At 44.6% G+C, this 60,948-nt stretch overlaps 5 protein-coding genes across 38 annotated transcripts; 3 read left to right on the plus strand and 2 right to left on the minus strand.

Annotated features, from left to right (window-relative positions):
• The first annotated feature begins 2,593 nt into the window (after positions 1-2,593).
• On the plus strand, positions 2,594-4,992 carry LOC133928527 (large ribosomal subunit protein uL16). The gene is made up of 4 exons (XM_062374883.1): positions 2,594-2,691; positions 3,677-4,178; positions 4,312-4,393; positions 4,736-4,992. The coding sequence occupies exons 1-4, from the start codon at positions 2,682-2,684 to the stop codon at positions 4,802-4,804; spliced, it is 663 nt and encodes a 220-aa protein (XP_062230867.1). The 5' UTR covers positions 2,594-2,681; the 3' UTR covers positions 4,805-4,992.
• Positions 4,993-15,840: 10,848 nt separating this feature from the next.
• Positions 15,841-17,696, plus strand: LOC133929717 (tryptophan aminotransferase-related protein 1-like). The gene is made up of 5 exons (XM_062376501.1): positions 15,841-16,064; positions 16,241-16,544; positions 16,733-17,010; positions 17,118-17,419; positions 17,512-17,696. Exons 1-5 carry the CDS (start codon positions 15,841-15,843, stop codon positions 17,694-17,696), a joined length of 1,293 nt encoding a protein of 430 aa, XP_062232485.1.
• A 21,084-nt stretch (positions 17,697-38,780) lies between these two features.
• LOC133928532 (uncharacterized) lies at positions 38,781-42,846 on the minus strand. 2 transcript variants are annotated; one of them, XM_062374919.1, is made up of 4 exons: positions 42,733-42,846; positions 42,299-42,610; positions 40,853-41,131; positions 38,781-40,067 (listed from the first exon to the last, which is right to left on the minus strand). In XM_062374919.1, the coding sequence occupies exons 2-4, from the start codon at positions 42,605-42,607 to the stop codon at positions 39,012-39,014; spliced, it is 1,644 nt and encodes a 547-aa protein (XP_062230903.1). In that variant the 5' UTR covers positions 42,608-42,610; positions 42,733-42,846; the 3' UTR covers positions 38,781-39,011. The 2 variants fall into 2 exon arrangements, with proteins under 2 accessions (XP_062230903.1, XP_062230902.1); XM_062374918.1 differs by lacking the exon at positions 42,733-42,846 and having other exon boundaries at positions 42,299-42,625.
• LOC133928529 (leucine-rich repeat receptor-like serine/threonine-protein kinase RGI4) lies at positions 42,824-53,031 on the plus strand. 32 transcript variants are annotated; one of them, XM_062374889.1, is made up of 9 exons: positions 42,828-42,964; positions 43,101-43,208; positions 43,363-43,460; positions 45,043-45,158; positions 45,960-46,016; positions 46,102-46,238; positions 46,895-47,237; positions 47,470-52,084; positions 52,168-53,031. In XM_062374889.1, the coding sequence occupies exons 8-9, from the start codon at positions 49,249-49,251 to the stop codon at positions 52,689-52,691; spliced, it is 3,360 nt and encodes a 1,119-aa protein (XP_062230873.1). In that variant the 5' UTR covers positions 42,828-42,964; positions 43,101-43,208; positions 43,363-43,460; positions 45,043-45,158; positions 45,960-46,016; positions 46,102-46,238; positions 46,895-47,237; positions 47,470-49,248; the 3' UTR covers positions 52,692-53,031. The 32 variants fall into 32 exon arrangements, with proteins under 32 accessions (XP_062230876.1, XP_062230871.1, XP_062230883.1 ...); XM_062374902.1 differs by having other exon boundaries at positions 43,101-45,158; positions 47,470-47,662; positions 47,737-52,084; XM_062374914.1 differs by having other exon boundaries at positions 43,101-45,158; positions 47,470-47,662; positions 47,765-52,084.
• A 2,103-nt stretch (positions 53,032-55,134) lies between these two features.
• LOC133929687 (protein neprosin-like) lies at positions 55,135-58,081 on the minus strand. Of its 2 annotated transcripts, none has more exons than XM_062376474.1 (7): positions 57,525-58,081; positions 57,346-57,432; positions 56,995-57,249; positions 56,549-56,641; positions 56,074-56,127; positions 55,764-55,910; positions 55,135-55,655 (listed from the first exon to the last, which is right to left on the minus strand). In XM_062376474.1, exons 1-7 carry the CDS (start codon positions 57,765-57,767, stop codon positions 55,275-55,277), a joined length of 1,260 nt encoding a protein of 419 aa, XP_062232458.1. In that variant the 5' UTR covers positions 57,768-58,081; the 3' UTR covers positions 55,135-55,274. The 2 variants fall into 2 exon arrangements, with proteins under 2 accessions (XP_062232458.1, XP_062232456.1); XM_062376472.1 differs by having other exon boundaries at positions 56,549-56,713.
• Between the last annotated feature and the right edge of the window lie 2,867 nt (positions 58,082-60,948).

Here is a 60,948-nt window from a genome sequence, read left to right on the forward strand (position 1 = left end):
TGAATATCTTCAAGTACCACTTTTTTCCTTTAAACTTAGAGGGTTGCCAACTTTTATATCGTTATCACTCCATATCTTCTTGATTTTTTATGTGATTGATATGAATCACTAGTAGCTTCATATGACCTCGCACGGTATAGGTGCAAAGCATTCACTCGCTCTTCACCACCGCCTTAGTCCTTCAGCACCAAGTCATTTGTTTGCCCTTCATCACGGATGGCCCATCGTAGCCGAGTCTTGCTTGCCCTTCTGCATCTTACTATAGAAAAACCACTTTGTATTCGACATCTTCAAGGAATTCACTTTATCATATATAGAGTCCAATCTAGTTCGCCACTCTTGGCATATTGTATTTCAATTCAACTTATGTCTTCTTATGGATCCTAACCCCAACTCACTCTCAAGCACAAAGCACATAGATTAGTACATAAAACTATTGATAATGACATACATTTATTTACTTGATATTAACAAGTAACTTAGCATTCACGTTTATCGCCAATCTTATATGAGTTTTTCTTTCTTCTTATGAGCATCACTAAGAGCTCATTCATCTTGATGCATATGTCTCCTCCATGCACTACATATGCAACAATGCAACAACTTACTAACAAACTCAATAACATTGTTAGTCTGTAGCTATTATCATTAATTACCAAAACCACATATAAGGGCTAGATACACTTTTAGTTCTGCACGATTGCAAGTCTTCACTTAAGACCTTGTTGCAGCCTGCACATGCCTATTAAGCACCGCATCCTTGCACGCTAAGCCATCGACTGCGCCCCTATGAGCTGTCGTGCCCTTGGGCCCATGTGCCGTCATGCCCTTGCACGTCGTGTTGCCGATTGTGCGCCGCTGCACCCCTGGGCCCTTGCGCCGTCGTGCCCCTGCATGTCAGGCCTCCGATTGTGCCCCTACGCACCGCCACACCCTAGGGCCCTACGTCGACGCGCCGCACCGCGCCCGCCTACACTGAACGCCCTACGCTCATGCTGTCCTCGCCGAGTCATTGGTTATTGGGGAATTAGGGATTCACGAGGCGTTGTCGACAAGAAGATGGGCTGGGGCTCTAGGCGACTGGCGGTTAGGCCCGTGCTGGTCTGTTGGTTATCGACGCAAACAACATATCATAGGTTGCATCATCATGGGTTGCTGAGATAAGAAGTTGAGTTCAGCTCTGAACTGGACAAGCGTCTGGCAGGCTCATATTCTCCTTCCTAGACTATAGGGGCATCGAGCTCTTCAGGACCCTAGACCTCATACCTCAGGTAACTGATTCCATAGCAAAGATTTGAAGGGGACCAGCTGGCTAGGGGGCTCCTAGGGTGTGCTTGCCAGTAGGGGGCTTGAGCCCCCTCTGCCCCCCTCCCGAAGATCCACCCCTAGGCATGAGCTAGCAACGAGAGTCACATATGAAAGCACCTTCAAATCGATTATCGATTATCCAAGTTACATTTATGCATCCTGCTACATGTTAGATTAATAGCATGATATGCACCAATTTACAGAAGACAGTTACCGAGAAGGCATAGTGTTGGAGCAATCAGTGGCGGGCCCAGGTTTTTCAACTTGGGTGCACATACCTGTTGCGCTCGTACCATCACCGTAGTCGTTGTCGTGCCCCACCTCACTCGTGCCCGCGCCGTAGCCACCGCCACTGCCCTCCTAGCTCGCACTCACGCCCTGCCTTGTGGCCCTGCCTCGCTCGCACCTGCGCCACCCGTCAGGCCATGCCCTTGAGTAGGCCCGCCCTTGGGAGCAATGACCAGCACATGCAAGAATACCATTGCAGCAATATACACTTACCTAGTATGGGGGAATTAGAGACAATGCAGGCCAGGTCTCTTAGTTACTGCTAGGGTACGAGGGATATTTTTTTTGAAAGAGTGAATGTCATAAAACTACATTATGATTATCAAAGTTATTATAAAACTATATTTTTTTCTCCTATTTTATAAAACTACAATTACTTTGCATCACTTTATTACAAAACTATACTTTTTTTGTTTAAATATCACAAAACTACACTTTTCCCTCCTATTTTATAACACCATATTTATTTTGCATCATTTTATCGCAAAATTATACTTATGTTACTATAAACAGATCTAACAAGATGAGTCCACGTATCATACTTACATGCTTCAGCCCTCACTATTTGCTAACATGGCCGATTACGTCATGTCACAATTGCTCATCAAGTTAGAAGATCCTATGTGGCATTTTAACTCATTCTCTTGGAAATTACTGATCTGTCGTAAGTTTAATTTCTAGACGTGAAAAAATAGTGCTGGTGAGGGTTGGCATGGCACTATTTTGACAACAACATCATTTGAACGGTTAAATGGTGCTATGCCAATCCCACCGACATCAATTTTTCGCAAAGGAATTTAACTCGTTTTGGATCGGTAACCCAACACCGTGAAGCCCAATTTGCTATGCTTACAGGGGCTTTCCACCGGGCCGAACACCGTGATGCCCAATTTGCAATTCTTACAGGGGCTTTTCCACTGGGCCGAACGCCGTGAAGCCCAATTTGCTAGTCACGCATGCCGTGACGCACAAGACCCACGGCGGCACGGCCCCATTCCGCGTCCGCGTGATCTATATAACCCGCCTCCGAGCGTCCCCCAAGCCCTAGTCGCGCCCCTCCTTCGTTCCTCGCCGCCGCCGTCGCCATGGGGAGAAGTAAGCTCGCGTTTCCGATTCTTCTCATCCATACCCTTTACTGTTGATCGTGTCCTTGCGATTTTTGATGCAGCCCCTTGTTTTGAATAGCCCACCCCCCCTGCGAATCTCGATTAGATCCGCCGTAGTTCGTAGTTGTGCGAAATCTGTATGATTCCGTGGAGCTGATTGCACGCGCTTGGTAGTATTTCTAGTTTGTTGTTCCGTGGTGATTAGTAGAACTAGCGGGGATACCTGTTATCTGATCAGACAATTTGTGGTTATCTAGTATCACCTGCTCATTTGCTAGACTACCTACATCGTAGAAGGAGCAGAAGTGCAGGGCTTTGGGTACTTGAATGTGCAGAATTCCTGTGTTCGTTCGTACGGTAGTTTGTGTGTAGTCTATTTGGAAATGATGTTGCTCATAGTTTGTAACAACCACTTTCAGACTTTAGGATCTGTGTGGCTAATGGTAGAACGAAGGTGTTACTTGATTCACTGTGAGTAGTTGAATCTTGTGTTGGTTAGGGTTAACGCTTGTGGCTTAAACAAGGGTATGCTGTCCATAGTAAAAATCATGTGGTTGGTCGTAAGTCCCAGTGGATGTGTAACTTTGTATTCATGGCTTTAGCCTTTCCTTGTTCTTGGCTAGTTATGGAAATGGTAGTGGATTTTGTATCTTCATGATCATGTTTGTAGTGATATTATGTTTGCCATAATCAACAGTGTAGTGCAATCTGACTAGAAGGCATGCTTATTCTGCATGTTTCCTCTGAGAACTGTATATACTGTGTAAATTATACTAGTAGTTTTTTCTTTTAGTTTGGATTGATATTAACATATCATCGAGTTCCATTCTACGCAGCTTGTTGAATTGAATATTTTTTTTTGTATCTTTAACTGTCTCATTCCTGTATTTTTTGTTGTATCTTTAACCATCTTTCATATCTGTAAGTCTTCAATTGTTAATATCGAGCTTTTATGTTTTTGAAACTTTGGTCAGGACCTGCGAGGTGCTATCGCCAGATCAAGAACAAGCCGTACCCCAAGTCCAGGTACTGCCGTGGTGTCCCTGATCCCAAGATCAGGATCTACGATGTTGGAATGAAGAGGAAGGGAGTTGATGAGTTCCCCTATTGTGTGCACCTTGTCTCTTGGGAGAAGGAGAATGTCTCCAGCGAGGCTCTTGAGGCTGCCCGTATCGCGTGCAACAAGTACATGACCAAGTCTGCAGGAAAGGATGCCTTCCACCTTAGGGTCCGGGTTCACCCATTCCATGTGCTCCGTATCAACAAGATGCTTTCGTGTGCCGGGGCTGATAGGCTCCAGACTGGAATGAGGGGTGCCTTTGGCAAGCCACAGGGAACCTGCGCTAGGGTTGACATTGGCCAGGTCCTCCTTTCTGTGCGCTGCAAGGACAACAATGCTGTCCATGCCAGTGAAGCTCTGCGTCGTGCCAAGTTCAAGTTCCCTGGCCGCCAAAAGATCATTGAGAGCAGAAAGTGGTGAGTGACATTGAAATTCTTTCAAGCTATTGAACCTTATCATCGTCTATGTCTCTAATTGCTGAGACGTCCTGCTTGCATCAAGTATTTTGTGTGATGTTTTTTTCTTTCTAATTTACACTTCCTTCTTCAGGGGCTTCACCAAGTTCAGCCGTGCTGATTACCTGAAGTACAAGAGTGAGGGTAGAATTACGCCTGATGGTGTCAACGCGAAGGTATATTTAATTTTACTTAGCTTCTGTTTATGTGTAGATGTGTTATATGTTTCATAATTAGTTTTATCTATGGTAGTTATAATGTTTCTTGGCCACTAATGTCTAGTTGTATCAGCACCTTTTTCTTAAGGTAGGTATAATTTTTCTTAACCACTTGGTATATCTAGCTGTGTGAGCATGTTTTAGACATGGTAGTTATACTTTTTCTTAGCCACTGTTTATGCCTACATGTTTGAGCACGTTTCTATCACATGCCTCTTGTACTATATTCGATTGATCATCTCAAGAACAATGTACTGCAGTGTGCATAATCTAATTTCATTTTATTTTACCCTTGTGCAGCTGCTTGGTAACCATGGCCGACTTGAGAAGCGCGCCCCTGGCAAGGCTTTCCTTGAGGCCGTCGCCTAAGCTGCCTAGACTTCTACAGCGGGATCGCTATTCCGAACCGTTTTGCTTTAGCCAACCTTATTTTACTTTTTCTGTAATCTGGACTCCAATTGTTTGTGGTATTACAGTGCCTTGTCTGAACCTACCTATCTTGTGTTGAACATCGTTGTGCATGGAGTTAGATATCTTTGCATCAAGTATTTTGGTTCTGAATCTATGTTTATGTGGTTGATTGTTGGACGTGTTCATCACTTGCCTTATGTTGTTAAAGGGCGTGTTTGGTTGGCTTGCCTCGCTTGGCAAGGATAGCCTTGCCAGTGTCCGAGCGGTTTTTGGCTCGCCTGGCGACGACCAAGTGTCCGATCTCTTACCTAGCCAGGCAAGGCAAGCGGCGGCAAGGGATAAACACGCCCAAAGTTTGTATGTTCATGGTGCTATATGTTTGGCTTGTATATATGCCCATTCCACTGGTTCCAGATTTGACGAATGGTCCGGTTCTAGGATAGGGTTTTGTTACATTGGATTTTGTGCCATTGGCTTGGTCATCATCGCTATGTTGTGCTTTGTCCACGAGTTGCAGGAGCAGTCGTAGGGCTACAGCAACGGTATGTGGGTATTGCAACAATGGCGAATCTTGGTTGCCCCCAAGTCACTTGCTATGATCGCAGAGACCGGAGGGAAGAGAGATCGGTTCAAAATTAGTCCTTTCAGCACCTAATAGAAAATTGCCTATATTGAAGGAAAAAAAAACTTATAAAGTGCACGGTGACACCTCTTTTTAAGCAACCATGTAAGCATCTTCGATGTACACGACCTTCTTCCGGATGCTTACACCATGAATTCCATCTATATGAACTCATGCACGTATATTCAATTTGTTAGGGTGGTATGGTGCGCGTCATCTCTATGAGCTGCTTATTTAATGGTTAAGGAGGGCCAAATAACATAGGGAAATTCAGATTTTTGCCACGTCTAAATTTGACACTCCGTATTTTTGACATTCATAGTCCTATATACTATAGATACTCTGTTTACAAACACTTACGCGGTGGTCGACATGGTCTTCGACACAAATTTAGCCATCTATTTCTATCGTCATACATTTCTCCTAATAAAATTATAGAAGTGTGAAAGCACTTTTCCAAACAAAGACTTTTACGTTTTCAACTTTAATATTAAAAAATAAGGATGCCTAGGGTCACTCTGATCACTCACTTAAATTTTCTTCATCATTGTCCCACCTCGGCTTCTCCTCTAGTGCTGGCAAGCTGAGCTCTCACCCTACCCCTATCCCCTCCTTCGTTTCCTCCGGCGAGCTTCTCCACTGCACCCTTACCCTTACCTCTCGTGTCACTAGTTGCCACGCTAACTAGTCTTCTACGGGTCATCGATTGGATGCCCACACCCGACCTTGCCTACCATCGATCCTCTACCATTGTGGCCGGTGGCGCCTCTGGCTATCCTTCTAAACCTAGGGAGAGGATGAACCTTAGACCTAAGCCCGTCTCCCCGAACTTTAATGAAGTGGGCGGATATGATAAAGTCACCTTTGGTGATAACTTAAAAGCAAATGTGGTAGGTTTGGGTAAGGTGACAATCTCCGATGTACTTTTAGTTAAGTCTCTTAGTTTTAATTTACTTTCTGTAGCTCAATTATGTGATTTAGGCTTCACATGCTTATTTAGTGATGTTGATGTTATCATTACTAGCAAGAAGCATAATGATATAATCTTTAAAGGCTTTAGATATGGACATATATATCTTGTGGATTTTTCATCTAATAAAACTAGCTTGACAACGTGCCTCTTCTCCAAGACATCTTTAGGTTAGCTTTGGTATCGACGACTTGCTTATATTAGAATGAGCCCACTCAAGAAGGCATTCAAGAACGGAATGGTGGTCAGGTTGAAGGACGTAATCTTCGAGAAGGAAAAATTGTGTAGTGCTTGCCAAGCAGGAAAGCAAGTTGCAACTCACATCCTTACAAGACTATGATGTCTATATCAAGACCCTTAGAGCTACTACACATGGATGTCTTTGAACCAACCACCTACAAAAGTCTTAGTGGTAATCTCTATTGTTTTGTCATTGTTGATGATTACACAAGATACACTTGAACTTTCTTTTTAGATGACAAGAGTAAGACCGTTGGGATCTTCAAAAAATTCGCAAAGAGGGCTCAAAATGAGTTTGAAGCAATATTAGTGAAGATCCAAAGCGACAACAGGACGGAGTTCAAGAATACTCTAAGTTGAAGAGTTTTATGAAGAAAGAGACATCAAGCATGAGTTTCATCAACCTATACTCCTCAACAAAATGGTGTAGTGGAGAGGAAGAGCAAGACATTGATTACACTTGCAAGAACTATGTTGGATGAGTATGGTACACTGGAGAAGTTTTGGGCGGAAGCAATCAACATGGTATGCCATACGTCAAATAGAGTGTATCTCCACCGACTATTGAAGAAGACGTCATACGAGCTTCTTATTGGCAGGAAGCCCAATATCTCCTACTTCTGGCTGTTTGTTTGTAAGTGCTTCATCTTTAAAAAGAGAGAACGCCTAGGGAAGTTTGAGCGTCGTTGGTTATGCATCTAACTCCAAAGCATATAGAGTATTCAACAATGCCACTGGTTTTATTGAAGAAACATGTGATGTGGAGTTTGATGAATCTAATGGCTCCCAAGAAGAAGGTATTGCTTGTGATGATGTAGGTGATAAACCTTTAAGAGAAGTGGTGAAGAAGATAGCCATTGGGGATGTCAAGCGTAAGGAGGATGACGAAGACATGTCTACTACTTCCACTCCACATACCTCCTTAGCACCCCAAGTGGATCAAGATGAAGAAAAAGATGAACAACATCTTCCAATACATGATACACATATCTCTCAAGAAGAAGCTCAAGCTCAAGCTCAAGACATTGGACCACCGAAAGACACACCACAAGAGCCACAAGTGAAGCAAACTCATATCTCAAAGGATCACCCAATTGACTTGATCATTGGGAGTTCATCAAAGGGAGTAAGAACTCGCTCTCAATATGCTTTATTTTGTGAGCATTACTCATTTGTTTCTTGTGTGGAACCAACTCATGTAGAAGAAGCCCTCAAGGATTTGGATTGGATGATGGCAATGCAAGATACTTGAAGAGAGACCTCAAGACAAGAATGTCATTGGTACAAAATGGGTCTTTCGCAACAAACAAGACGAAAACGGTGTGATGGTTCGAAACAAGGCAAGATTAGTTGCTCAAAGTTTCGCACAAGTGGAAGGCTTGGATTTCGACGAAACATTCGTTTCCGTGGCAAGACTAGAAGCTATACGTATACTTCTTGCATTTGCTTCATATCATAACATTAAGCTTTATCAAATGGATGTGAAGAGTGTATTCTTAAATAGCTTCATTAATGAACTTGTATATGTTGAACAACCTCCCGGTTTTGAGGACCATAGATATCCTAATCATGTCTACAGGTTGTACAAGGCACTCTACAGACTCAAGCAAGCACCAAGAGCTTGGTACGAGCGCATTCGTGACTTCCTAATCAATCAAGGATTCAAGATCGGAAGGGTGGACACCATATTGTTCACAAAGATCATTGACAATGAGTTTTTCCTTTATCAAATTTATGTTGATGATATAATCTTTGGTTCAACTAACAAAGAATTTTGCAAGGAATTCGGGAACTTGAAGTCAAAAGAGTTTGAGATGTCAATGATTGGCGAGCTCAATTATTTTCTTGGGTTTCAAATCAAGCAATTGAGGGAAGGGACTTTCATCCATCAAGAGAAGTATACAAAAGATATTCTCAAGAAATTCAAGATGGATTATTGCAAGTCAATCAAGGCTCCAATGTTTACAAATGGACATCTCGACTTGGATGAATTGGGTAAATCGATTGACCAAAAGCTTTACCGTTCTATAATTGGGTCTCTCCTTTACCTTACAGCATCTATGCCCGATATTATGTTTAGTGTATGCATGTGCGCTCGCTTTCAAGTTAATCATAAAGAATCTCATCTTAGCGTAGTAAAAAGAATCTTAAGCATACACCTAGTATAGGCTTGTGGTATCCCAAAGGTGCTAGTTTCCTACTCTTGGGTTACTCGGATTCGGACTTTACCGGATGCCGTGTGGATCGTAAGAGTACTTCAGATGGATGCCATTTGCTAGGGCGGTCCCTTGTTTCTTAGTCTTCTAAGAAGCAAAATTCCGTAGCTTTGTCTACCGCGAAAGCCGGATATATTGCCGTCGGAGCATGTTGTGCTCAAATTCTTTATATGAAGCAAACCTTGTTAGACTTTGGTGTTAATCTAGAGAAGGTTTGACTCCTTTGTGATAACGAGAGTGCCATAAAAATTGCAAATAATCCGGTTCAACACTCTCGCACAAAGCACATTGATATTCGTTATCACTTCCTTAGAGACCATGTGGCTAAAAATGATATATCTCTTAGTGGTGTAAGGTCGGAAGGTCAATTGGTTGATATCTTCACAAAACCTCTAGATGAAGCCACATTTAGTAGGTTGCGAAGTGAGCTAAACGTTATAGATGCTTCAAATGTCATGTGATGCTTTTGTCATATAGATGCATTCACGATAGGCTTGTCTAACCTTCTCAAGATAGTGGTGAACATGAGTTTTACTTGAGACGATGGTTCACTAGTTTCTCTCAAGGCATGTTGTTAGGTTCACCATAAAAAAGCTTGAGAAGGGAAGTAATATGACAAGATAAGTTTAATTTATACTATGCATTCACATGCCATATAATTTACACTCATATTTAAATTCATGCACTTGTTATGCATTACATGTATATTGGCGGTAGAGATCACAAAGGAGAATATCACTCTTTGAGAAGGTTGTTCGCTTTTCATATGAACATACACCTCTATAAGTGTGATTAGAAAGATATAAGTGCTTAATGCCTATTGAGTCATGTCCTAGTGAATTTAAAGCCATAATCTTTGAATTCATAGGTAATATGGCTCAAACATTTCCTTATAGTTTTCCTTCTCTTTCTTTGATTTTTATTGCCTATTTCAAAATTATTATAAGATAGCCTTTTTTTGCAAATATTTGAAAATGATTGTTTGATAGGGTGAGAGTTCACTCAAATTGGTCCAAACATGTGTTTTCGTTGTGTGGTTATTTGAAGTTTGAACTCAGCGCGGGATTTTAGTTCAGCAAAAATCTTTCCTTCTCACCGGATGATGCGGTGCTCTCTTGGTTATTCCCAACGGATCATTTGATGCTTGGTTGTCAGCGTTTGCTAAGTCTTCTGGAAATCTGTCCGGTGCTCTTCAAAAATGCTTCACCGGACCTTTCAGTATTCTTTTTAGAGGCAGAGAACTCTTAGTAGAAAGAAATAGTCTGGCGAGTTCAAAGTTCTCTTCACCGGACCATTCGATGTGCTTATTGGAATGTTTAAGTCAAAATGGTCCGGTGAGCATATGGTCTGACGTCGGACTATCCGGTGTTTAGTTTTCAGCGGATATGAAAAATTTCAAAGGTTCTATTAAATAGAGCGGTGCTTTGTCCGATGCTCTTTCTTGTCATCATCGGTCAATCCGGTGTTCACATGTGCAACCACCACCTTCCCCTATAAGTATCTTGGGCTGCCACTGTCCATCCACAAACTGACCTTCAATTCATCATTGATAGGGTCACTGATCGCTTCCCTGGATGGAAGACGTCCTTGATGTCATTGGCTGGCCGTGTGGTCCTGGTGGAGGCGGTGCTCACATCCACGCCCCTCTATCAGCTTATTGCTCTGAAGTTGCCGAAGTGGGTCATCAAGGCTATCGACAAATTACGTAGAGCATTTCTATGGAAAGGGAGGAAAGATGTCCAGGGTGGCCATTGTCTTGTCGCCTAGTGTCGGGTGTGTCAACCACGACATTTAGGAGGTCTTAGGATCCATGATCTAGAGACGCTCAGATGGTCCTTGCACATGCGTTGGATCTGGTTGCAGAAGACCGAGCCAGATAGGCCATGGGCTGGGCTCAATCTGCAGGTAACCTCCAATGCTCAAGCGCTCTTCGCAATCTTAGTGATTTCTCTAGTGGGAGGTGGCGAGTCCACTCTGTTTTGGAGCGATCGCTGGTTTCATGGCAAGTCCGTGGCCGACGTCGCGCCGACACTCTGTGCACTGGTCCCAAAGCGCGTTGCCAATTGGAGGACGGTCAGCTAAGGGCTCCGGGACCTTTAGTGGGTGAAGGATATCAAGGGCGCCCTATCTGTGCCGGCCTTAGTGGATTATCTTCAGCTCTGGGATGCACTTCAAAATTTGGAGCTGCACCATGGGGTGGCTGATATTCACGTATGGACGCCTACAACGACGAGTCAGTTCTCCACCAAATCGGCATCCTTGAGGTTCCTTACTGGCCATGTTGAATTCGAACTGTGGTAGCAACTGTGGAAAGCTTGGGCGCCGCCGCGGTATAAGTTCTTTATTTGGATGTTGCTCCTCAATCGATGCTGGACGGTTGATCACCTAGGCGGTGCGAGCTCCCGCACTTGAACTAGTGCCCCCTATGCGACCAAGAAGGCGAAATGGCCCAGCATTTTATCGTCTCCTGTGTGTTCGCCTGTGAGGTTTGGTGCAGTATCCTGCGGATGGTCGGCTTACAACACTTGACGCCGTGTAGTCAGGACCAGCTCGCCACATGGTGGCATAGTGTGGCACAGAGCTTGGACAAGGAACACCGCCGTGGGTTCAACTCCCTCATGATTCTAGTCGATTGGTGGATTTGGAAGCACCGCAAGGCATGCGTCTTCGAGAATGTATCTCCGAGCATCCTATCCGTTGTGCACGACGTTAAGGACGAGGCCAACCTATGGTGCCTGGTGGGAGCTAAGGGACTATGTGCTCTGTGGCCCTATGAGTTTTTGTTTCTTCTTTGATCATTTCTCTTGTCGTGGCGCATTTGTAACCATGAAGATGTAAGGAGGGAGTCTGCAGTCTCCCTCCTCTCTTCTTTTCTTTTTTTTTTCTTCTCCATTTGTTTCTCTTTCGGGTGTATTGTACTCCATGCGTTATCCTTCTTAATACAATGACATGTAGTTCTCCTGCATGTTCGAGAAAAAAAAAATTAACAAAGAATACTGCATTTGAATCAATATTTAGTTCACAGACGGTGTTTTTTCGCTGCCAGTTTTCCTTTCAATATTGCATTGCTTCATTATTCCGAAGTGACAAGATAACAACAAAATTAGCTGAGAATTGTTCGATTTAAATCATTTTTTCAACACTCCTATCACTTACTGACTTGTATTCACTAATGGAGTCTACTCTCTTTTATTTTTGGTATGTTTAGTTTCTGTAGGTGCAGCTTTGATCCTGTAAGTGGTGGGGAGATGGTGCGGAAGGAGTATTTCCGGTTTCTCAATGATAAGAACATTCCTCCAATGAAAACTCTAACCACTTGAGCTTCATGAATGATAGTAGTCCACCAGATCCCTAGTTGCAGTTTTTGTCCTTTTGGATACCACCTATTTTCATATTGAAAAGATTCCAACGGATAGTTCACAGTGCTCATTCTAAAAAAAAAAGCAACCATTAATGAGAGTCAAGTTCAAACAATTCAAGGATAGTAACATTGACTGAGCTGCTTGTGCAAACAAGGTTTCCCTCGGTTCAATATATATATAGAAAAACTAGTATATACTCCCGAGAGTATATACTCTTGGCTGGATCCACCACTGAACGTGCCTCTCCTGCCTCTCCCGACTTACACTTCCTTAACAGAAAACAGTCTGGTAGATAATCTCCCCTCTTCATATGTATATAATCCACTCTTCAGTAATATTCTAGATAGGTTATCTCTTCTGATGAGGTGCAGTAATTCAAAATATTGAGGTTTGTTTAGATTTAAATAAGTTTTATTTCTTTGTACAACAATATGATTTTCTATTAAGGGGATGAACACAGGGAGACAACAATTCTATGCATGATATTAGTACTAGCCTATACCACCTTTGTTCTATTTCACTAGTCGTTTTGGTTGTTAGCAACCGTGACGTCACAAACAAGATTAAATCTAAAAAATAATAATTCACCAACAGAGGCGCGTAACACATATTTAGTAGGACACAAGTTATATCCTTTGTCCATAAGGCACATATGTGCCAAAATGTTGTACTAGGGTAAGATAACAATAAGTTCTACTCCCTTTCCTTGTGTCATTTTCAATAAGGTAATCGGTCCATAGTTAGTGTATGGTTAAGAATCCGATGAGAATGTGTAAGAGCAGTAATGATTGGTAGGAGGTATGGTTTCCTATGTTTATTGGTGTAAGGCTCAAGGAGCGTCATGCATATAGTCGTTTATAAACCAAAATAATAGAATATGAAGACTCATGCGCTTCTTGAAGTATAATTTCTTTGATAGATTTGATATCTAAAACGCAAATACGCTTCTCAAACCATACCTCTTTTGGTTGCCGTTTTTGAAGCACAACTCCTTTTCTTACGCTTAGTAACTACTAGGTATGGAACATGTTACATGTGCCCCTATGTAACTTTCCCAATTCAGGAAACTACAAGTGTGATGCATTCTTTTGTCGCATTCCAAATAGAGCTAGAACGTCTAATATAATAAGAAGATGCTACATGTGCCAAAATGTTTGTACTAGGGTAAGCAAATAACAAGTTTTCCTCGATCCATAGTAAGTATGGTTTAAAAAATCGATGTGAATGTGTAAGAATAATGGATGATTTGTATGTGGTATGGTTTCCCATGTCAAGATTGGTAGCGTTATTCCCCTCAAATAGGAGATAAATGCCACATATATTTGTCACTTCGTCAACGAATGCAGCTTCCAAACTTTTCCACATCTTAAGGGGTGTCGTGCATTTAGTCGTTTAAACCAAGATATCCCTTTTGTTTGCCGTTTTGAAAGCATATCCCTGTTTGTAACGCTTAGTAACTATTGGGTATATATGGAACAACAAAACATGCACCTCATGTAATGTAATTTTTCCAATTCAGGAAAGGACAAGTGAGACGCATCCTCTTGTCTCATTCCAAATAGGGGCTAGAACAAAATGATACATGTTTTGTATTGCAAAAGATTGAATTCTAGTCAAATCCATCAAATCTCTAAGTTGTGCCTACCGCTCCGGTCCATAGAAAATGACTCACCAACTACAAGAAAGTGATCTCAGCATTTAGATAGGTTATCTCTTCTGATGAGGTGCAGTAATTCAAAATATTAAGGCTTGTTTAGATTTAAATAAGTTTTCTTTCTTTGTACAACAATATAATTTTCTATTAAGGGGATGAACACAGTGGGACAACAATTCTATGCATGATATTAGGACTAGCCTATACCCCATTTCTTCTATTTTACTAGTCATTTTGGTTGTTAGCAACCGTGATATCACAAACAAGATCAAATCTGGAAAAAAAAATCACAAATAGACTTGCGTAACACATATTTAGTAGGACACAAGTTATGTCCTTTGTCCACAAGGCACATATGTGCCAAAATATTGTACTAGGGTAAGATAACAATAAGTTCTACTCCCTTTCCTTGTGTCGTTTTCAATATGGTAATTGGTGCATAGTTAGTATATGGTTAAGAAACCGATGAGAATGTGTAAGAGCAGTGATGATTGGTAGGAGGTATGGTTTCCTATGTTGATTGGTGGTATTATTCTCCTCAAATAGAGATAATGCCACATATTTTTGACGCTTTGTCAACCAATGCGATTCATCAACTTTCCCATGGCTCAAGGAGTGTTGTGCATATAGTCATTTATAAACCAAAATAATAGAATATGCAGACTCATGCATTTCTTGAAGTATAGTTTTCTTGATATATTTGATATCTGAGACGCAAATACACTTCTCAAACTATACCTCTTTTGGTTACCCTTTTTGGAGCACAACACCTTTTCTTACGCTTAGTAGCTACTAGGTATGGAACGCGTTACATGTGCCCCTATGTAACTTTCCCAATTCAGGAAACTACAAGTGCGATGCATCCTTTTGTCGCATTCCAAATAGAGCTAGAACGTCTAATATAACCAGAAGATGCTACATGTGCCAAAATGTTTGTACTAGGGTAAGCAAATAACAAGTTTCCCTCGATCCATAGTAAGTACGGTTTAAAAAATTGATGTGAATGTGTAAGAATAGTGGATGATTTGTATGCAGTATGGTTTCCCATGTCAAGATTGGTAGCGTTATTCCCCTCAAATAGGAGATAAATGCCACATATATTTGTCGCTTTGTCAACGAATACAGTTTCCAAACTTTTCCACATCTTAAGGGGTGTCGTGCATTTAGTCGTTTAAACCAAGATATCCCTTTTGTTTGCCGTTTTGAAAGCATATCCCTGTTTGTAACGCTTAGTAATTATTGGGTATATATGGAACAACAAAACATGCACCCTTAAAAAATAACGGAAGAGCAATGCAAGTTTTGTATTTTTTTGCCATGGGATCGATCCAAAACTTAAAAAATAACTAATGATTCACTTCTACAAATTAAATTAAGGAAAAAATGAACTAATTAATGACTCAAAACTAACCATTAAATTTATACCCATTTGATCTTCTTATGAGAGGGCGAATATCCCATTTGATTCATTTGTAGTAAGTTTTTTTTTAACTCCCTTCCTTTTAGGAACAACCAAACAAATCCTCGCTACGTCGAGTTCACACCTCGCTCACTCATCCATCCATAAACCCTCGTCCTCTTCACGCGCCCCGCCGCACTCCCTCAGCTCCAGGTGAAACGCTCGCGCGCCGGCCACCCTCAGATCGATCACCGCGACACGCCTCGATCGATCGGCAGAAGGCGTGCCCTGCCCGCGCGCTATCGGGCCTCTGGCTCCCCGGTTTTCCCGGGCTGCCGTTGCTGGTCGACGCACCCGCCGCTGACGACTTCCTGGAAAGGTGAGCCGACGGGCGCCAGACGCGCGCCGACGGCCGGGCGCCGTGTCGTGCTCGTCCTCGCCTCGCCTCGCGGAGGGATACAACTCACTCGCCTCGCGTTCTTGCCTTTTACATCTCTGCAGATCAGAACAGATAGATCAGGAGGAGGTGTGATGGCGGGCAAGGAGGGCAGCGGGATGGTGGTGCGGTACGCCGGGCGGCTCGGGGTGGTCGCGTCCGTGGCGCTGAACCTAGCCGCGCTCGCGCTGTACATCCGCCGGCGCTTCTTCGGCGGGAGCGGATCGGGGGATGGCGGCGGTGGCAGGGAGATCGCCACGGTGGAGCCGTCCAAAGGCAAGCCGCTGGTCACGCCGGACTCCGTCGTCAACCTCGACCAGTGAGTGATATGAATATCTTATCCATCTTGCATCAATCTCTCCACCTATTCTTGCGATCTTGTCGATCGGGTGTCCATGCACCCGTGAGACCATCTCCATGGATCCAAGAACGATCCATGCATGCCACTGTACACGTACGTGCGCTAGCTGCTTATTCTTGCCCGTGCCGTATCAGCGGCGACCCGACGATGTACGAGGCGTTCTGGCGCGAGACGGGCGACCGTGCCACGATCGTGATCCCGGGGTGCCAGACGATGAGCTACTTCTCCGACGTCGGCGGCTTCTGCTGGTTCCTGGAGCCCGGGTTTGAGCGCGAGGTGCGCCGCCTCCACCGCCTCGTGGGCAACGCGGTGGTCGACGGATACCACGTGCTGGTCGGGACAGGATCCACGCAGCTCTTCCAGGCCGCGCTCTACGCGCTCTCGCCTGCCACAGACGGCGCGCCCATGAGCGTCGTCTCACCGGCGCCTTACTACTCGGTAAGAGTTGATGATCGATATATCATTCAGGCATCTATAGTCAGAAATGTACTTTGATTAATTTGGGGGAGATAAGCGTTGTTCACTTAATTATATAACGTAATCTTTGATAAAAAAATGTACGCACACTCATGGGAATGATTGATTGATGTAATGTAATGTGATTAATTACTCTTGAACGTGCACAGTCGTACCCGGCCGTGACGAACTTCCTCAACTCCGGTCTCTACCGCTGGGCCGGCGACGCAAACACATTCGACGGTGACACATGCATTGAGCTAGTCTGCTCGCCGAACAACCCAGATGGTGGAATCCGCAAGGCTGTCATCGAGTCCAAGTCCGGGAAGGCCATCCATGACTTCGCCTACTACTGGCCGCAGTACACACCCATCACCGAGGCGGCCGGCCACGACATCATGCTCTTCACCGTCTCAAAGTGCACTGGACATGCTGGCACGAGGCTAGGGTAATAATCACTAAAGCTATCTTCTTTTTTTGGCGTAGACATGAAAAATGCTAGCTATATCCAATCAATGTCGATGGGTTCTTGCATGCATGCATGGATGGCCGCAGGTGGGCGTTGGTGAAGGATAGGGAGGTGGCCCAAAAGATGATCAAGTTCATAGAGCTCAACACCATTGGTGTGTCCAAGGATTCGCAACTCCGCGCCGCCAAGATCCTCGGTGCTGTTTGTGATGGCTATGAGACATCGCTCGATGGCGAGGCGAGCCGGCTCTTCCATTTCGCCCGGCAGCAAATGATGGAGCGTTGGAGCAAGCTTCGTGCCGCTGTGGCAGCCTCAGACATCTTTACACTTCCCAATGAGCTCTCCAACTACTGCACCTTTGTCAAGGAGACTATCACAACCAATCCCCGTATGCATCCTATATAGTTTTTTCTTCTTTCACCTAATTAAGAAGTAACAACGGAATCTACAATCTTATAATACTGCTTGTTTGGGTTGTAGCATTTGCATGGCTTCGCTGTGAGAAGGAAGGTGTGAAAGACTTGGAGGGCTTTCTGCGTGAGCACAAGATAATCACTCGTGGAGGAACAAAGTTTGGAGTAGATGGGAGGTTTGTTAGAGTTAGCATGCTCGACACCGACGAAGCTTTCAACGTGTTCATGGATCGCCTTGCCTCCTTGAAATGAAGGCATCGATGCATGTTTCATCGATGGAATGAAGTCATGCAAAGCATCGGTCATTTTCAACGTTAGCCTATTTCTTTTGAATGTTATAGTTGAGATTCATCATTATATTTTCTGTTGTCTGGTTGTTCGTGTACCGTAATCATATAATATTGTGTTATTTATATGAATTTTGGTAGCATCAATCTTGCATAAACTTTAATTTCACATATCTCAAACATGCATATTCATAATGCTATTAGTATTGTTGTATTCTTCGATTGGGAAGTTTTGTCACTCGGAGTAGTTTTATTTGGTCAAAAGTTAATAGTAAACATTTGGTTGATTTAGTAAAAGAATGTTGGGTGAAATCTTACCAGAAATAAAAAAGAGAATAGTAAAAACATTGTCGTATTTGGAAACCAGTTCGCCGTGCTCACAAAACTCAATGATATAGCTATGAGGTTAATTATTGGAAGACCTACAAAACACTCAAGCGTAATGGTTTGCACTTTTCTACAAAAAAAAAAAGATTCATCACTGCTGGGTACAATGGATCAGCACCATTTGGAATTTATCTAGCTAAAGTTTTGATTACTGGAACTAATTTTAGTTCAATAGAAACGTGTAGAATTTGTTTTCCCTATATATATATATCCTAGCGGTGACACTTGCAAAGATGCATGGACATCTCTGTTTATAGTGCTTAGGGGCCAGTGAATCTTTGATATGTGTAAAGATCATACCGCTTAATATGGAAACCAGAAGCTTCCATAATATATTTACTTGGCAGTTCTAGTGCATTCTTGTGAAACATATTGTTACTCTACGTAGATTTTGCTTCTTGTGGGTGTACATAGTCTTTTTTTTTCCTTTTTTTTTTGGAGCAATGCGTGCATAGTCTGGTGAAGTCGGATTTTGGGTGAGTGTTGGATCAAATTGGAACATTGGTGCGTTCTGCATACTTTGAAGAACTAGATTGTGCCTATAACATTTTAGTCGTGCTCTACACTTTGGTGGCTTTGGAATTCAATAGAGATCGCCGGAAAAATCATAGGTTGGTGTAAACAAACGTAGATTTTATATACACCGCCAAGAAAGAAGATTGACCACTCTTCTATGCATCAATGACCATCCAACTTGGCGACGGGACAAAAGCTAGCTTCCGGAAAGATCGGAATTTTAGAAACACCCTGAAAGATTTGGCACCAGAGCTCACTAATTAGGTCACCAACGGTTTGGATCTCTTCCTCTCAGCTCGCTCATGATCAACATAGCACGTACGTACGAATAGTTGCAATCACAAGAACAAGAGAGACATGTATAGGAGGAGACACTTCTTTATTATTTCTCATAACTGTTACAATAGGGTCTCCATACGCAAATATAGAAAGAAGACAGGAGCAAACAACCATTTTCGAATAAAAGTGACGTAAAAAGGTAGCAACGTTGACGCACAATGACAAACAAGGGCAAGTTCTCCACATTGGATGACATATACCAGATTAGACATTTTGTGACCGCAGAACCAAGATTAAAGCAGTTTGCCGTGGCATAAAAATAGTTCTTCCGTATAATCACATCGTCCAGGGATGAAGTTGGACTCGATCCGAAGCCCACCAATCTGGGCACGTAGAGGCTGTGTCGGGCCTCATTATAGATTTCAGTGTGCATCTTGTATCAATAGTTCATACACATATTTCCAATAAAATAGCATCACAATCACATATAGATTATATTATAAAACTTTAATCAAAGTCTCACATAGGACATACATCACAGAGTTCACTATATAAAAAAGTTTAGGCCTAAATAAAAGAGTTCAATGTAACAATAGCGGAAACATGGGTAAGCCCAAGACCTAAAAGCAACTTGGATGCAGATATAGCTTTTATTTTTCTACTCTTCGTCATCATCATCAGCATAGTTGTTCTTTGATTCTTTATCTGAATTCAACAAGTGCAAGATTGAGTACATAAGGTACTCGGCAAGTTCTATAAGAGGTAGAGAGGTAGATAGATGTCTAAGTTCACCCCTCCTCCGCTGGCAGCTCAGTTAGCACCCTCGTTTGGCAATCGTTTGGCCACTCACCCTCCTCTGCTGGTAGCTCAGTGAGCACCACTGTGAGGAACGGTGATATCTTAAGAGGGAGGTGAATTAGGACATTTAGAAACTATTCTACTCCAAAAACATCACAAGATAAATCTATCCCAATTTCTATCTGAATGTGCTCTAGATTTATCTAGTGTGTCTACTCTACCGCTTAAGAGGATTGCAACCTACTCTAGCAAGATAAATTGCAAATAAGTAAATGCAGAAACGCATATAAGGTAGAGAGACAAACTCGGCACAAGGAATTTTTATCTCGTGGTATCGATGATATGATTGCCACCTCTAATCCACGTTGGAGCTCTACAAATGATATGCTCCTAGTTGGCACCGGTCACGGCTATTGAGCCACTAAGTCACAAAGACAAGATCCCAATCCGGATGAGGCATCAAGCCACCAAGGTAAGGTCTCACCACTAGCCTCTCTTCCGATTACTTGCTGCTGTGATCATTTCGGAGCTTGAGCCACCAAGGTAAGGGTTTCCGCGTCCGTGTACATGTGTCTTGCCATTGCTCCACACCAAGTCGAAGGTTCAACAAGCTTGAGCCACCAAGGCCTAAGATGCCGGCGAGTCACCAAGACTCTAAGACACCGACGTACCACTTGGTACAAGTTAGGATCACTCCTTGATCCTTTCTTCAAGCTGCAACACCTAGCTACAACTCACTCTAGGCCTATAAGCACTAAACACTATCTAATCTTGTGCTTAATTGCCTTGGATGATCACTTTAAACACTTTGGTGGCTTGGATGTCTTCTCAAATGTGTATGAGCTTCCTCTAGACTCCAACAACATGCCACACGTCAAATGACTGAGTGGAGGGGTATTTATAGCCTCAAACCTGCTAATTAGCTATTTTCCCAACGACTTAGAAAAGTTGTTAACACCGAATGATCCGGTGAGAATAGTAGTATTAATACCGAATCATCCGATGAGTACAAACTCATAAACTAGCTGTTAGAACTCCACTCAAAGCCTCTGTGGACACCGAACATTCTGATGCACCTTCAATCTATCACTGGACCTTCTGGTGAGTTGTCTTGAGCCAGACTGCGCCACTTCTTCTCTGTATAAAATGCTCCGGTGCAGTCATCTCTGTGATCATCAGACTATCCAGTGAGTTAATCTTCATTCTTTTGCACTTGCAGTCGCCTCTGCAAGAAATGCTCTGGTGCTATACCCTGGTGTGCATAAACCAAGCACCGGACCTTTCGGTGGTATGATCTTCAGTCTTTGCACTTGCATTCTTCTTTGCAAGAAATGCTCCGGTGCTATCCAATGCAGATCACCGGGCTATCCGGTGAGGTCCTCAGCCGTCTTCTCTTTGTCAGAAACGCTCCGGTGAGTTTAACATACAGTGTAACATCGTGAGTTTAAGCATGCCAATTAATTATAAAATTCACTCCAAATTAAAACTTTTTGGGATTAATTAAGCTAACTAAGATTAAGAAAATAGGTATGTGGATGTATATATACCAGTATATATATACATTTATATTTATGAGTTATGCTAAGTTGCATAGGTATTTCAAAGTGCACCAGAATCAATTTCAAAATAGTCTCTGCATTAAGTTGGTTCATATGCATTAGTTTGAGATTTCTATGGTTCTTTGTGTGGAGGTTTGAAATTAAATGTCTGTCAATTTCAAATCTATTCTTAGATTCTATTCAGCTCCAATCCAATTCTATTTCAAATCCCTTGATTCCAATCATCCTGGAAAGTTCAAGATCCATGTCCAAAGCCTAATTCAAATATGTCTATTTGAATTGATCTCAATCAAAAATCAAAACCAAATTCAAATTCTCCAATTTGAATTATTCCAAAATCCTTTATTCTTTATTCTTCTCCTTCTCCTTTCCTTTTTCCCTTTTCTTCACCCGGGCCGGTTTCCTTCTCCCCTTTCTTCTCTCTCGGCCAGCCCAACAGTCGGCCTCCTTCCTTCTTCCGCCGCGCGCATCGGCCCATTCACCATGCTGGCGGCCCGGTCGCACCCACGCGCGCTCGCCCGCGTCCGCGCGTGAGCCTCGGTAGTCCACGTGTCGCCAATCCCGCGAGCACTTGCACCTCTCCTCCTTTCTCTTCCCTCCAGCACGACGCGCCCTTCGTCGGCTGCCGTTTCCCCTCTCCGAGAAATACCCTGCGCGCCCCGACCGGCCTCCACTTCTCCCACTCTCTCCCTCCTCTCTCTCTACTCCTGCCCATGCTCCGCATCCATACCGTGCGACTTCCAGCCCACGCCCACTCCGACGCTTGGCCAGCGCAGGCAGCCCATGCCCCGGGAAAAAGGGTGGGCGTCGGTCGCCACCTCGCCACCCATGTCGCGTGATGCCAGTGAGCCGCACTGTCTCTCTCCGTCCCTCTCCCCTCTATAAATAGAGCCCTAGTCTCTCTCTCTCTCTCCCTCTTTCTCCCTTTCACCAGGCCACAACGTTGTCGCCGTCACCATTGTCGTCGTCACCTACCCACCGTTGACGTGTTGCCGAGGAGCACCGGGGAGCCATCGTCGTCCCTGTGCCACAGCTTGTCCGTCGGAAGCCCGATGGGAGCCGTTCGCGCACGGAGCTGAGCTAACGCTGTCGCCGCTAGTGCTTCTCGTCGCCGGCTGCCTTCCCATTGCTTCGACCCAGACGCCGGTGAGATTTCAAGTCCCCCCTCATGTCCATGTAGATAGCATGTAGGCATCCCTCGAGCCCCCTCTTAGCTTGTTGCCGTGCGCCGTTGTGAGTTTGTCTCCGCCGCCGTGCTTACGCTTGCCGCCGGCGTGCTTCTGCTCTATGATGTGATCTGGCCATTGTGCCATGATGCCTAGAGGCGCTAGGCCTCTTCTCTTTGCAGGTTGGCCCCTCCCCGTGCAGGGGAGGTGTTGCCTATTTTTCCCTGCGCCGTTGCCCCTCTCCGGCGGTGATCTGGCGCCGTTCTTGCTACGGCCGCCGTCAACGATCTCCCAGCCGAGTCCGCCGTATCGTGTAGTAGGCCGGAACCCTTCTCCAGCGAGCTTCCCAGTGCGCGCCGCCGTCGATTTCTCCCCGCCGGCCGACTTCCCCCTCCCCTCTGCCGCTCGCCCAGCGCCAACACTCGCGTGCGCGCTTGAAGTGGCCTCGGGCCGTGACTCGGCCTGATCGATTAGGCCATGGCTTGACCCAGTGGCCGGCTGGCCTGCTTGGCCGGCCCGACTGCCAAAGGCCGTGTGTCGGTGGGCCGACCAAGCTTCCTTAGCCCCTTAGCCACCAGTCCAAGACCCGAGCGGGCTTGCACTGTGTGGGCCTAGCCCCATCCAGGCCCAAATTAAGCCCAACTCAGCCATCCGCCCCACCATTCTACTGTTCAGTGGGCCCCATTCACTGTTCACGTGGGTCCCACCTGTGGGCCCCACCATGAATAGTAATATTTGGTAATTTTCTGATTTAATTTAGACTAAATCTTTCGTGAGCCATAACTTCTCCGTTCTGGCTCCGATTTTGATGATTTTTTCGCCAAAATCATCTAAAATCAAGATATACTCATCTATCATATTGTGATATCTATTAGGGCTCATTTGGCTTTCTATTTGGTGTTATTTTATTCTTCTCTAGTATTGCCATTATTGATCGTAGTCATAATTGCAGAGCAACCCGAGTTCTGCGAGTGTTGTGTGGCAAGTGTTAGGAGCGAGGAGGATCCCGACTACAATAAAGACTTCGAAGAAAACTCCAGAGAAGGCAAGTCCTATCTCCTTGATCATATTGAACCTATGTTTTCAAATAATCTTCATGCTCAACTTAAAACTGGACTTATATCGCATGTGCTATGTATTGCGCTTTTACAACTGCTTATGGTAGCTAATCCTATTAAACACTTACTATGCCATAATGTTATCATCCAAAATACATATCACCCTAGGATTATCTGTTATTATCTATATTAATGACAGACGATGTCTTGATATCTACCGTGCTTAGGATTGAATACGTCTCCTCGGAGACGTCGCTTTTAAAACACCTCTCCTCGGAGATAAGATTTACTGTATTAATGACAACTCATATACCATGAATCCTTGATGGTTGCAAATACCGTGATGGTGTTGAAATCCTTGGTGTCGTGTGGGATGTGGAGGGTGACGTGTAAAAATGGGTGAAAACTGTTTTGGCGGTGGTAGGTGGAGTAGTACTCTGGATGTGGATGCTCTTGGGGGCTTGAGTTGCCTTTGTGGTATTCATTGTCGGAAGATACCTGCCCTGGCCGTTTAAGGACCGAGTCATTTCGCAGCCATGCCTTAGCAACCCCTGTGCAACCATGCATCCTGAATGGGCAGGACATGACCTCTCCTTCACTAGACTGGGTTGGGCATCATACTAGGAGGCTGAGAGCAGCGAGCAACAAAGAGTCTATCTGTCCCACTGTTTGGAGGTTTTAGGAACCGGTCTAGGCTTAAAAAGGGAAGCTGGCCTTTAGAACATGCAGCTCTGGTACTTGGCGTGTCTCGTGGAAAAGCTCGACAGGAAAAGTGTTTGAAGGGTCTCGGTATCATTCGCTCCTCCGCTGGCTATAGATGGAGGCTGAGCATATCGCGTGGGTAAAGTTGTACAACCTCTGCAGAGTGTAAATCTATTTGAATAGCTGTGTCTACGGTTATGGACATGCGAAGATAGAACCTTATTGTCTAGACTCCGGGTGCGTGTGTCTTGATGAGTGAGTGTGTGGACTAGATGTCAGTGTGATGAGGTTGCTGGCTCAATCCGCCAGGATCTGTGTGGTACTAGAGGTACACCAGATATGACAAAAGGGACTGCAGAGTGTGGTGTGGCCCCTCCCAGGACCAACCCCCCCCCCCCCCCAAATATAGCTTGTTACCTGGCTTTGAAGTACTTAAAATGTTTTGAAGTTAATCATAGTTGATACAATTGGATACCTGCATAAACTGCTTTATGCTTAAGTCTAAGCCGTAAAGCTTTATCCTTGAATAACCCCTTTATACTTCTATCAACACCTTGAAGTAGTATAGTGCTTGCTGAGTATCTTCCGTACTCATTCTTGCTGTCATTCAGATGAGGAAGCCGATGCCAACTTCGCCGGAGGTGAAGCCGAAGATGAAGAGTAGTCTTAAAAAGGTCGTGTTCGCACCCTAAGCGCCTGTGGCTTGGGCTTTTGCTTTCCGCTATGCTTATTGGCCTCTCGGTCAGGTTTGTAATATACAGTTTGGTTTATAAACCTTTTATGCTCTGAAGCGTAATACTTATGAACGGAGTTTGACTGTGATACTACTACTGTTATACTGTGCGTATTAGCTACTTGATTCAGGGAATGATACAGGAGGTATAGGAGATCCCGAGTCCGGGGTCTTACACACAGAGTACGAGACTATCCGGTGAGGCTATTAGCCTCTATGCATAATGCTCCAATGAGTGCAAACTCTATTGCACCAGACTATCCGGTAAGGTCAATTCACCTAGGACTTCTTCAATTCAATCAAACTTAGTCCCAACTACGGTGGCTTCTTGATGTATTATATCCATGAGACCTACTAACATATATTCTTGACAAGCATGTTAGTCCCAATGACTATGTTGTCATTAATCAACAAAATCACAATTATGACCTAATAGGGTCATTTTCGCTATAATCTCCCCCTTTTTGGTGATTAATGATAACACAACCAAAGCAAGTGGCGAATAATAAATGTACCAATCGTAAAGAGCACAAAGCCTTACCATATTGCTTGGATGCATATTCTTACCATTTAGTCCCCCTTTATTGTGGCTCCCCCTTTCTCTATTGTCACTATCTCCCTTGATCAACTTATGCAAGAGCTTTTCCCTCTTTATCAACCTAGATACCTCATGTTGCTTCTTGTATATTTTTCTTCTCCCCTTTGTTAATTTCGACATTCCTAGACATCTTGTATCTTGCTTCTTGCTTTGGTCACGAAACTTCTCCCCCTTTGTTAATAATCTTAAAAGGACTACAAATATATGTTGAACTCAAGGAAAAATGTTAGAGCACATGGGAGAGAGCTTCATAAATCATGATCCAATGAAATGATACCAATTGCAAGAAAATAATTCATGATACCAATTGTGAGGATAGGAGGTATTGATATCAATTAAAAAGAACGAACAGGGATCATAATTCATGAAACTCACATGATATAATCTAAACTACCCCTTTATATGTGCATACATATAATGAGACTCACTTGTGAATACCACTTGTAGGAATATAGTAATATATGCACATCTAGACAATAAGTAGAGGTAGGAAGTTTAAATCATATCATGCATGAAGGTAGCTTAAAAGTATAAATGAATTGACAATGATACCAATTGAAGCATTTAAGTATTGCATACATCCGGGGACGTGTTGATTTCTCCATGAGACTATAAAAGATACATGTTAGTCTCAAAATCACAATCCATCGGATATACTTCTCCTAAATATGTGCATATAAATTTTGAATACTTGCGAGACATATACACTTGTTATTAATAACAATGGGAAGGTTACCCTATAGATCGATTCATGGCACATAAAAGAAATCAATTGTAAAAATACCATGAAAAGAACCTACAAAAAATAAACCATGTAGGTTGCTCATAGGTTAGAGACAAGTACAAGTAACCTACCATATGAAAATCTACACTAGGCATTGCAATAAATTAAAATATTCACATGCAATCCTAGACAAGACAAATGTGCTAGATGAAAAAAGAAATAAACTAAAGTCTAGTTACCATTTACCTCTTTATCTTTAGATGGGGATTTGTGTATATGATGATCATGATCTTCATCAAAGCGCCCAATCCTATGTACTTGACTTTTTCGATTGAACCTTCACTTTATCTTGTGAGCCAAGTCTTCTTTGGAATCTAAATAGATTGGGCCCCTTCATATTGGTAATGATTTTATTGGGCACCCAAATGGGTTGGTTCCACCCCCGGTCCTTTCTCCCAACCATTTGTGCAACCACCTTGCCATTTTTCTTTTTCTTGATCTTGTAGTGGTTGCTTTTGATCTTGTTCTTGTAGTTGGGCTTGGTGTAGATGTCGGAGGTCTTGTTTGAGAGGTTCATTGCTTTCTTCTTCTTCTTATCTCGGTGGACCCCTCCACAAGCTTCTTCACTATGGTTGGTAATTGATGGTGAGCGTGTGTGGGTAAAAATAGGTGGGTTGGTGTTAACAGAACCTGTGTGGGGGGAAAATGTTTTGGCGGGGGTGTGTAAGGTGTCCCACAGAGATGGGGCTACCTTAGGGCAGGTTCACCCGTGTGATGTTCCTACTAGGAGACACTTGCCTCGGTCGTATAAGGACCGGTTCGTTGTGACATCTCACCTAGTGACCACCGTACAACCATATGCCTTATTTGTGCCATGACTTGACCTCACACCCCACTAGTTGAACCTGATATCCACTTGGAGGTTGCCAATAGCAACGAGAGCCAGGAGAAGACTCGGACAAACTAAGTGAAGTCATGTGATCCGGGTGAGACTCTAAGTGAGCCAAGTTTATCACAAGCCTCTGGTGATATGTCCCGTGGGTGGAATCGTTGCGATACTCGGTGGGTACGAGATCTCGTTATGCCCGCTCCACCACCCACGATGGTTGGTTGCAAAGCATATCATATGAATAAAGTGTACAACCTTTATAGAGTGTAAACCTATCCAGATAGTCATGTCCACGGTCAAAGACACCACTATGGTTTGGTCTCAAATGACTACCTTTAAGGTGTGAGTACTCCTTGATGCGTAAGTGGACTACATGCCCGTTTAGTGGGCTAAGTGCCCCTATTTTTTATATACGCCGGTGTGCAGTCGTTGAACTAGTGCCCTGTTAACTAGGTTAAAACTTGGGAACTGGAAGGATAGATCTTATCTCTGCTAGGGTCAACAACCATAATTAATGACTAAATCTGACTCTTATGCAATGATTTTAAATTGTGGGTTATACCTAATTACACTACATTTAAAATTTGCTTGCTGCTTAAAACTAAAACCCTATGACCTTGTACTTGATTTTTATCCCTAAGCATATATCAAATCTTTTGAGTAGTGTTAGGGTTTGCTAAGTATCTTCCGTACTCAAACTTGCATGTTGAATTTAGATGAGAAGCTAGAGCTTGACTTTAAATATGACAGCGAAGCATAGGAGATTAAGGCTATGTACACACCTAAGTTGAATGTGGCATTAGATTTTAATGTGTTTTTCGCTGTCGAGTTCTCATTCGATTGAACGATCGACTATGGATGTAAAGAATCTTAAGCCACAAGACCAATATATAGTTTTAATCAGATAAAATATTTTATCTAAATTATGACTATGATATTATTATTATATTGTAATATGTGCGTATCAGGTAGTACATGAGATACCGGAACCTGAAAACAGGTCTGACAAGCACCATCACAATGTAGCTCTGGTGCAACACTAGACCACACGACGCTACAAATGTTTTGAGCTTTTGGATGCTTTACAATAGGAAGCCGAACGAAGAACTCAGCCTAGGCATTGTCAATGCCAACATTGTCAGACAAAAAGCCGTCCACCAGGGAAGCAAATTCTATAGGATGTTGTCCAGAAAGACTCTCGTGAGATCTCATACATACCATTCATCTCGTGATCCAATGACTGGGCTGAAGAGGAGAGAGAGGGTGGACACGTGTCATCACAGGGGAGAGAGTCTTTCATAAGACATGGTCCTATAGAATTTGCTTTCACCCACCAGCGGCATGTCGGCAACCACTCGTGATAGCAGCATGCGGCAAGTACGCGGGCACAACGCAGAACACGTGAACATCAGCGACTCAACAGGGTCCCAGAAGCCAAGTGAACACAAATTTTTTTAAATATTATTAGTTTATACGTAAATTTCAAAAATAATACAAAAATTATGAAAATTATAAAAAAAAAAAATACCTATACGCATTATGTTACCGCGAGAAAGAGATTTTCGCGTCTTCAGGATGTGAAAAAAGAGTTTTCGCATCTTGAAAAAATGAAAACACATGTGAAATTCCCACATGTGCATAGGGAGCAGGATTTCGCACCAACATGTCGTGAAAAAGTCATTGTCACGGGCTGGAAGCTCAAAAACTACTGACATATCAGTAGTCATGGTCTAGGGGTGCAAAATACCTGACACGTGGCAGGTTTTTTCGTCTTGGGGGCGCAAAAACTGCCGGCCCTATCCTGGCCATGCAGCCCCTCCTCCCCTCGGTGCCATTTATGATTTCGGCAGAGCGCTTGGTTCAGGAGAGTGAGAGAAGTAAAGCGAGGAAGAAGAAGGAGATGAGGAAGGAGAAAGAAGAGGAAAAAGAACGAGGGAGGAGGAGGGAGGGAGAGGGAGGAGGAGGAATCAGGAGAGAAGTAGAAGGAGGAAGAAGAAAAGGAGGAAGAAGGGGAATAAGGTAAAAAAATTATGTATTTTTGTTAATATTATTTTTTGTTATAATTAGATATTTGGTTGTTGTAGCTATTGGTAGAAATAATTAATGAGTATGAAAATAAATTATAGATTTAATAATATTTTCGTACATGTTGAATTTAATTTGAAGTATATGGTAGTTGTAGATGTTTTTAGAAATAATTAATATTAGGTTAAAATCATTAAACGGATGCAATATTTACTATAGGATAAATGAGTCAGGAAATAAAATATAGATTTTGTAATGTTATCATATGTGTACAATTTAATTTGAGGTATTTGGTAGTTGTAGATGTCCATAGAAATAATAAAAATTTGGTTGTAATTATTATACGTATGCAATATTTACTTTAGGATATACGAGTGGAGAAATTAATTATAGATTTAGTAATGGTATCATAGATGAGCAATTTAATTTGAGGTATTTGTTGTATATTATACATATTAGACAGATATCACGTATAATTTTATTTGAGATATTTGTTCTAAGTTTAGTTATGTTTTATACAGTTTTTGAATATACAGTAAATTATGTAATGTTATAATATTTGTACTGCTATAATCCTACATGATACAATTTTTTATTTAGGCTGAGAACAATTATATTTTGCTGAAAATTATGTCATGTCACATGTGTTTTGAGCACTATATGTCTTAGAGCAAAGTAAATATTTTGTAGGTAATTTTTGTCTTTGTAATAATGTTTTAGATTTACGTAATTTTAGGAAGCTGTTCTTACAGACTATGTAAGTTTAATTAGAGATGTACAAGGAATTATTGACATTTTAATTAGAGATGTACAAGGAATTATTTACATTTTAGGTTACGAGGAATTACATTAGGGTACATGTAGGGTTCACAAAATTTGAAAATGAGTGTTAGATTAAGCAATTTAGAGAAATATAGTTATTGTTTGCTACATTTGAAGTTAATCACATGAAATTAGCTTGATAATTTATTCGATATATTTATCTAGGTCACAATTATATCAAACACTATAAATCTTAGAGTTTTCTACAGAAATGGTCAAATCTGTAATGGTCCATTGGGTGTTCATTAGAGCAATTTTCCGTTTACTATCATTGAGCACCCAAACCCTTAGAGTACAAGGATGAAGGAAACGAGAATGCGGTTCACCCAATATTTTCAGTTGGACCCTAACATTTATTCTGTTACTGTGCATTGTGTGTGGACGCGTACGTTAGATCCAGTTTGTTGGGAGTTGAAACCGGTGTATCGGACGGACAAGTGGTTGAAATGGTTGGAGTGGTGCAGGCGTCGTGGGGTTGAGTTTAATATACTGGTGCAGGCTTGTCAAAGAGAAGTGTATGATGGTAGCAGTGCAGCGACACCTACAAAAGAAGAGGATAGGCAGGAACATGCAGGGTCGAGGGAAGAAGTTGTGCAACGGCATACGGCTAAGGTAGAGGTTTTTGTGCATAGGCAGGCGGCAGAGGTTGAGGGTCAAACTGATGCAGGGGAGAAAATTGAAGGATTTATTGTTGATCTTGAGAATGTGGATGGTAACGCGGAACACAAGGAAGAATCTTTATTGCATTATGCAAATGTGGAGGATGATGATGATGACGACGATGATGATGATGTTGAGTCCTCTAAAACTGCCATCCCAGATCAATGGGACTTGTATAAGAAAGCGAAGATGCAAGTTATGGAAAACAATGATTCTTCTTGGGAGTATGGATCAATTATGGTTCACCTGAATCAGGCCTTCCCCAATCGGTCTGAAATGAAGGATGAAGTGGCACAATGGGCAGTGACATCACATAGAGAGGTTTGAGTTGCTATATTGACCCTAGAAAAGTACAGTGTGAAGTGCATACAAGCTGAAGCATTCAACCCATTGGGTATCCTCTAGAGTGGTTGAACACAATTGTAAGCTGGAAAACGTAAGTCGTAAGCACCGTAACCTCACTATTGCACAAGTTGTAAATGAATTATTCATTGAGATTATTCAGAAGCAGGATATGAAATGCTCGTTCATCCAACGATCAATATTACGACAGTTCAAATATGACATTATGAATGTACTTAAGGTTGCCTAGAGGGGGGGGGGGTGAATAGGCATTTCTGAAAATTAAAACTTAGCAGCGGATTAAACAGATGCCGGATACTCCGGTGAAGGTCAGATACTCCGGTCTGTCCGGAGTATCCGGTCTAGTCCGGAATATCTAGGCTATACATGATTTCAAAAATAAATGAATCTAAGCAAGTATTACTAGAGACTAAAAGATAACACTAGTTCTATTATGAGTAAAATGCTTAAACAACAATAGCTAGCAGTAAGATTCTCACAAATACTAGAATTTGGGAAAAATCCCAAAACTACAACAACTAGTAAAACTTGCACAAATGATGAGACAAGAATTTATCCCGGAGTTCGGCCACCTCACAAAGAAGTGCCTACGTCTCCGTTGAGGAGCTCACAAAGAGCCGGGTCTTTTCCAGCCCTATCCTCTTCTAGCGACTGTTGGATATGTGTCGAATAATTGTACGGAGTTAGTTACGTATAAGGATTTGAGTTGTATTAGCGGTATGTGGTGGAATCCTAATAGGATTCTAGTGTAATCCTAGTAGGATTGCTGTATCCTGACCTCCTTATAAATATAAGAGGAGGGCCGCTGTTTGTAACCATGACCACATAGCGACAAGTTCGCAAGGGGGCAGCAAGTCTGCGGGAACCCCGGGAAGCGGCCGGTGTTGCTAGTTGGGGAGGAGCGCCCGTAGTCATGCCCCGGGATGTAGACTTTGGCTGAACCTCGTTAAAAAACATCGTGTCTTGTGTGTTGATCTTGTGCTTGGCTTAATGATCCTAGTGATGCTTCTGCTAAAATCCTAACAAGTGGTACCAGAGCTATGAAGAAAGATCAATGGAAGACACGAGGATATGTTCCACACCGCGCAAGGCTTGCACGGGTCCGGGGAAGGACGACACAAGGTGGAGCATGGCGGTGATCGATGATTCGGTCGGTGGATTCGGACACTTCGAGCGCGGCGGCTTGAACCATCCGATGGGCTGCATCAATAGGGATCCGTCCAGACGTGGAGATCGGGTTGATAGCGGCTGGTGGCTGCTGTTCGATAGGGGTCGGTCAGACGTGACGGCTAGGTTCAACGGTGCGACTGGAAGACGTCGCGGACAAGGCGGCAGCTTCGACTCACGGTCTGATTGACGTGCGGTCAATCTAGATCGGAGCGGCTGTTGTTTGCTCAAGGTGGAGCAGCGACAGCGGTGGCGAAAGTCATGGTGTATGAAGTTGCAGAGATAGCAGTATCTCTAGAAGACAGTGAGTCTGAGTAAAACTCATCGGGCAGCTCTTGTTGAGCGGCAAATGCGACAACTCAAGTCCGGTGTACATGGAGGTTCGTGCATGACGACTTCAAGGTGGCAAATTATTCGTCAAGGTGGAGTTTGTTGGATATGTGTCGAATAATTGTACGGAGTTAGTTACGTATAAGGATTTGAGTTGTATTAGCGATACGTGGTGGAATCCTAGTAGGATTCTAGTGTAATCCTAGTAGGATTGTTGTATCCTGGCCTCCTTATAAATTTAAGAGCAGGGCCGCTGTTTGTAACCATGACCACATAGCGACAGGTTCGCAAGGGGGTAGCAAGTCTGCGGGAACCTCGGGAAGCGACCGGTGTTGCTAGTTGGGGAGGAGCGCCCATAGTCATGCCCCGGGATGTAGACTTTGGCTGAACCTCGTTAACAAATATCGTGCCTCTAGTGTCATCTGTGATCGTGTGCATCATCTTGGTATATCCATCCGTTGCTTCCGCTCATGGCTAATTTTCTAACAGCGACCACAAAGATCAAGCTAGATTTTCTTACTCAAGTTGATGGCGATTACAAACTTCCCATGGCACTCCACAATGGTTGGGTGCTCTACGGGCGACGTCTTGCCGTCTAGGAGCACGAGGCTCCAAGAGAAACGATCACAAATGTGTGCTTGATGACGAACTCAATGCTCAACAACTCAATTTCACTTCCAAACACAATCTCTCAAATTTGGTGCAAAACTAAGCACTAGAAATGTTTGGAGGGCTCTTGTATGCTCTTAGAAAGCTTTTTCAAAGTGGAACTCAGCAGCAACAACAAGCAATAAATGCTAGGGGTGTGGGGGTATATATAGCTAACCCTAAAAAACTAACCGTTACTATTCTGACTCACCTACCCCGGAGTATCCGGTGAACACCAAAGTCTCCGGCCTGAAATCCAAAACGGGCTCAGAACGGTGTCAAAACTAGCCGTTACGGTTCTGTTGACTGCCCGGAGTATCCGGTGAACACCGGAGTCTCCGGGTAGGACTTGGTCACCACGAAGAAACTGTTCAGAGACTTACCGGACTCTCCGGCCTCTCCAGGTACCGGAGTATCCGGTGAACACCGGAGACTCCGGTCATTTAAATTAAATGCTAACCGAGATTCTCTGGCGGAGTCTCTCTTGGAGACTCCGGCCAAAAACTCATCTACCCGGAGTATCCGGTGAACACCGGAGACTCCGATCTTTTTAAAATTAAAGGCTTAACCGAGAGCCTCTGCCGGAGACTTTCTCGGAGACTCCGGCCAAAATTCACCAACTACCGGAGTATCCGGTGAACACCGGAGACTCCGGACAATTAAAAATAATTCAAAACCGAGACTCTCTGGCGGAGTCTCTCTCAGAGACTCCGGCCTAAAACACTGAGTACCAGAGTATCCGGTGAACACCGAAGACTCCGGACTCAGCACATTCTGCCTATTTTTCTCGGTGTCCGTGGGTGAATATGTCTCTCAACTATTAGTTTTAATATGTTACTTTGAGCATTGAGACACTATCAAAGCTAACAATTGCATCCCTCTTGATAGTACGGCTTTCATAGACTCAATTTCAAAGATAAAACAAATTAAATCCTATTGAGTACTACAAACCGCTTCTCTTTTCTTTTCGAGGGACGTCAATCGTCGTGTGTCTTCATAAATGAGACTAAAACCTGTTCATAGCTTCAATAAACATATTAGTCCCTTAATCGTTTTGTCATCAATAAGCCAAAACCCACTTAGGGGGCCTAGATGCACTTTCACATTACTTATCAAAAGGCTTAGCGTGCAAAGTAAAAAGCCTTGGAGAAGTGTTGGGGTACTTATGAGGCTTCTTATTGCTACCTTCCTCGTGTCCTTGAAATTCTGAAGGAAATGAACCCTGGCACATACACCACTTTCAAGGAGACTAAAATTGATGAAAACCATTCCAGGATTTTCTGACGTGCTTTCTTTTCTTTGGGCCAGTGTATGCAGTCCTTCCAGCATTGTCATCATTTGCTTTGTGTGGATGACACATTCTTGACTTAAAAGTACAAAGGTCAGATTCTTACTGCAATTGGTATTGGTGCGAATAGCCAGATACTTCCTTTAGCATTTGCGTTTGTGGAGGATGAGAGCAGGTTGAGCTGGCTCTATTTTTTTAGGCATCTTAAGGCTGGGTTTGTCAATGATCGACCTAATGTTTGCATTATATACAACTGGCATGCTGAGATCTTATCTGCTATAAAGATACTACCAGAGGATTCAAGTGAGCCGTTCTCATGGCCTGACCTGCAGAACCGGTGGTGTATGCGTCACATGGGAACAAATTTCTATAAGCCATTCAAGAACAATGCACTAATGGATATGTTTAAGAGGTTGTACAGTTAGAATCAAAGTCACAAGTTTGATTCTTTGTGGAATGAATTGGATAAGTGCACAAGGACGCACGTCCAAGAGAGGAAGAATCCGCCTATTGATCATGCACTGTACCATAGACGCTGCTGCCTCTTGGAGCAGGCATTGACGCTCCAAATGTGAGAAGAAGGTCGACAAGAAACATCAAATGTTTCTCACACTGGATTGAGGCAGAGCCAGAGGAGAAGTGGTCCTTGCTCTACGACATCAGAGGAGCTAGGTAAGTGTTGTTCGTAAGTTATTTTGATGTGTAGTACGAACTACTATGTTCGAAAATTGATGAATAATTGTTTTGATTCATTTTGGTAGGTATGGCATCATAACTACCAACAGAGCAGAGGTTTACAATTAGGTCATTAGAGGGCTGTGTGGACTCTCTCTTGTTGCAATCGTTGAGGCGGGAGGGTAGTACTCAGCCTCCGTGCCCTGATCAGGCAAGAGGCTCTGAGTGGATCGGCCATGGCTACGATAGTCCTTAGCCTATGCGACCTGACCAGCTAGGAGGCTCTGCTTTTGGCACCCATGTGTGTATTCCTACGCCTGGTATGTGCCTACTCTTTATTTCACAATGTTTGATTTATTACGCATTATGTGGCAATACTCACATGTTTCTGCACGATATAATGTAGGTACAATCCACATGAAGACGATCGCACAGGTTTTTGAGAGTTCTTTGCACTCCAGCGGAGACCCGTTCTTTGACTACAGAGGGTCCTCCGAAGTGATGGGCCTCTCTCAGTTGTACTGTGCACCTCCACCCACTCAGGCTACACAGCAGGAGGCGAAAGGCGCCTACGGTCACCACCAATTGCCCAGATGTGAGCGCCACGAGCCCGATTGGTACACACCTTCCGCATACGAGCATCCTCGAGAGGTGGAGGAGGTAGACGTTCCAACGTCACCACGGAGGCGAAAGCATGCCAGAGGTAGGGCCCATGGTAGGGGTGAGGGTAGGGGTAAGGAGTAGTCTGTGTTGCTTTTATGCTTAATAAAAGTAATTTGTTTAACTTTTTATTAGCCCCTTGACTGCGCCATTACACTGTACTTGGATACTTTTATGTTATTTCTATTATGTGGTTATCATATCATGTAGGATGTTTATGTTAGTACTATGTTATCGGCCATACTTTTATTACCTGTGTTCTTGTTCCATCCCAAAGCGTAGTATCGTGCAATCTTATCTGCTTTTGAATGTATCTATGTGTCGTCCTTTCAGGCAATAAATCGTTCACTTGCAACTTTCTAAATCAAAACCCTTCGCATTATGAACCCTACTACTATTACGCGTGCAAACAAAATACAATGTTACATGACAGTGTACAATTTAATTAATTACAAACAACACAGTACAAGAAAATATTACTTAAGGCTAAGACAATACATCCAACCGCTAGAACATATCCATATTACTCCAAGTTGTTCCTCCGACTTGGCATACGAGGCAGGATATAGCGCCTTCTAATGCTGTTGGCTCTCTCTTGATGCAATTGTTCGTATAGTTTCTCGATAACGACGTGCAAGTGACAGATTTATTCTTGAATGTGTGGTTCTACCCGTGGGTCAATCCAGTACTGAAACCCACAATCATCCATCTGGAAAAAATGATAGATGAGGTAAGTAAATGGTGTTTAGAAAATAGGAAAGAAAGTGAATATTATTTGTTCATACTCTGAAATGTGGACAACATAAGAATCAATGCCATGCATCACCGAAATACTCATAAACTTGGACTACAGTGTCATCTCCATGCCGATATGGTGGCCAAAACTAGCAAGGAAGAGAATAGTGGCTTTGTAGTAATCTCTACCATAGACATCTAAATAAGGGTGTGGAGATGGTGGATCGATAGGGCCATTGAGATGATGAGGATACGCTACAATTCGAGGTCACGAGATGTGTGAGTAGAGAATCAATTGAATTTTGTTTATATACAAGAAGTCCCAGAGGTAGCGAATAGATGTGGCAGCATTGAAAAGCATACCGGCTAGACTGCACCGGCCTATAAGGGTAGCACTGAAAAGTTTATTCGCTAAACTGCACCGACCTATTATCGAACTACAATGACCCATCACCTCATCGCAATGTAGCATTGAATTATGCACAGGTTTTTCCCTACCATGACGCACAACGATGAGCTTAACAGAGTATCCGATGCCCTTCACCAATAAAAGGCACCTCTATCTCGACCATCTGAACACAACTGTGTTATGTAACCATACTCGAATGAATTATCACCGGTCGTTATGCTACTAATATTTTTTACCTCACAAAATTGGCGATGAAACACGAGCCCTTATATCATTGATCATTATTTGAGATTGTTCCTGCATAATGTAAAAGGAACCACTCCATATGCACGATACTCTCATGCTCCAGCCCCTAGCCATGCTTATGCACTCAATCCATGCACCAGCCCCTAGCCACCATAAATAACCTCATCCTCAATCATGGATAGACCACTTATTTCTCAACTCTCTCAACTACAATGTCTTCCTCAGCTCTACCAAATTCACCCAAGAAATATTAGGGGATTTTCATCCCCTAGGGGATCAAACCGCCGATGTGCTTCTGTGACGACCCTTGTAGGCTTCGTGAGTCTCAAGACATCCCCTACACCTATGGCAGACGCTTCTTCGTGTGTGTCAACTACCAGTATGACCCGCCTCAACACGGACCATATGAGTACCCACCGGTATAGCGATATAGATCACTCCTGTGACACTTTACATATGATTTCATGCACTATCTTACTAATCTCTCATCTTGTTTCATTTGTTCAGTCTTCTTCACCTATATATGACTTTATGGAATCGTTGTACATGGAGCAAAATGAGCATCAGAAGCGGTGGGTTGATATGGAGATGCGGTGAAGGAAAGCTTACAAACGCCGGCAGCACGAGCAACAGTAAGAGAAACTACGACTCAAGCATCAGGAAAATAAACGTATGAGGAAAGCAACAAAGGAGCGCGTTGTGGCTGAAGCACGCGAAGCAGAGAAGGAAATGAAACAGGAGAGGGCCCATCGCACTAAGACGGGCCTTGCGAAAAGGCAAATATTCTAGATGCACTTAATAAAGAGCATCTATTATAACCCGACATATTTTCATTCTCTAAGGAATGCTAGGTTTAGCAGCGGCAAACTATTAGATTAGTCTTTAAGCGTACCGTACATGCCAACGTTTATTGTCGTCATCTCTTTATGATTAAGATCCATTCACACTACGATGATAAACTCTATATCTCATGTAATATTCATTAGCGTATATAACCTTTATATCAAGTTTTACGATACTTATGCTTTACAATTACAATTGTTTTTTAAACAATATAGCCTCTCATGTAATATTTATCAACTACGTCCTATTATCGGACAAGTGATTCGACGATTTTTTTTCATCTTTCTATTCCGTATAAGAAATAAGTTGAATCGCAAAATTAAAAAAAAACAATATAATATTTTTCATTTTAAATACCTTTTCTGTCGATAGAAATAAAATTTTCGCTGAATAATTTTTCATGCATACAATAAAATTTAAATACATTTACCAATTTTCCGTACAACAAATATGTTAATTCACATAATGCAAAAGCAAAATGATTTTATAGCGCTAAAAATATTTTCTGCCATGTTAATCATATTTTCGCGTTGTCACGTCTCGAAAAGAATATTTTCACATGCTCAAAATGCGAACAAATTTTTTCATGCAATCAGAACACGAAAAATCTATTTTCGCATTCTAGTACCGTGAGAAAGAGTTTTCAAGCCCTCAGGACGCGAAACTCCTTTTTCACGCCCTCCAGGCGCAAAAACTCATTTTTCGTATCCTAAGGACGCGAAACCCCTTTCTCACAGCACCAGAACACTAATAGGTATTAGTTTTGTAATTTTCGTAATTTACATATTATTTTTTAAATTAACATATAAAATAATAATATTTAAATAAATTCAAGTGAACACGGCAGTTCGTGCATCATTCTGGCAAGTCATTAACAACTGCACCAATGGACGTTGTAGCTCTAATGGTGAATGCAAGAAATGGTTCCATTTCTGTTGAACGATTATACACAGGCTGCTCTGCTTCAGGAACGACCGGCCGGCGGCCCGAGCAGCACTACTCACCGCCCGTACCAGCTTCCCTGGGGCTGGGCGTCGGTGTCGTTCATCAGCTTGTCGAGCACCACGTTCAGATCCACGTTGTGCCCGTTCTCGGTCAGCTTGCGCACGGTCGCCCTGACCTGCTCCCTCGAGAAGCCCATCGTGGCAACCTTGTCGACCACGTCGTCGATGGGCAGTTTGTTGCCGGAAGAGGAGCTTGAGGTGGAGCTGGCTGGCGCGGCTTGGGGCAGCACCTGAGCGGCGGGGAGCCTGCCGTAGTTGCCGCTTCCTCCAGAAGAGGCGCCTGCGGGGGTGAAAGGCGAGGGAGACTTCATTCCAGCACTGGCACGGTGGGATGGAGACCCGGTGTAACCATATGATTCGGAGAAACCACCGCCACCCTGCGGTTTGTATCCGGCATTGTAGCGCGGCGGTGGCCCGGGGTTAGGCCTGATAGCAGGAGGCTCATACATGCCAGGGTTTGGTCCATAGAAAGGAGCAACAGGTCCGCCAGGAGGTGGCATGTAAGGTGGCGGTGGATAGCTCTGAGTGTGAGGCCCATATGGTGCTGGTTCTTCTGGCTGCTGGGGCACTGAGGGGTTAACACTTGCAGGTTGAGAATATTGAGCATACTGAGGCGGGACTTGGTAACGCTGTGATGGTTGTGGCTGCGGCGCCTGAGGTTGCGGAGCTGGTGGAGCTTGGTATTGCTGGTGGGTGGCCTCAGATGGCTCTGCAGATGGAGCTGGTTGAGCAGGAAGAACTGATGGCACCTGGGAATGTGGTAAATGGCCAGGGAATTGTGATGGAGATTGGTTTTGAAGCCGAGGAGGAGGTGGCGCAGTTGGAGCAGGAAGGGCAAGCAGTGTTGCCGGTGGTTGGGCAGGGGGAGGGGCTTGGCTTTGTGGTTGAATGGCCGGCTGGGGTGGAGTCAGCTGCTGCCGTGAGTCTGCCTGCCCAGCACCAGTAGTTTCCGATTGAGCATCCTCTGCTTTGGGCACTTTGAGGTTTGCAAGTTGGATCTGGGTCTCAACAATTTCCTGCTTGTCACGCAAAATCTGCACACCGGCTTGAACCTGCAAGTAGTATATAGAGTTAGTCAAGGAACTAATGTGATGGTGGTTAAGAACTTACGGTACAAAAAATAATAATACAGATGAACAAATGAGGAGTTGCTGTAATGGTCCAGAAAAGTACTACATGACAATTTGAAGACGAAAGGAAACAAAAAAATGACCGAAGAATGCATATGCCACGTGAATGCACATAAAACCATCCATGTCCTACAAATGTAAAGGGGAAATGGAAACATAAAGAAGACCAGTACGTAAATGGCCAAACAGGGTAAAGATACTTAAAAATAAGATGTTCATAAATCTACATTCCGCTTCCGCCGTGCCCTTGACTTGGGCTAAAAGAAACTTCAAACTAATGCAGAAATTTGGATGATGCACATATTCCCATTTCCAGCCTATGGATTGGCCAAGTATGATACGATACATTCCTTGAACAGATAAAGCAATTGCAACTCGAAACAAATATGCTGATAAGTAAAACATCTTGGAGATAGAGTATCTGTCATCTGTAAACACCCAAAGTGACAAAAGTATTGTACACATGGTTCGGTTTAAAAAATATTTTTTTTTATAAGAGCAGCAGCATACAGGACGAGGTAAAGAAAGAGATTAGTTATTCAACAGGAAACCAAATTGCTCCCATCTTTATCAAAAACTAAAAAATTCTGTAAGACACCATGGCTATTCTCCAGCAAAGAAAAAGGGGAAAAAGAGGAAATGGATACAGTGAAGCTATTCTCCCACAGAGAGACAGAGAGAGGGAGGGGGTGTTTACAGAAGCTCACCTCACGCAGTGTGTACTCAAATTGTCTCAGTTCTCCATCAGTGCTGCCATTGTTGTTACCAATTGTTAACTTCAGCTCACCAACAGAGCTCTCGAGATGGTATGTTCTGTCCTCCAGCTGTGAAAGCCTTGAGCTTACACCTTCGAGTGCATGTAGAAGGTTATCAGCATATTTCTTCATGGTCCGATCAATATCCACTATAGTGACTCCACCGAAGTTGCTCCTTTCTTCTTCATGACTAACTTTCTTTAGCACATGAGGCTCCAATCCACCAGCACTCTACTTGGTAAGAGAAGTTAAACATAACAAGTATATACCTCACAAGGAAAGAGAAAAACAGGGTAGTGATATGAATCTATGAATCGTGATCCTGCGAATTGTTAAACAACCATGCATAGCATGAATAAGAGAATATATGCTGGATTGGTTATTACAAACTACAGCTACATATACAATGAACGGATTTTGAGATTCTGTGTTCCGCATGTTAATAATTAAACAATAATCAAATAAATTGCATAACAAGAACTACTGATTCTTTTATACTCCTAAAAGTTAGTAAGAGGTACATTACTATCTGAAATGCATAAAACTGTGTATAGTTATGACATAAGGCTAACTTTGCAAACACAAATACAACGCTAACTTTGCAAACACAAATGCAAGATGGATTTACTGGATCATGAATGTAGTATTAAAACCCTATATCGCTTAGAGTTGAACTATAATGGCACACGCATAAGGAAGCTAACACACTTCGAAAATGAACATGGTTTTCCCACAATATATAGCAGTACACTAATGATATGAGGCAAAAATGGGAGCAACCATTACTTTTTGTCCTAACAAAGTCATAGAAAATGGCATTTGCATGCACAAAAGGTCCATGAGACACCTAGCAAGAGTGATCACGGAGAGCACAAAAGCAGCAAGAATGTAGAGCATGTTTTCAATGACACAAATATATCGAGCATTGTTTTCAAGAACACAAATACATAGGGCATTGCGAGGAGCATCTGCATCTGAAGATTGAAACTATCCTAAAAAGGAGTTAGGGAAATGAAGTCGTATCAATATTTACCTATCTAGTCATCCCGCAAGTGCTGTCAAGGGGCTAAAGGCTCTGTCTACAGAACTAGGAGCGGACAACTCATTACATTAATCAAAGCAATCATCCATACTGTTGATAAAGGGAAAACGCATCACATCTGGAGGTAGCTTTTTTTTGTGAGGAATCTGTAGGCATCAACTTTCACATACACCGGAGCCAAAAAAAGGCTACTTCTTTTCTTTTGTTTATCTCTATTATGCAAATATCAAGTGAGCAACCGCACCCAAATCCTTCATTTTCAACGGAATTCTGAACTACGACATCACCAACTACATGCACTACGAACAGATCTATCAGCGGAGCCATCAGCGCGGGGGAGGTAAGCAGGCTAGTACCTTGAGGATGGAGGACGCAGCCTTGGAGTCGAGCGACCCCCAGGCGCCCGCCGCGGGGGCGGGGACGGTGCTGGCGGCGGCGGAGGGGCGGATGGGCTGGAAGTTGTAGCTGGGCAGCACCTCGTCAGTGCTGGTGCCGTTGGAGCCGCCGGGGTGAGGGCGGCGCGCGTGGTGGCTCTCCGCCTCCTCCTGCGGGTCGGGGCTCATCAGATCGACAAGCCCGCCGCCGCCGACGGAGGGAGGGGGCAAGGACGCGGTGGCGCCGGCGCCGGAGCCCGCAGCCGCGAGGCCGAGGATTTGCTTGTCCATGAACTGCGACGCGTTCATCGCGACGGCGGATGAACACCGATCGGAGGGAAGCAAGTGATTAAAAAAATATAAAAATATCTTTTTTCTTTAAGCGCAGAGGTGTGGGCCGAGTAGGATGGGTCTACGTGGTGCGAGCGGCCCAACGCAGGCCGACGAGCGGCGCATCCGGCCGGTTCGTCGGATCCATCCGACTCCTCGTCTCCTTCCCTCTGGGCCCTGGCTCGCCTCGCCTCGCCCGTGGGCAGCGGGGGGCGGCAGCGGCTCCGCTACTCTGGCGGTCCGCCGGCGCCGCGCAGTGCAAGGTCCCTGCTGCTCCATCGACGCCGGCACACGTGGCTCCTGATCCCTTGCCACTTGGTATTTTCCCCCCTCCGATCCCTTCGCTTTTTGATGTGCAAAGAAAAGAGAAGGATTCTGAATTATGAGGGCAGTTTTACATTTTAGTCATTTGGAGTGTGCTTGAAGTTTAAGGAGCCATCATTCGTTCGTTCAGGTTCATCATGGCTAATCTGGCCCTTTTGACTGTGCCATACTGCCATGGCAGCGTCCTTGGATGATTGATCCATATGCTATATTTATAGAGGAGCTGCCTAGACGGCAGGTGCGGTGCCATTTCAGTACACACACAAGATGTCCTAATTTTCTAGTGATTCACACCAACAATGACACTGTAGTTTTTTTTTTTTTTTTTTGAAGAGTGACACTATAGTTGTAGTACCCAATGCCTCTCTTTTTTTTTCTTGGAGAATATATAGGGACCTTGTAGCACCCAATGCTGCACTGCACCGTCTTTTCTGCTGTGGCATGCCGGAATGGACTCGATTTCTCAATGGGATTGCAAGAGTTATCAAAGGTTCTTGATGTGTCAATCCTTTGTTCCTGTCTTCGTTCCATCGATACAAGTACCTAATTACTGCTGTTGGTCATAGAAAATTACAAATTTCTGAGTATTGATTCCGTTTTCTCCTCATTTTGGTTTTATGATAATTTCTGCGTCTCATCCCCCCCCCCCTTGTCTATCATCTTCTGTTAGATATTAATTCTCTTTCTAGATGGTACAGAATAAGGAGCCACAGACTTAATTTGTCCCTCCAAATTTTGCATTATTTCATAAACACATCATGTCCACCATATATCACATATATTTAGTTTTTCACCTTATTCTGTTGAACACTTCAACATGTTTTTCCTGTTTTTAAAGTCGGTTTGCATTTTTAAATATACAGCATGAAAGATGAGAGTAATCATATGTAGTTGTTCTGGTCTTATTCTATGCTATGAGTACCGCGTTACACTATAGTAGTTTTACCTTCAGCAATTTATTTGTGGTGTATTGGGCTCTCGGTAGATGCTTGTCTGTCTCAATGCTCTTAATTAAGATTCGTGGCAGAAGACTATGAGCTGGTTCGGTAAGGGCCCATGCTGTGAGCTGGGGAAAACAACTTTCTCACCAATTAGTGTTAGGGAAATAAAAGTTTAACATGACATCAGTTTTGTCTGCTTTTTGGGCGTTGCAAAAAGCTAACTTGACTTCATTTTTGTCTGGTTTTTTGGATCATGGCATGCTGCCATAGTTCTTTCTTTTGACACCACCCAAGTGTAAGTCCACCCGTACTTTTGAGTCATTCCTGCTTCTTTTTTGTTGTTATAAAATTACTACGATGTAGCAGGTCCCTTAATTTCAGGAAGGAATCGCTATGAGGTGATGCAATCTGTCCCACGAATTGTACATGTTGTGCATAATAACGTTTATTTCACATATGGTCTGTGCAATGCTTCCCATATGTTCTTGCACAAAGTTACTTCACATAAAATTTTCATTTGTTCTTGATCATTTCAGCTGGTGTTATACCTTAGCTATTTTGTTGTTCATTCATCTACCATTAAGATAAAGTGTCAATCCACTTACTGCTCCCTTTACTGGCTGCTACACTCTATACTTGTGTTTAGGTGCACTGTCAAGCATGGTGAATGCTTTTGTACTTACCTATCCTTAGTCATGAGTTCTTAGGTGTATTTAACTGTAGATGGCTAGATGCAATTCTTTTTTAAGTTCGATGCAAGGACGCTGGCCTCTGTTTTGGAAGTGTTGTACCTCGGTTTCATTGTCCTATATGTTGACGTCATTTGACCATGGAACCAACCATTATTTCTAGAAAGTTACATAGGGCTATTGGACCCAAGTATGACGATTGATGCTATCACAAGTTCAGAATTATATGGAAGAACAACGAAACCTTTCATTTTGCACAACATTTGTGCAAGAGAGTTTGAGAACCGCCAAGATTAGCCATTCTGTGTTGTTCAAAAGGTTGCATGTCCCATTTAATCCCATACCTAATTTGTGCCGTCGCCAAATAATCCATTTCCAATGGCATATACGTGCAGTGAAAAGCAAAGTTTCTTGGGAATCGTTAACAATGTGCTAATTCCAGGAGAAGATTGGAGCTGATGGTGGATAAGGAACGAATATACTGCATAATTACATTCATATCAGTGTGAAACGTGCACACCCACCTCAAAAACAAAAATCAAGTGCATATGATAAAAGGTAATGAAGTCACAAAGTAGAGAAAGATGCATGGTTACTTTTGGTTACAACTATACTACTCCCTTCGGTCATAAATACCTGTCGCTTTAACCAAGATCCGGTCAAATTTTTAAAACTTTGATCGTCAATAGTTTCCAAAATATTTAGTTTAGAAATATAAAAATCACACGTGTAGATTTGTCTTGAAAAATACTTTCATAATATTATATTTTTATTGGATATTATAACTATATTTTAATAGAAAATAATGGTCAAAGTTGCACATCGAAGACCGTGAAAAGTCAAAAGTGACAAGTATTTATGATCGGAGGGAGTATATGGATGCTTTTGGTTTAATTGCTGCTTAGAGCGGAAAGAGATCAAAGGAGTCAATTCCACTACCCATAAAACCCGGGCACTGCTCTCGAGATGGTTCTCTAAAGAACAATTATCTTGGTTAATTAAATAATAACTAAAGATGTATAGCCTGTGTGTGAATTGACAGCTTGCTAATTCTATATTTGAAGTTATAATCATTTCATTGTGTGCACCAAAGAACTGATTGATTTGTGTGGTCTACACCTCTCTATATGTATTTCTTGATTTAGCCAGTTTACTAATGGAAAAATTGAAAGGATAGGAGCAATTGGTATTTGCAAACTGATTGATGGAATACAGGGTGATTCACTATACATGAGAATGCAATTTATCACTATCTACGCTTCTGGTCTTCTGGATGATGCTGTTGTTCACAAAGTTTTATATGCATCTGTCTTGATAAAGCAAGCATATGATATGTCTGAAGCTTGTTTTATTTCCCAGAACTTCTGCTCACAAAATGAGAAAGATCTACCTGATTAAAGCTCCTTGAGTTTGCAAGTAAGAAGGCTTCTATTATTTTCTCAAATATGTGAAGCATACAAATCTAAAGAAGAAAATTATGTACTAAACCCTTCTAGCTTAGTATTGAATGGCAGGTACATATTTTCCTTCGTCAATCTTGCATGATTTCAGTTACTGATACCATATTCTTGAAGAGTTTCAGATGGGCATATCTGTGTTCGGCAACACCACAAGGCAGACTTTGAAATATTTCAGCAGGTAACCATTTAGAAATGAGCTAGAAATTAGCCGCTATGATGGAAATTCTGATTCATTTCTATGAAAGTCTTGTAACCAGATGTGCCAAGTAATTGTGTCCAATTTGATCCTGTCTGCATCTCCCTTTGAAATGTGGAAATGTACAGCTGAGCAGGCGATTCTGTTTGTCTTCCCTGACCTAGGCATCACTAATTGACACATTTTTGCAATTCTAAATTTGGAAATTAGTCACCATCCCAGGCACTAACATCACTTGTTTATTGCTTGTACATGTCTACCCTGCCCTTAATTGCTAGGAATTAAACAAATGCCCACCTCGTCCAATGATATCTGTGCTTATCTGCTCCACCATCACCTTCTCACATGATGCCTATCCTTGTCCTTGTGTATTGTATTCTCCATGTCTTTTACCACTCCATGTGCCCTACCACCTCCCCACCCCTCATGGCTAGATTCTCTCCTTGTCAATGTCTCTCACCTACACCATTTTCATTCTTAAACAAACCAATCTTTTTCTCATATGACTGTTGCTTGCAAGCTAGCTTTTGAATATTTCAGTTTTTTATCTCCTTTCTCTCCCTTTACCCTTTTAGTTTGAATTTTGTCCACCTTTGCTTCTCCTAACCATAAAACTCACCTTGGCTTTTGGTTTATAGGATTAAGTAAATGTGATTACCCCCCTAACCAAAGGTGAAGCACATGGTTACCAATAGCCACACCATGTCTACAAGGGCCTACAAACAAATGGGAGATTGTTGGGTGGATGCAGTCATGCGGCAAGTATCTCCAATAGTCCACTGCCTCACGTGATCACTTTTGATTCATCAAATTAAAGATACATATGCCATACTGAGATGCCTTTCAACCACTGGTCCGTTTAATTACCACTGAGTAGCATGCACAAGCACCACGAGAAGAACAGATACATTGACATTTGCCAACAAAACTGCCGATGCCATATGCGTCATGGAACAAAATGGAGCAGGTGAACAAGTTTAGGTCGGTAGATCTAGATCATGATGTGGTGAAAACCTTGGAAACTGTGCATTGTGCAAATGATTGTACTCTTTGTTAAAACTAATCTTCTATCAGTATTCAGCAAGCATAACTTCCTCCCTCCATTCCCTTGCATCCATTCATGAACTCTGCTCATAGATTTGTTCATGATCACTGTTATGCATCTTGAGATTTTATCAATGGTAACTAATTACTTGTGTACTTGTTTTGTCAGATTCACCAATCAATCAGTGAGTATTGTTCCTAAGCCTAGTCGATCAGAGCATGTAAACTCATGGATGGTTGATGGTTCTACGTCGACCTTAATCTCTGTACATGTATGTTATCAGAGCATTGGGCAGTTATCTCTGTACATCAGTTTTTTACTGTAAAAAACAGAGCAGAAGTTTGTACCATAACCTTTTCAGGTAAAACAACCAACACTGCAACAGAAGTTCTACTTCCAATGTAAATCCCCTGCAAGTTCCATTGTCTTCTACAGGATCGGTAACACTGCAGTGGTTAATCAGAGCAGCTCATTTACCAATGGGAATTTGGAGAGGAAGGAAGGTAGATCTAGATCTGTCTGCCTGCAAAATTTCCTACACTTTTGCCAGAATATATATTTCGTCTGCTGGATGGCGGCTTCCTCTACGTTAACACCAAGTACAAGCGGGCAATAAGTAACAATGTACTTTGCAGTGGAAAGGCAGGATTAGATCTAACCCAGGGCATGTGACAGCAACTTCATTGACGGGTTTAGATCCAATCCTCTGTTTAATCTGCCAAGGAACTGCCTCTGCCATTGAGGTTCTTTTAATTGTTACTGCATGGAATGGACTGTTCCTCACTCACCTCTGTGCCATGTGTTACCACTGGGTCACCAGCTGTGATGTCTCCTTTTATTCTTCTTTTTAACTTTCAACTCTGGAGATTCTTGCTACAGCAGCAGTTCAATTGTCACCCTGCAATGCCCATAATTACAGTGAAGGTGTTACTGGTTCTGCCCCTTGTTCTGCTGAAAGATTTCTCTCTACTCTTTCAGCAAATTTTACTAACTTTATTCTGAATTCTGACATTGATAGCTTGTGCCTGCGCTCAAAATATGTTTGCATGGAGTGATAAACTCTTCACTCTTCAGATCCTCCCAGCAATACTGCAGGAGTAATGTATCCTTTTGTTTCATCTGCATTTTCATGTTTCAACTCTTGGCATTATTTTTTCCTTACTTCAATTGTGACCCAGCAAAACACAAAATTGCAACCAAGTCCTTGCTTGCTCTCAAATGCTACTCTAACTGCATGTTAATCTATCTTATCCCCCGTGACACACAGGCTTTCCATGAAGTTACTCAACTGCCTGGTCTGATGCCGCCGGTATGGCTTTGAGCCACCATCTTTTCCTCTGAGCATCAAAGCTCTCTCTCTCTCTCTCTCAAAGAAATTAGTCGTTGGTGTGATCTCTTCCCAAAATTTAAAAACCTAACCTCCAATCCTAACAAAAATAACCTATCATTTAGCAGCAGTAATTGCATTGCACTAGAGGCCACAAAGAGTGTCAGCACTCAGCAGCTAAACAGGTCCTAGGACTGGGAGAGACAGAGGTGTATGTAGTGTGTGTGCACTGACCTCCATTGCTTCATGATCTCGTCAAGTTTCTTCAACACTCTTTAAACTTCTACCTCTCTCTCTCCTCCCTGTCTATTTAGACCTCACTTTCTTCTTCTTACTGCTACCTTAGGCTTCCTTTTTCTCTCTCTATCACAAGCACACATAAAAACTGCACCATCTTTCATGGCATCTCTTTCTCTCTCCTCTTCCTATGCTTATTATACTAAACCTCACTAGCACTATGATAATTAGGTACTACTAGTCTTGCAACATAAGCAAGACCAAGATTTGGGAGCAATTAGCAGTACATTACAATTCTACAGAATTATTAGCTAGCCTTGTACTGTGTTGGATATATACTTACAATTCAGTAGAAGTGTTGTGTTGTTGGTGTGTGTTTGTGTATGGGTCTTGCTGTTATGATGAATAGAAGAAGCAAATGGCGGGCGGCGGCGCTGCCCATGGCGTGCGCGCTGGTGATGCTGTGTGCGGGTTGCGCCGTGGCCGTGGACGAGCAGGGCGCGGCGCTGCTCGCGTGGAAGGCGACGCTGCGGGGCAGCAACACACTGGCTGACTGGAAGCCGAGCGACGCGTCGCCGTGCCGGTGGACGGGCGTGGCGTGCGACGCTGACGGCGGCGTCACGGAGCTGAGCCTGCAGTTCGTCGACCTGTTCGGCGGCGTACCCGCCAACCTGACCGCCGTGGGCGCCACTCTCGCGCGGCTCGTCCTCACCGGCGCGAACCTAACGGGGCCGATCCCGCCGGGCCTCGGCGAGCTGCCGGCGCTGGCGCACCTCGACCTCAGTAACAATGCGCTCACGGGGCCCATACCGGCGAGGCTGTGCCGGCCGGGGAGCAAGCTGGAAACGCTGTACCTCAACTCCAACCGCCTGGAGGGTGCCATCCCAGACGCCATTGGAAACCTCACGTCGCTCCAGGAGTTCATTGTCTACGACAACCAGCTCGCCGGAAAGATACCAACGGCCATTGGCCGGATGGCCAGCCTCGAGGTGTTTCGCGGCGGCGGCAACAAGAACCTCCAGGGCGCGCTCCCCACGGAGATCGGCAACTGCTCCAGGCTTACCATGATCGGCCTCGCCGAGACCAGCATCACCGGGCCGCTGCCGGCGAGCCTCGGCCGGCTCAAGAACCTCACCACGCTGGCCATCTACACGACGCTGCTCTCCGGCCCGATACCACCAGAGCTCGGCCAGTGCACCAGCCTGGAGAACATCTACCTCTACGAGAACGCGCTCTCGGGGTCCATCCCGGCGCAGCTCAGCGGGCTCAAGAAGCTCACGAACCTGCTGCTGTGGCAGAACCAGCTCGTCGGCATCATCCCGCCGGAGCTCGGGTCGTGCGCAGAGCTCACCGTGGTAGACCTTTCTCTCAACGGGCTCACCGGCCACATCCCGGCGTCGTTCGGTAATCTGTCATCGCTGCAGCAGCTGCAGCTCAGTGTGAACAAGCTCTCCGGCACGGTGCCCCCAGAGCTCGCCCGGTGCAGCAACCTCACCGACATCGAGCTCGACAACAACCAGCTCACCGGCAGCATCCCCGTCGTGCTCGGTGGCCTCCCGTCGCTGCGCATGCTTTACCTGTGGGCCAACCAGCTGACGGGCGCCATCCCGCCAGAACTAGGCCAGTGCACCAGCCTCGAGGCGCTGGACCTGTCGAACAATGCGCTGACTGGCCCCATCCCGCGCTCACTCTTCCGGCTGCCGCGGCTGTCCAAGCTGCTTCTCATCAACAACAACTTGTCCGGCGAGTTGCCGCCGGAGATTGGCAACTGCACGTCCCTCGTCCGGTTCCGGGTGAGTGGTAACCACATCGCCGGTGCGATACCGGCTGAAATCGGCAAGCTTGCAAACCTCAGCTTCTTTGATCTCGGCTCAAACCGGCTGTCCGGTGCTGTACCGGCAGAGATATCCGGGTGCCGGAACCTCACGTTCATCGACCTCCACGACAACGCCATCGGCGGCGAGCTGCCTCCTAGACTGTTTGAGGACTTGCTCTCGCTCCAGTACCTCGATCTCTCCTACAACGTGATTGGTGGCACGCTCCCGTCACACATCGGCATGCTCACCTCCCTTACGAAGCTCATTCTCAGCGGCAACCGGCTGTCCGGCCCGATTCCGCCAGAGATCGGGTCGTGCTCCCGGCTCCAGCTCCTCGACGTCGGTGACAACTCGCTTTCCGGCACGATACCAGGGAGCATCGGCAAGATCCCGGGGTTGGAGATTGCTCTTAACCTCAGCTGCAACAGCCTCTCTGGAACGATCCCGTCGGAGTTCGCTGGGCTTGTGAGGCTCGGCGTGCTCGACGTTTCACACAACCAGCTCTCCGGCGATCTCCAGACGCTGTCCGCACTCCAGAACCTCGTGGCGCTCAACATATCCTTCAATGGATTCTCCGGCCGGTTGCCAGAAACGGCGTTCTTCGCGAAGCTGCCCACGAGCGACGTCGAGGGTAACCCGGCGTTGTGCCTCTCCCGGTGCGCCGGCGACCCCGGTGACCGTGAGCGCGCTGCGCGCCACGCCGCGCGGGTCGCGGTGGCCGTGCTGCTCTCCGCCCTCGTCGTCCTCCTCGTGGCCGCGGCGCTCATTCTCTTCGGGCGGCACCGACATGCCGTGCGCGCCGGCGAGGACAAGGACTCGGAGATGTCGCCGCCGTGGAACTTCACTCTGTACCAGAAGCTGGAGATCGGCGTCGCGGACGTGGCCCGCAGCCTTACGCCGGCGAACGTCATCGGCCAAGGGTGGTCCGGCGCGGTGTACCGCGCCAACCTCCCGTCGAGCGGCGTCACCATCGCCGTCAAGAAGTTCGGGTGGTGCGACGAGGCGTCCGTCGAGGCGTTCGCCTGCGAGGTCAGCGTGCTCCCCCGGGTGCGCCACCGCAACATCGTCCGGCTGCTGGGGTGGGCGGCCAACCGCCGGACGCGCCTCCTGTTCTACGACTACCTCCCGAACGGCACCCTCGGCGACCTGCTTCACGGCGGCGCCGCCGTGGTGGAGTGGGAGGTGCGGCTCGCTGTCGCCGTCGGTGTGGCCGAGGGCCTCGCGTACCTCCACCACGACTGCGTCCCGGGGATCATCCACCGTGACGTCAAGGCTGAAAACATCCTGCTCGGCGAGCGCTACGAGGCGTGCCTCGCCGACTTCGGTCTGGCCAGGTTCGCCGACGAGGGCACCAACTCGTCGCCTCCGCCGTTCGCGGGATCCTACGGCTACATCGCTCCCGGTAAGCCTCTGTTCGCTTCAATCCCCCCCACTAGGTGATCAAAGCTAGATCGACTGCTGAGATTTTAACCTTGCTCGATGCAGAGTACGGATGCATGACCAAGATCACAACCAAGAGCGACGTGTACAGCTTCGGAGTGGTACTGCTTGAGATGATCACCGGGAGGCGACCGTCGGACCCATCCTTCGGCGAGGGCCAAAGCGTGGTGCAGTGGGTGCGCGACCACCTCTGCCGGAAGCGCGAACCCATGGAGATCATCGACGCAAGGTTGCAGGGCCGGCCGGACACGCAAGTCCAAGAGATGCTGCAAGCTCTGGGCATCGCGCTGCTGTGCGCTAGCCCACGCCCCGAGGAGCGGCCCGTGATGAAGGACGTGGCGGCACTGCTGTGTGGCATCCAACACGACGACGGCGGCGAGGCACGAAAAGCTGGGAATGGAGCGGGGGCCGACGCGCAGCTGAGGAAATGGGCCGACCCAAAGCAGCCCATTTCGCCAACCAAATTGATGGCTCTCGCCAGACCGGTCCAGGTCCAAGCCCAAGCCCAAGCCCAGACCGAAGCCCGGGAAATTTCAGGTTCATTGGGTCTACTCAACAGCCGGGGATGACAGCCTGGAATGACTGGGCCCAGTAGCAGACCGTGCAACCGAGGGTGTACCTACGGGGTACCCATAGAAAAGATCGATCCCAGTTCACAGTTGCGCTGTGTTAGGAAAGAGTATTGAGGGGTGCGCCGTTTTGCTAGGTGCACCCTTCAAGGTACAAAATGGAATATTTGTTGTAGGGATTTAGTAATGTTAGTGGATCCATAGAGGAGTCACGAGTTATGAAAAGGTAATATTGTTTTCGTACCATAAACAGGTGTAATGCAATGGAGGTTAGTGTAAATTATCAAACTCGAATAATTGCCTATGTGATGAATGAAGATGTTTGCCAAAGGGAGCACATGACCCCTATGTTCCTATTGTCTCGTTTTTTTTGTTCTTGTCTGTGGTCCAAGCTTCATTTGTGAGCTCGATAAGCTAGATGCTCTTTTTCGATGTTGTGGATTAGTTTGTACTAATGGTTTTGAATCGAAGCATCTAATGGTTTGGGCCCTTCTAGCTTGCAACATGGTGGCATACATATGAAAAAAGCAATGTATCAATGATCAAACTACTTGAGAAAGAAGATGTGGACAGTCGCCATGCATGATTTTTTATATGGAATAACGTGATAACAATTGATCAGTATTTGCATTTCGAAAATTCGCATCTTGCTGTAAAATTATTACGGAACTCTTCTTGGTGCAAATTGACAATCGTCCATGCTTGTTCTTTTAGATGAGCATTCGCGGTAGTAACGTTTTAGTCTTCATAACAACTTTGCTTTCCAGGATGAGTCCAAAAAGGAAATTTTGTGAGAAGAAGCCTTGGCTTAGGTGGTTAGTGGAGATGGTTGTACCATTTACCCACCAAGGATCAAACTTCAGGTTTGCTATTTGTGTGTCTCATCAAATTAAAAAAAAATTCAGTGATAGGTGATGTACCGTTGACAGTGATGTATCTGTGATGACTTTGTTAATCTCTAAGCTCCGTATTTATGTGTGAGTGCATACATATTGTGGTGTGAGTGTGTACTGGAGTTTCTAAAGAAAATGTGTTCCTTTAAAGAAAAATGTGTTCCGACATGCTTAGAAAAGGCCAATGGGCTTTCACCTTATCATTTCAGGCCTGGGCTTGCGCAAGGGGTACCCAAAGTGTTTGGCCCAGCACTACACAACCGAAGGCCCAAGTTCATCTGCAAAACATACCCTAAGTGTTTCCTGCTGCTGATTAGTCATTAGTTGTAGAAGCGCAAAGCTGTAGTTGCAAAACCATCAGTTCCTGATGCACCTGCACGCACTAATTTCACGGATTTCGCCCTGTTTGGGAGCAGGAGTTTCGCAAAAGTTTGCAAGAAGTAGTTCAATTCTTGCGGGCATGTAGAAATTCCAACGTTACAAACGGGGCCTCGTGCCAAGTAGTCAATGATTTGCATCAAATTCACGGGAAATCTATGCATCAGTAGCCCTTTTTTAGCTTCGGCATGGAACGCTTTGAGATTCATGTAGAGGACTAGCGGAGGAGAGGCATGATTGCATGGTACTCGCCACGTGTCAGGTGCCATTTTCACGCGAGATGAGTGGGTGGGAGATAAGTTTGGATTTGAACTTCAAATATGTTTTTCTCCAAAAACCCTGAGTCTATTTTCAAACCCGTTTGAACTATGGTGTTATTTAGGAATAATGGAACAAAATGAGATCTAATATGAATATATTTAAAAAAACAAAATTTTAATATACCAGTTCAACATTTCACAGAAAATATAAAATGTTGAACTAATGTTAAAAATTATTGAACTAGGTTTCACAAAAAAGTTGAATCAAAATTTTCAAAATGTTGAATGCATACGAAGGCACCAAATGCAAGATTGGGCCGTGAATTCGAAAAATGTTGAACTAGTGTTCCAAAATTATTAAACTAGGTTTCACAAAATGTTGGATCAAACTTTTCAAAATATTGTATACATATAAAAAACATTAAATCATAAAAATCAATAAAAACAATAATTTAGTAATAAATATTGGAAAAACAAAAACGAAATAAAAAGAACTTACCTTCTCATGGGCTGTAACCCATGTTGGTGGACTTCTCTGGGCTGCCTGAGATGACCGACACCGAAGCTACAGTGACGTCGGTCACCCTACTGATAGGCAGTCCCTCTCAAATTCATTGGATCCAATGGCGTAGAATGAGAACATAAACGTGTACACGGTGGCACGAACAAATTAAAAAAAACGAGATTGAATAATTTGCCATCTTTTTTATATGTCATCATTGTATCGATGACACGTAGGTTCAAACCCCACATATTATCTTTTATATGTCATCGTTGTATCGATGACACGTGGGTTCAGACCCTGTATATTATCTTCACAATAGATGACGTATTAGAGATTGAGCAATTATTTAGTGACATATCATGAATTTATCAAAGAAAAAACACAATGAACAGATAGATGGTCACAACTTCACGAGAGCCAGCATGATACAAGCAGTGGAAGAAAAAAATCAAAGCTTTAATTTCTTATATATTTTGCTGGAACCAGCATCTGTTGTTTTGTGCTTCACTGCGCACGTAACGTAACAGCCATTCCGTTCCGTTTGTAGCTAGGGGCACCGTGCGTTCCTGCCGGGCCCGCCGTAGTAGAAGTAAGTGCCCCAGGCGCCGCCGCTGCCGCTGGCGATGCCGTAGCATCCCGGCCGGTCGGCGAGGAGCCGGAGCCCGGCGGCCGGGACGAGGCTGTTGTCCCAGTCGACGACCTGCGCGTTGCGGAAGTAGGCCGCGCGCGCGTAGCCCTCGCCCGGGAAGCGGCCGCTGCCCATCTGCGTGGGCGTGTGCGGCGCGCCCGGGGGCCGCGCGTTCACCACCTCGCCGCCGAACTGCACCATGTCGGCGCGCTCGCCCAGGTGCGTGAACAGGGACGACGGCCAGTACCCCACCAGCGCGCCGGAGCCCAGCTGCAGCCACCAGTGGCCCTGCTTCGGGTCCTGGCATGCATGCAAGCAGCAAGTAGCAAAATCGTTACGGATAAGTCCAAATGATCACTGATCAGCAAGTAGCAAGTGCAGCTAATTGAACAAGAACAACGGCCGTGCCTTCCAGATCAGGATGTTGATGTCGAACTGCCGGCCATTGTAGGCCGAGATCGGCGAGATGGCGGCTCCGATGGCGATCCGGTTGCTCGTCTGCACGAAGCCCGAGCAGTGCAGGTTGTAGCAACCGGTCTCCTGGTACGCATCGTTCTGCATTCACAGTTGCAAAGGAATAATTAGCGATTACATGTCCCATTTCTCGTTTTTCTTCCCTCCTTTTGTTCCTTTTCTTTTTCTGTTTTTTTGCTTCAATGGACGAACACTTGAACCGAGGAACTAGTAAGTACGATCTCTTGGAGAATAGAGAGCTTACGGTCCAGTATGTGAAGAACCTTGGACTGTTGTCCCCGTACAGCTGAGGGCTTACCTGAAAAGAAATGGGAAAAGATAATTTTGATGCTAATAGTTTTTAAATTTCAACGGTCTGTCAAATATTAGCACTAGTCAAACTTTATTCATGTGAAATGGATAAACTTTACGAGTAAAAAGTGGCTTAACCTCAACCTGAACATCTGAAACTAGGATTACTGTAGCAGGCGTACACACTGTAGCAGCACTGTTTATATAGGCTAGTTGTGGATTCAAAGGTAGGAGAAGAATAGTAGAAGGGATGCTGTAATAGTGTTAGTGGATGTCGTAATAGTATTATAGGGGACAAAATTTTAAAGTATCTGCTGAAGATTATCTTAACTGAAGATTTTACCAAGCGAGCTACAGCTCCGTTCTCCCAGCTAATAGTTTTCAGAAATGCATTGGAGAGAAAACAATGCGATGGACGATGGACTGACCTGCCACCCAGCTTCGATGGTGTTGAGGTCGTTGCCGAAGGCGCCGGAGATGACCCAGATCTGCGAGAGGCTGAACTCCGCCGGCGACGCCACCTGCGCCGGCCACACGTTAAGGCTCGCCTTAGCGCCGTAGAAATGCCCGCCCGACACGTACCCCACCGCGTGCTGCACAACGCACCACAATGTACTTTTTTTTAACCCTTTGTCCGAATCAGTGTCCAATTGATCAAGTTCAAGCTAGATGATTGGATGAACCACAAGACCTTGCAATTATCGGTGCCATTTGTTTATAATTTCTTGAGCTACTGAGGCGAGTGTGACAGTGCGTGCATGTGTAAGGACTAACGAATTGTTACTGGCATCAGCATTTCCATGCATGCCGAAGATTAAATTGATGGAGTGGTGATCGGTGACCATCACTCCGGTGGGCCGGTGAGGTGACCGACCTCATGGCCGCCGCCGGTGGAGTCGCGCCGCGCGAAGCCGCCGCCACCCCGGGCCTTCATACCGAACCGCCGCAGGGAGCTCGCCCTGAGCAGGTCGTGTTCCGTGGTCCGCCGCACCGGTATCGTCCCCTCCGGGCACGACTCGCCGGAGCGCCGCCACGCCTGCGGCAAGCCCTGCTCCTCGTCTTCTGCCACCACCGCCGCATCCGCATCGCCATGAACAGTAGTGGTCCTTGGCCGCTCAGCAGGCGCATCCTGCAGTCGAGGTGCACGAAAATCATCGATCAGCTCGATGCAAGAACATGCTTCGCGTCGCACATTTCAGAACACGCTGCGCATTGTGTCAGTCACCTCCGGCTTCTGCCCTCTCAGCTTGGGATGCTCAAACGCGGGCTGCAGGTGAGTGGGCACGCAGTCTATGACATCGCCATCCGGACTCTGCAAATCGAATCATCAGCCAAGCAAGATCGAGTATCAACCACAAAAAGCAGCAATGCGAGCAAACAAGTAGCTGACTGATGCATTCATACCTGGATCGTCTTGACGGAGGCATTCCTGGCCTTGGCAAGCTGGACTTTGAACCTCCGGAGCGTGCGCAGCTCCACGCCCGAGCGGAACGGCACCTCCGTCCCATTGCTGCTGCCTTCGCGCAGCCTCGTCGCGGAGGCCGAGGCCGAGGTGGGGAAGGAGGAGAAGCGGACGAGGAGGAGGAGGAAGGAAACAAAGGAGGCAATGATTTGGCTGCTTCTGCTGCTGATGTAGCGAGGAGCCATCAGGGTGGATCTCTTTTGGAGTCGCCTGGATTTTGTATTAGGATCAGTGGATCAGTAGTAGTGGCTGCTTCTGCTTGCTCTTCTCTATGTGCGGTTGTCTTGTTGCTCTCGAGCTTCTTGAGGTGGCAGGCGAGCTGAACAACCTGAAGATTAAAAATACATCCTACATGGCAGTATGTATGTATGCATGGCACTGACAAGCTAGTAGCAAGAAGTCTTGCATGCTGACACTGCCTGTTGATCTGTGTGTGGTGGTTAGTGCAGCTAGCCTGCAGACCCTTTTTTTTCTTCAAGGACCAGCATATAATTGCCTCGAAATGAGCACCCCACATACCCATGCTTGCATCATTTTACTATATATATATATAATCCTAATCCACTTGCATTAGTGGGCGTCAGTGGTGGTACCCAGCAGTATCTTTCAGAGGGACCTGGATCCTCTGCCATAATCGCGATTATTGCAGAGAGTTACTGTTTAGACAGTGTAATGTGTCTGTTGCTACAGGATCCTGCATTAATTAACTGTGGTACTGTAGTAAAGTACTGGAGCAACAGCACTTTCGTTCACTGTAGCGTCGATTTCTACTGTTCATAGTACTATAGCATGAGATCCGACGGCTGTAAACATCCCCTAATGCATATCACTGTTGATACTTTGCAGTGGAGGAGGAGCCACTGCAGAGGATCCCGATCCCTTCCAGAGCATGAGCTTTGGGTTTACGTGGATAGCGTGAGTGTGAGGTGTGCACTGCACTAGATCAGTAGATGAGCTAGGGTGCAGCTTTTCAAAGTTGCTGTCCATGTGCCAAGGAATTTAGGCATTCTTAGAGGCTCAGCATTTGCAGCAATGCATTCCTAGGGATAGATATAGATATGCAGAAGGCATTTCCAGCAATGCAGAAAGCTCGTCCTGAACTTTTTTTTTTTAACGAACTTGCCCTGAACTTGAAAGCAATGCTTCGGTTCAGTTCAACCAAGAAACAATGGCACTGCATAATCATTTTACTTGATGTCAGTTTTTACCTGACAATTCATTTACATTTGTGGTGGGAGAGGACTGACTAGTGGAACTCAAAGAGGTCACTGCCTGCTGCTATGCATATCCTCCTGTAGTTTTTGTTTATTCCTTTCCTAGGTACCCAGCGGCGAACCCCGGGCACACTTAGGAGCCCCCATCAATTTTTAGGTATAGAAGAGGAAGATAAAAAAAGGAGGGAAGAAGGAAGAGGAAGAGCCTCATTGTTTTTGGCTCTGGATCCGCACTGTAGCCACCAGTGAAGTGACTCCATTTTTCACCGCCAGCTTTTGCTGATTGGAAGTAACAAGATGACCAGCATCCTGAATCGACTCACCAAGTTACCTCTGCCCTGAAAGTTGGAACGTTTGCCGACAGGTGGGCCATCGCGCAGCACTGTCAAACAATATATGATAGCTAGTATAATACCCACAGGGTGAAAAGAATGTTAACTAGTTTGGTAAACACTACTATTTCTAGCATCTAGAGACAATAAACGTATTACCAGCCAATACGCACATGTTGGCCATCCTAGCACCACTCTTTAGTCTTTATATCTTTTACGTTTTCTCACTCCTTTCCTCCCATTTTCAATCATCAAAAGCAAGATTTACATTAACTGAACCATGCAACCTGCACATACACATAACCTCTATTGTTAGTTGACTCACTGCAAGACACTGTAGAATGTTCAAAACTAGTGTCATTAGTGCCATAATAATAACTGAGTGAGGACTAATAACACTCATTTCATGAGCTTGGTTGGACCTCGGCTGCAAAAAAGAAAAGGCATCTAGGACCATTGCATCCTCCAGTCTGAGCACCACTCAAATCTTTTGGCATTGCTGCAGTGCATCCTGCTCTTTTCTCTGCTGTCCTACACCTACCTCCAGTATAGGGCCACACACAGACAGTGCTCCTTGCTGCATTGTTGGTGCAGGGAGAGGTCCAGAGGCAGCGGCAATGCATGCATGTCTTTTTGGTTTTGGACAGAGTGTGGTCTAGAGGAAAGATGAAGATGTCTCAGTGGGAGGCTGGGAGCAATTGTTGCTGCAGTGTGGGGTTCCAGTGTGGAGGAAAGATTAAGATACCAACAAGACAGGATTCTGTACAAGATAGATCAAAAGAATGGATTTACTAGATTAGTAAGTCTAGCCTACATCCAATTCCTTCCTTCCTTGATCCTTTTAAAGAAGACTGCATACACATCTTTTCATGACCAAATTTGCTGGATATTCTTGTCGGCATGGCGTGCTGTCTGTACCTTCAATTGATTTCAGTCGATTCCTGGCTGAATTCAAATATCCATGTCAAAGAAAATGAAATAAATTACTCGTGCATTTCAAAATATGTACCCCCCCTAATTAAAAACGTGTGTGTGCAGGACAAAAGAAAAAGAAACAACCTGCTTAAGCCATTGTTGCCCAAGTTTTTCCAGAAGCTGTTTAAGCTACTGGAGTAGTATTGTTCTCCAAAGTTGTCCAGAAACATATGCTGTCAGGGAGCTTAGAAGTTGGAGTTGGTAAAGCGCCTTCAGTTGATGCTTGCTGTAAAAAAAAGGGGGACAGATCCTCAGGTTCTTTCACTTCTCTGTCAGCAATACCACTAGAAAAGGTGAAAAGGCTTTTCAGCACTTTTGCATCATAAAGAACCAACTGCCATCAGATGAACAAGAAGTGTCACCAACAAACTGCAGCTTTGAGAGCCTGCTTGCAAAGCTCTGTAACCCCCAAGGCCAGATTGAAAAGTTCAGAAGGAAGGCTTGCAGAATGGACAGGCAGCCACAAACCACATTGACAACATTATTTCCCACTCCAATGTTGAAACAGTGTGAGCAATCTGCCGATCCTGAATGGGAGAACATATACTGATCTAATTTGGTTTCAGTTGCAGACATCCTGGGCAATGAAGCAATTGAAAGTGACCATGCAACGCTTGAAAGAGACACCAGGCTAACAGCATGCAACTAGCATGCATCCATCATTCTCCTTTTTTTTTCTTCTTCGGTACCGCAACATCATAGATCTTGCACAGGATCCATTCAGAAAAGGCAAATGGGGAAAAAGCTTGAAAACGTGATGTGGCGGGACTAGGAACCACACGAGAAGCAAAATAGCAAACAGATGGAGCTGCTGCAGGAATACCCAGTCAAAAATGACTGGACAT

Source organism: Phragmites australis, chromosome 9 (genome assembly GCF_958298935.1).
Source record: "Phragmites australis chromosome 9, lpPhrAust1.1, whole genome shotgun sequence".
NCBI lineage: Eukaryota > Viridiplantae > Streptophyta > Magnoliopsida > Poales > Poaceae > Phragmites > Phragmites australis.

Excerpts from the sequence above, each read along its gene's own strand:
- LOC133928527 (XM_062374883.1), top strand. Across the intron at positions 4,179-4,311 it reads ATCATTGAGAGCAGAAAGTG|GGGCTTCACCAAGTTCAGCC; the intron begins GTGAGTGACATT and ends TTCCTTCTTCAG. Across the intron at positions 4,394-4,735 it reads CTGATGGTGTCAACGCGAAG|CTGCTTGGTAACCATGGCCG; the intron begins GTATATTTAATT and ends ACCCTTGTGCAG.
- LOC133929717 (XM_062376501.1), top strand. The coding sequence starts at position 15,841 with ATGGCGGGCAAGGAGGGCAGCGGGATGGTGGTGCGGTACGCCGGGCGG. Across the intron at positions 16,065-16,240 it reads TCCGTCGTCAACCTCGACCA|CGGCGACCCGACGATGTACG; the intron begins GTGAGTGATATG and ends GTGCCGTATCAG. Across the intron at positions 16,545-16,732 it reads CACCGGCGCCTTACTACTCG|TCGTACCCGGCCGTGACGAA; the intron begins GTAAGAGTTGAT and ends GAACGTGCACAG.
- LOC133928532 (XM_062374918.1), bottom strand. The coding sequence starts at position 42,625 with ATGAACGCGTCGCAGTTCATGGACAAGCAAATCCTCGGCCTCGCGGCT. Across the intron at positions 41,132-42,298 it reads CTGCGTCCTCCATCCTCAAG|AGTGCTGGTGGATTGGAGCC; the intron begins GTACTAGCCTGC and ends CTTACCAAGTAG. Across the intron at positions 40,068-40,852 it reads TTGAGTACACACTGCGTGAG|GTTCAAGCCGGTGTGCAGAT; the intron begins GTGAGCTTCTGT and ends TACTACTTGCAG.
- LOC133928529 (XM_062374892.1), top strand. The coding sequence starts at position 49,249 with ATGGGTCTTGCTGTTATGATGAATAGAAGAAGCAAATGGCGGGCGGCG. Across the intron at positions 52,085-52,167 it reads CTACGGCTACATCGCTCCCG|AGTACGGATGCATGACCAAG; the intron begins GTAAGCCTCTGT and ends TGCTCGATGCAG.
- LOC133929687 (XM_062376472.1), bottom strand. The coding sequence starts at position 57,767 with ATGGCTCCTCGCTACATCAGCAGCAGAAGCAGCCAAATCATTGCCTCC. Across the intron at positions 57,250-57,345 it reads TGAGAGGGCAGAAGCCGGAG|GATGCGCCTGCTGAGCGGCC; the intron begins GTGACTGACACA and ends CCTCGACTGCAG. Across the intron at positions 55,911-56,073 it reads GGTTCTTCACATACTGGACC|AACGATGCGTACCAGGAGAC; the intron begins GTAAGCTCTCTA and ends CTGTGAATGCAG.